This window comes from Chrysemys picta, chromosome 9 (assembly GCF_011386835.1).
Source record: "Chrysemys picta bellii isolate R12L10 chromosome 9, ASM1138683v2, whole genome shotgun sequence".
In the NCBI taxonomy this organism is placed as follows: Eukaryota; Metazoa; Chordata; order Testudines; family Emydidae; genus Chrysemys; species Chrysemys picta.
In genome coordinates, this window is record NC_088799.1 from 52,364,790 (window position 1) to 52,436,878 (window position 72,089).

Here is a 72,089-nt window from a genome sequence, read left to right on the forward strand (position 1 = left end):
CTTTGTAATGATACCTTACAAGAGACCTTTTGTATAAAGCATATTCCAGTCACATCATATTCACATTCATAAGCATATTTTCCTAAAGCATATGGAGTGCAACATCACACTAGTGTTCTCTCTGTTTCCTATCCTGGCACCTCTTCACCCTCATTGGTGCAGCTGTAGCATGGATATATAATATGGAAAATGGACTTCAGACACAACAGGCAGAGGTTTCGGAAGAATGGGTGTCTCAGTCCATCAGCGTCTCCCCCAGTGTGATGTCCAAAAGGACAATGGTGAACCATTAGGATCAGATCAGTGTGTCCAATTGAACTTGGCTGTCAGTGCCTCTGCATACAAATATTTTCCTTTGTTTCAAGAAATTTCTGATTCATTACCATGGCAATTTTTGACCTAACCAGAAATCTGTAGGACCCCTAATCACAGCGACCTTCCTTCTCTTAACTTAGCATAACAATTTCAGGCCAGATTCTGCCAGCCTCAGTTAACTTTGAGTTACTCCTTATTCTTCAAATAGTTACATACATTCCGATGGGACTACTCATGGATTAAAGAAGGATCTAACCAACATGGGTGAAGTTATCAGAATTGGTCTGAAACAGAAATGTTGCATCACAACAATAGAGCTCATTCTTTGTTCATCATCATCATCATTTATTTATTAAATTGAGCTGGCAGGGTGAGCTCATGTCTGGTCCCATGTGCATGATAATATAGGCAAGGAAGCAGTGAGTCATAACAAAAAATGTTCCTGAGAATCTAGAGAACATACTCCAAAATCTGACACAATTTTTAAGGCAGGGAAAATCTTGGGTTTAAGATCTTGACCGTATCTCTTTACGAGAGAGAAGTTTTGAGCACACCATAAAAAGAAACGATCCTATGTTGTACTGTCAGAAATCATGCTTAACAGCCTGGAGTCTACTCCAAATCAAATAAAGTTTTTCCTTTTAATAACAGCTCTACTTCCTCAGCTCTGCTGACCTTAAAATGAGAATCAAAGGGGAAAAGATATCATACATAAAACAAAAAAGAAAAAAAAAGAAAAAACACAAAGAAGTGAATTGAATTCCACCTAAATGTCACCTTCTGAGTTGGGATCTATTATTTGTTAGCAAGGCAATTGCTCTGACAAATCTGTTATCAGCTGCATGTTGTACAAAAGCAAAAGAAGGCATGTTATAGGTCATTGAAAAGTCATTTTTAAATAACTAGGGTCTAAGTGGTCTGATGGAACACTTGTTAAGCAGTATGTATATAAATGCATACAATACATGTGGCTGCATTGGGGAACACTGTATATGGCGCATAAATCAATCCCATTTAAACTGCCTGCAGGTACAGTATAGCAGAAGTAGTGCTAGTGCCTTTTGGTAAGGGATGAAGGCAAGAGCCTCATGCATCTGAAAACAAAATGTTATGCTAATGTGGAGCTGGGTGCCCTTCTTTCCCCCTGGACCTAGCAACATATTGAGAAATTTCCACCATTAACACAAGAGGGGGAGGGAAGGAGAAGAAAAAAATGCTGCATTTCTTGCCTCTGTTCTAATTTTATTGACCTGTTGTGCCCTGGGCCTTGCCACTGATTCATATTTAAATGTATCTTCTACTCCTGGGACACAGGAGTTGGGTTTTGTGTTGTACGCACACATGCTGGTAATGATGGTGTAGGTGCTTGTAGTCATGTACCTCCTCCACACTCCCTTGCTAATGCATTAGGACAGTACAAATCATGGGCCAGATTCTCTGCTTTCTCCATCTTCCACTGAGTGCAGCAGATGAAGGGCGGCTTGTCAGGGAGCCAGTCACGGCCTGCATAGGTCAGGGCTGTGCTAATCTGCACCAGCTGACCACACTGCTCTCCAGCCATGCTTTTTCCCTCCCCTGTCCAATGCGTGCCCCTTGATCCAGGTGTTTCAAGGGGCTCTGTGAGCTTTACAGGAACCCCAGCTAAGCTTTGTGGAGAGTCTATTATCTTAGCAATGCCTGAGTGGTGCATAGGCAGTGGATCGAGGCAGCGTTCTCCCCAGTGAATATGTCCATCCGTTGTATTTCCCCAAAGGTAGATAACTAGAGGTGTTCCCACCCACGAGACTGTAATACTGTTCTTGGCATAATAATGGGTAAGATTTGGATACCCTTCCTCGTGCACAAGAGAGCCTTACTCCACATGGAGTCCCACTGATTTAAATGGGCCTGTTCACAGAGTTTGGTACCAACCGGTAAAAATAAGGGTAACAGAGTCAGGGCAACTGTGTTTTGAGATCCTCAGATGGAAAACCCTCTACAAATATTAATGAATTCATCTCCAGCTCCCAGTAGCTGAGCACCTACCACCTGGTGCAGATCAGCGCTGGACTGTATGACGTTTCCTCACTGGAGTTGATCGGTCTGTAGGGTTGCCAACTTTCTAATAGCAGAAACCCGAACACCTTTGCCCCACCACCTTCCCTGCCCCTTCCCAAGGCCCCCCTGCCCTGCCCCTTCTCCAAGGCCCCGCCCCTGCTCACTCCATCCCCCTCCCTTGCTCGCTGTCCCCCACCCTCTCACTCTTGCTCATTTTCACTGGGCTGGGGAAGGGGTTGGGGTGCAGGAGGAGATGTGTGCTCTGAGGAAGTTCGGGTTCAGGAGGGGGCTCAGGGCTGGAGCAGGGAGTTGGGGCATGGGACAGGGTTTGGAATGCGGGCTCTGGGCAGCAATTACCTCAGGCTGTTCCCAGGAAGCGGTGACATGTCCGGGTCCTAGGCGGAAGTATGGCCAGGGGGCTCTGTGGTGGTTCCCGGCCAATGGGAGTTGCACAGCTGGCGCTCGGGAGGGGAGAGGGCAGGCAACGCGCAGAGCCCCCACGGTTGCCCCTACACCTAGGAGCTGGACATGTTGCTGCTTTCCAGGAGCCACGCAGAGCCAGGTAGGTGGGGAGCCTGCCTGCCCCATTGCACTGCCAACCAGACTTTTAACGGCCTGGTCAGCGGTGCTGACTGGAGCCACCAGGGTCCCTTTTTGATCAGGTGTTGCAGTCAAAAACCAGATACCTGGCAACCCTACGATTGAGGGATGCGATGATCACATGGGGCCACATCTTTGGCCCCAGTACCTGTAACTCCACAGGTAACCTCAAAATAAGAAGCATCTCCTGCTATGCCACTGTTGAGTATGAATGCTCTTCCAATGACCTGGCGGCATGCAATGATGTAGATTCTCTGAACCCTGCACCTTCATCAAAGCACTATAGACCTCTACCACTTCCCACTGTAGCTCTTGGACCAACCAGGTGCATAGGACACTGAAATAGAGGGTAGCATGCATGAGTAGGCCCATTTTACAGACAACATAGCTATGAACATAGATTTGGAAGACTATGTCAGTGTGACTAAGGGACCTGGAGTTGAGTCTGCCTTCTTAGACAGCTGGGTTCCATTCCTAGATTGTGTAACCTCTCAGTGAGGTATGATGCCTTGCTCAATAATAAGGGCTGTAAAGGGGGTGAAGGGTTATAACACCAGAAAGTTGAGAATAATGAGTTTAGAACTCATGGTCTCCTGGTTCCCAGCACAAGGCATGATCCTGTACCCAAAAGATACTTTGAAGAGGGTCTAGCTTGTCTGTGTCCCCACTGGAGGGTAAGTTATGTGTGGCATGTACTGTGCTAATGGAATGTTCATACACTATAGCAGCCAGCTCTTAGCAAGCACTACTAAGGAAAACAGAGATAAGAAAGGTAGATTTTTGACAACTTAATATGGGTGGCTTTTCATGGAGCCTAACAAGGCACCTCCCGGATTCCCTACCAAATTCCAAAGTCCTGCTGAAAACTAGGAAGTAGCTAGAACTTTTCAATGAAGCAGTTGGAAGAATCTGTATAATGGAAAGTGTAGGGCAACCTCAATATATGGATCACTACCATTCTGCTTCTAATATATTGGTATATTAAAAAAAGAAACTTGTGTGGCAGTGCTGCCTAGTGGACTGCACTGGACTGGGACTCAGGAAATCTTGGCTCTGCCACTGTTTTGCTAGGTGATGTTGGGAAAGTCACATCCCTTTTCTGTGCCTCAGTTTCCCCCATCCGTAAAATGGGGATAATACCAGTGACCTGATTTGTAAGCACTCTGGGATTCATGGACAAAATCGGCTACATAACAGCTAGGTAGTGTTATGCAGTTTATCATTATTTGTTGCATTGTGCTTGGTTTTGTTAGCTTGACTCATTGTTCATTTGTCATTTTATCATAGTCTGTAGGTTTTATCAGGATTTTTTTATAGTTACTTCATTATAAAAGAAATTAGTAAAAATGGTTAGTAATTCATATTCTCTTACTGTCTCTTTGTGGAGTGCCTAGCACAATGGGGCCCCGATCTAAGTTGGTACCTCAAGCATTTCTGCACTATAAACAATAATAATAATTATAAATTAAATAAATGAATTACTTTGTATTTTAATGAAATAATTATACTGCTTAGTTCCTGTACTGACGGTATAAACACTTGTGTATGAGCATTATTATGCATGTGTGTAGATTCATTGAGTTCAATAGAACTATGTATGTGCATAATGTTACGTAGCTACATGTTTCCAGTATTGGGCCCAAAGCTATTTCTCGTGATTCAGTTGCTAAGCGAACCTAATACTAAATAAAATTATGTAGCCCCTACGCTGGCAAACACCTACTCACCTGCTTAACTTTCCTCATGTGTAGGGTCATAAACTGGAACAATTTACTAAGGGTCGTGGTGAATTCTCCATCACTGACTATTTTTAAATCAAGATTGGATGTTTTTCCAAGAGCTCTGCTCTAGGAATTATTTTGGGGCAGTTCTGTGGCCTGTGCTACGCAGGAGGTCAGACAAGCTAACCACAGCAGTCCCTTCCAGTCTTATAATTGAGTAGTCTATGAATAACTCCTGGTTTTGTAACAAGGACAAGTTTCCAACATTCTGACATGTACGCACTCTTCATGCAGAAAGCAGATTTTGTTGCCTGAGTGTTCTGGATGGTTAATAAATAGCAAGTAACCCAAAGCTCCATTCCTCCCTCACATGGATGTCAATGGAGTTACACCTGTGTGAGTGAAGGTAGAAACAACCCTAGTGCTTTACCTTGTGATTACTAGTCGGGGGGGGGGGGGGGGAGAAGGGGGAGAGCTGAGGATTTGCTTGGAGCCTCTAAGAAATGCTAATTTTCCTTGCCTGAGTCGTGGTGAATGTTCTCTTCTCCCAGAGCTACACCAAGGTCATTCACACTGCTAAACTCAATCTAAATAGCTCCCAACAAGCAAGGAGGCATGCTACACAAGTTACTTTCACTCCATTAAGCAACACCCTCATTCAGTCCCCACCCCCACCAGCTCTTGCTCATACACATGGCACTGTCTGTCACAACCCCAAACACCTTTGAGTAGGGGAGATCATATTGCGTAGTACCTGCAGAGTTTCAGAATTGGCTGAAAAACAAGGGGCTTCCAAAACAACATGTTCCACTAGAATGAGGGGGAGACTCACTCCATCTGGATGGATGCTCAGCATGAACATCTTTGCTTAATGAAGGTGTGACAAGTATGTTGTAAGGCCTGTGGGCTTAAGTGGTGCTTAGCAGAGCTGGTTTAAAAAAATGGACTTAAGAAATGTCCCATTGGACAAATGGGGTTTCATCAGAAATGAAATTGTTCAGGGGGAGAATGTAATTTTGCACATTGTTTAATAGAACATTTTTAAACAAAACCAAATAAAAAAACATTTTTGCTTACCGGTACTTTGCCCCCCCACCCACCCACCTTTTAAAAACGAATTCCCATCTTTTTCTAGTGGGAGGGGGAAGCAGACAAAAGAAGAAAGGGGAAACTACCCCACCCAACCTCATTGGGGAACCAAACAAAACAAAAACAAATCTCATTGTCTTCATTTTAAAATTTCCACTTGAAAGATTTTGAACTAAAATATTTCATTTGAATTTTATTTTTTGGGGGGGTCCCCTGATTTTTATGACCAACCCTAGAGCTTTGTCCTGGTGAGGATGCTCTGCATGGAGTGACTTTCACCTATAGCAAACTTCATCACCAGTGGTTTCATCAGACAGCTGACTACAGTTGGCACGGCTGGTTTCTTTTACCTGGAGACTTTAACAGTTGTTGAGATAGCAGCATCACCCAGTGTGTTTTTAGATTTGCTTCCAGATAGGAATGCAGAGCTGGGTGATCCAGAACAATTACAGATGACAACGCTGCCATTGAATTAAGATGAGCTGCTTTTTCTGTTTCTTGTTGCATTGTTTTTGTGACAAATGACACTGCCAGATTGCAAAAGAATCAAGTGTTCTTTTTCTTTTTTCTTCTTCCCTGATGCTCTCGGGCATCCAGTCTGCGTGCCTATCTGACAGAGAGCTCAAGAGCAGGCTCAGCTGCCCCTTGTCAAAGCCCCCTCCTTTTCCCCTCCTGCATTTTTGCATTCTGTGCCTTTCAGTGAGAGTGACTGCCTGTTCTTCATGCTAGCTAAGGTCTACAGACTCGTTTTATTGGGTAACTCAGCCTGCTTGCAATGGGGGGCAGGCCCAGAGCTGTCAGTCAGTAGTAGCAGGGGAAAGCCCTGCACCTGAAGGTTCCCCACTTTTTCCTGCTCCCCAGCCACTGGCAGCTCCTCGGGCCCTCCCTGTTGCAGAGCTTTGCAGAGGGGAATTCCTAGCTTCCTTTCAAATACATAAGGAGCAGTTCAGCTGAGTAATGGGTCTGGCTGTCTGATGCCCTGCCATGGCCCAAGGCTGCATTTGCCCTCTGGGGAAATTGTGTCTTTACCTCTGCTGAGGTGTTTGCAGGGGCTAGTGCCCCAGCAGGCTTCAGGGAGCAAGCTGGGCTGAGAAAGCCAGAGGCAATGCGAAGGGTATGTGTCCCCTGCTTTGCCCCTTTACTGAGAGTCTCCCTGGGAAGCTCAGCCAGCTCTGCATACACAATGCAGTTTCCCTCAAGGCCCAGTCTGAGCAAGAGTTGCTTTGCCCCCCTTTCTCTGAATAGGAAAGAAGCCAGGCAAGATTAGGGAGGCCATCTTTGCATGGCAAGATGTAGCCCATTCTGGGTGGGGTCACCTCATCCCTCTGCCCCCAGCAGGAAAGGACCCCAGCAGGCTTGGAAAAGAACTGGCTCCAGGGCAGGCACACCCCCGCCCCCCCAAAAGTCTCCATGAGGGGAGTGAAGCCAGAAGGACAGTGCACCAGATGGAACGTTGTGCCTGCGGCCCCTGGCACCTGCACCGACAGCCGTGCCTCTGACTGCGGAGCTCAGCCACCTCCTCTGCCTCCCCCACTGCTTCCTTGCAGGTCACAGATGGAGGGCACTGGACACAGCCAGTGCCAGCTAGAACAGTAAGGGGTCTTCAGCCCCACTGCTGCCACCTCCACAATGAAAGGGATCCCTCCTCACGTCCTAGGCTGAGACCTCCAGGGGAAACACGGATCTATCTGGCCTATGTCACTCCCATGCAATGGAGAGGGGTGGAGCTTCTGGGGGGCCTGTCTTGAGTCCCTACCCTCCTTGAAAGACCCAGAAAGGTCCTATGTGGGGCAAGGGAGACTTCTGCTTCCCTCTCCAAGGCAGGAACCCCTAGATATTGAACCCAGCCCTGGTTGCTGCCGGTTTCACCTGGCAGATGGGTTACAGGAGGATAGGAATTTCAAGACTGGAAAAGTATCAGTTGGTAATCTCCAGCTGCTGCTACGGGTCACCATGCCCTAACTATTGGGCAGTTGTCCCCAGCTACTGGTGTGGGTCACCATGCGCTAATGTCCAGGTTATTACTCCAGCTTCTAGTGCAGGTGGCCATGCCTCTCTGCCCACCCCCAGCCCCAGCAGACCGATATGGAGTATTGCTGGCAAAATTCAAAATTCCCATCCCTCAGGAAATTCTGATGTCTCCACATTTGTTTTCATCCCAAAGTGGGACAAAAAGTGGAAAGTGAAATTTTTCACAGAATGGACATTCTGAAAAATTGCATTTGGCGATGCCAAAATGTTTTGTTTCAACATTTTTCAATTGAAACAAAAAACTGACTTTCCTAGAAGTAAAATGTTCCAGTCTGTTGAACTGACCCAAAACATGGTCAGGAATGGCCCTATGTATTTTGTGTGCCAGGGTGGAAGGCGGTTTTGGTGCTGCCACCCCCCACCCTCCCGAGCGGCCGAGACAAAAGACAACCAACCAGAATGGCACAGCAGTATGGCATCCCCTGGAAGTAGTCACCTAGGGAAACCACACTGATTGCTCTCCTCTAGACCTGGTCCTGCCCATGATGCACCATGCAGAGCTTGGTCAGTGAGAAATCAGTGTTGCATTATGGGAGTTACAGTTTTCCAGGGAGCTCAGCCTGTACAAGAAAATGGGAGCCCAAACTACAGCTCCCATTAGGGTATGAGCTGATAGGGAAATGCTGTTTTATGATTTATGTGATACTGTTCCTGGAATGTCTTGGACTCAGAACAAACACAGACACAAGGTACCAGGAAAAGCAATAACAGGCCTGGGCTGAGGATGAATACTATCAGGTGCAAGGTCCCATCTAAGAAGAGTGTTACCAGAAGATGAAGATGAAGCTGGCTATAATAGAAAACAAGTGGTGTCCCAAACAAAAATCCATTTCTTATGGAGTCTATTCGAAATACCGATCTCCTACACAGTTTATATGCTACTTGTCCAGTAGCTCCTAGTATCCCCTCCCTATCTCATTCTGGAGATATCCCATCTCCTAGAACTGGAAGGGACCTTGAAAGGTCATCGAGTCCAGCCCCCTGGTATCTCATCTGTTGGCAAAGATCTAGCTCCAGTTGTATATTCTATGCTCCCACAACTGCTGAATGCAGAGAATCAGATTTTAATTTTTAAGGGATCTTCCTGGTTCACTTTAGGGAATGAGCATCAGAAAGAGAGGAAATAGCCCCCACCAGCTGGAACACAAGGATTCCTTGTGCTTTGGAGCCTCTCTGTTTCAGGACCTAGGATGTGATGTGGTAAATTACATCTAGCAAAGCTGGGCAAGGTCCCTGCTGTTTGTTTTCCTACCTTTTTCCCCAGGACAGTCCCAAAGACAGGAAGGAGAGAGAGGCAGTGATTCTGTGTATGGCTTTCTGGCTGAGGAGGTTATGGCTCTCAGGCCCAATTAACCTAGAATTGAATCTCTGAATATCTGTCTCTCAGAAGAGGTCTGCTATTGCAAACCCAGTCCTCCAGCTGGGACCAGACAGGCTTAAAATTAATACTTGGATGGAGTGATTGTTACTGTCATGGACTCTCTAAAAAGAAGTCAACAAATGGAATTTACTCTACTAGCTGGTGGCAAGTCTATAGTTTAACTACCATGTTAAACCAGTGAACATAGCCTTGAGTTCATCGAGGAGGGCTTTATTTCAGATGTATAGAATGTCCAAGCAAAGAGGTCAAGACTCTATAGTATAATGTTCTCAGCATGTTGAAGAAAAATATGTTTTCTACAAATCTTAACATTAAATATGTCCTTAGACAGAAAACTTAGTCCAGCCATAGACCGTGACCTTGGAATCTCTGCTTCGTACAGCACTACCAAGACCGAACCCCTGTAGGAGGTATCACTCCACTTCCCATTCATTAAGCCAGACCTTCCAATGGCTACTATCTCCAATCTGATGAGGTTTTGAAATTGGGGGCTTTCTCTGATAGCATCCAATATTGTATGTTAATTCATGCAGGTAGTCCTCACAACAGTCCTAGAATTCATTCTCATAGTAAATTCGAGAACTGTGCTTCTTTCTGTTAAGCATCAAAGTCCAGTCCTTAGGAGCACTGACAACCTCAGGGCTGAGAAGTCCTTACCCCATATATTGAGGTCTTTTAGGTGGACACAGGTCCATCAATAGAGAAGCTCACCAAATCATACATATTGGTCATCTGGTCTTTAGCAAATACAATTTTTGTCAGAAGTCTTCTGTATGATTTAGTGTCCCGGGGAAGACGGAGGAGAAAGATATAACATACTTTGCTTTGGATCTGCATATTTAAAGGATAATCTTGCTTCCAATGCTGGAGGCACAGTACTGTGAAAATCTCTTTTCAATGGATTTGTGGGCTTTAGCACAATGGGAGAAGATGAACCTTTATTTATTTATTTGTGTATTTAAGAACAAGATCTTGGAGTCATTGTGGATAGTTCTCTGAAAACATCCACTCAGTGTGCAGCGGCAGTCAAAAAAGCGAACAGAACATTGGGAATCATTAGGAAAAGGATAGATAATAAGACAGAAAATACCATGTTGCCTCTATATAAATCCATGGTACGCCCACATCTTGAACACTGTCTGCAGATGTGGTTGCCCCATCTCAAAAATGATATATTGGAATTGGAAAAGGGCAACAAAAATAATAGGGGTATGGAACGGCTGTCCCATGAGAAGAGGTTAATAAGACTGGGACTTTTCAGCTTGGAAAAGAGACGACTAAGGAGGGATATGACAGAGGTCTATAAAATCATGACTGGTGTGGAGACAGAAATAATATAGTGTTTTTATTCCCTCTCATAACACAAGAACTAGTGGTTGCCAAATGAAATTTAGAGGCAGCTGGTTTAAAACAAACAAAATGAAGTATTTCTTCATACAATGCACAGTCAACCTGTGGAACTCTTTGCCAGAGGATTTTTCTAGATAAGTTCCTGGAGGATAGGTCCATCAATGACTATTAGCCCATAGGGGCAGGGATGCAAAACCATGCTCTGAAGTGTACCTAGCTTGCTTGCCAGCAGCTAGGAATGGGAAACAGGGTTGGATCAACTGATGATTACCTGTTCTCTTTATGTTATTTGTGAAAATGTTTACCTGAAAATGCTTTTTCTCTGAGAAATGTAGTTCCAAGGGCTGCCCACCTGGAGGCAAACAGATCACCTTAAAGGGAGATGGAAATTGCCATCCAAACATTTGGGTTTGTTTCATTAGAGGGAATTCCCATGCTTTGCAATAAGGAGAAATTGTTGTGCTTTTTCCTCAAAGTATATTTAATACAATGTGGTGAAGTAGAATTGAATTACCCTGGGAGTGAAAGTTGTCACAAGTAGCGGGAACTTAGAGGACTAGGGAGAAGGGCATTCCCTGCTGCCAGTGACTGACAGGTCTGTTTCTGCCCCAAAGCTGCAAGCAGGCTGACCTACCCATTGTGAGGGATCTATGGACCTTATTACTCCAAGAAAGGAAGTTTTCAGGTAAGTACAGATACATTTTCCTATTATGGGGGGCTGGGGTCTATATAGTTTAAAAACTGTACCAGGTATATCTGTAAATCTTCTAAATACCCGGAACCACAGCTGTTTGGTGGAAATATCGTCTACCTCAGGGGAGATGTTGCAATGCAGTGGCCTGGGACTCGGAAGACTTTTGTGCTTTACTCTCAGCTCTTTCATTGACCGCTTGTGTGACCTTGAACAAATAACTTCATCTCTCTGTGTCTGTGACTCTTTCTCTCCTCCCGTCTTTGCCTGTCTCATCCATTTGGATTGCAGACTATTTAAGGCAGGGGCTGCCTCTCACTCGGTCTATATACAGTTCTTAGCACAAGCCGGCCCTGATCTCAGTTATAACAGAGACGCCTGCAGAGACTGTGGTTTCTTTGAATGAAAGCTAGAAGTCTGTTAGGTCCTTACTTATGCAAATGCCTGCTAATATCAGTGTTTCCTTTTGTTTAATAACCTGAATAACTCTTCCCTCTTGTGCTTTGGCACTTAGCACAAAACTACAGTTCAGCTCTCAGACAGTGCTTGTTTCAAGGCTGCGCAATGATGCACTCTCTTGGTTCCAGCTCGCATGTTTAACTGGAGGCTCTGTTGACTAATGCGAGTCCATTGCAATCAATGGAACAGAGGTGAAAACAATTGATTTGAATCAAAGCACAACTGCAATCAATTTTGGGGTGATTGAACTGATGGATCATAAGGTGGATTCTGAATGGATTTGATTGACTTGAACTGAAAGGTCTTGCATCTTCATTAAAGTTAACTGGAACTAGTATAAATGATGAATTTTCTAACAGCGTTTATTGTCTCTTTTTCTGTACTGATAACTGGATTGTAATGTTTAAAATGAAGATGCCTGGGAATTAACCTATATGTATTTTGTGGGGAGAGGTATTGAAGAGGATTTGCTTTCCTTTGGTAGCTAATTCACCAGGTTCTCAGTTTGTTCTACATGGATCCATGACTTAATCCTATGCCCATAGCTGCTACATATAATACCTATTATTTTGCCCTGCTTTATATTCATAAAGTTGAAGATCTTTTATTTTATCATGTCTTGATGTAGTAAAATTTTAAGCTCAAGACAAGGATCCAGTCCTCAATTCATCATGAAGCAAAACTTTTGCTGAAGTACACCTCTTATCATTGACTAAACATTTCTTCCAGTTTTGATTGACAGAATTTCAAGCACCATGGCTTTCTCCACAAAACGTTTGAAGGCTCATTGCTGACAAGGGCAACTCTAGGCACCAGCAAAGCAAGCAGGTGCTTGGGGCAGCCCATTTGCAGGGGCAGCAGCCGGCAGGGATCCAGTCTGGGAACTGAGAACCAACAGGGGGCCCTGGGAGCTGTAGTTCCTTGGTTAGCTCCCTGCCTATAGAGCCAGCCCTGGAGCAGGGAAAGAACTACATTTTCCAGCATTTCCTTGGCCGCTATCAACAGGAAAGGGAGAGGGAGGGAGTATGGTAGCTGAAACCTCATGCTGCAGCTTGCTGTGAATGGAGAGCTCACTGCTAGAGTAGGGTGGCATTGTGAATGGGGAACAAGTATGCCCAAGGAGTAGAAGACTTTGGCCCAGATATCCCCTTCAGAAGACATCCCCAGACTGGATTAGGGATACTGGTGTGACCTCACCTTGCAGCCCCCAAAGAAAGAATTGGGTGGATTAAATGGACAGTGCCCCTCTGTATCTGAAGCCTAGCAAGGGAGGTATGTGGATCCCACTAGAATTTAAAATGAAAAGTAAGGGAGGGGAGACTCTACTCAACCTGGGCAACTTTAGATACAGTACCAGGCACGTAGGAGGATTTCCACTTCTGAGCCATGGAAGCAAAAATTGACTTTTCCTTTCCAGATTTAGCTAATATTCAGAAAGGGAATCTAGCATCTGCCTTCCAGATTTGAACACCTCAAAATTCAGGAGTGCTCAAGCTCAATTCGAGCAGCTGTTACTTCATTTCTCCCAAATCAATATACTGATCCACTGCAACATGCTGTAGAAAAAGTAGGGCTGGGGTGGGGGCAGTCAAATTTTTTTTTGCTTGGGGCGGCAAAAAACCTAGAGCCAGCCCTGATTGCTGATTATATCAAACCTCTTATAATTTTTTGTGTAGTACTGTGTGATGGGGGTTTATACCCCCTCCTGTTTTAGAAAGGGTTAATGTGGGCCAGAAAGGCCAAGTAACCTCTCTGGCTGCACTTGGAGGATGAGCCAAGTCTAATTAAGGCGGAAGCCTGGCTGGAGAAGGAATTCTGGAGCTGGAGCAGAAGCAGGCTGCAGGGATGAAATCTGCAGTCACTTTCTGGGACTAGAGAGACCAGGAGGGTCAAGGATGAAACCCAGGGGGAGAGCTGGCCCTGGGATCCTCTCCTGATTAGAGAGGTCTGGCAGGAGGCCAGGAGAGACACAGAGCTGTCATTGGGTGTGCAGCAAGCTCTGGTGGAGAGCTCTGATACAGGGTCAGGATTTGGCCTTCCAGGGAGGTGTTCAGTGGAGAAACAGAACAGGGGAAACCCAAGAGGGATGACAGATCAAACCGAAGGAGGGCAGAAGTTGGGTTAAATTGCATATTTTAGTGTGGAAATTCTTTGTGGGAATTCCAGGGGTGAGCCTTGTGTGTCCTGGCCCTGGAAGAAGGGTGGACTTAGAAAGGCTCTGAGAGAGGCCTGCTGACAGACTAAAGTCAGAAGACGTCCAGGAGGCAGCAGCCAGGTGTCTTATAGAGCAGACCTTGGCTGCTGGTTATACGGTCCCTGGACTGGATTCTAGTTTAGTCGGAGGGCCTGGGTTCCCCTACAGACCATTTGGAAGGTGGTGTGGGCCCCTAAGAAGGGGATAAGGACTACTGAGAGACCTGAGAGAAGGGTATGAGGACCTCAGGATGGAACCCTTTTGTAAGGACATTGGACTTCTGTTTGTTGGACTCTCTATTTCCCCAGAAGGGGTGGGTCTGAATATGACCTGGCCGGAGGGCCAAGTCGTGGGAAGAGGCAGACGAACGCAGGGCCCGAGCAGCTGTCACAGCGGGCACTAGTGGCAGAGAGCCTGCTGTGCCACTACCAGCCATAAGGGAGTCATCTCTTCATACTGAAACAAAATGTAATGAGAGCATTTCCTTGTTTCCCTGCATAATTTACATACATGAATGATCTGTTGGTATTAGGGGTATTGGGCCATTTTGGTCATGCTGGACCTCTGAGAAGCTTTCCAGTTGACCAGCCATGACTTGTTACTTCAGCGATTAAGGGGCATTTTTGGTATTTCTGGAATTGCTCTTTCAGGGTTGGAGACTTACTTGGAAGTTGAGAGTCAATAAGCAGTTACAAACAATCCTAACTCCCATGTTATTCAAGCTTCTTGCTGAGATCAACCCTCATGTGTCACCAGTATGCTGATGATACACTCTTGTACACTCTTGTACCCTGTTTAACCTGTACATTTAGTTTTGGCACTAGAGGATTGGTTGGATGATATCACTAGTGAGATGCATGACAGCTATATCTTTCCCAACTCTGGGAAGACAATACATTTTATTGGTGTCTAGAGGTCAACATGAAGAAGAAGCTCTGATTTGCATCACGTCTTCATGCATGGAGACAGTAAGTAAAACACTTGGGCGTTAGTCTTAAAGGTGCCACAGGACCCTCTGTTGCTTTTTACTATGAACCATGCTGATCCCACGGAAAGTTATGTGTCAGGATGCTTCCTCACTTGTACAACTTGCCAAGGCTGTACCTTTTTTTATCCCATGGCAGCCTCACATCAGCAGCATCTGCTCTTGTGATGACGGAGTTGACTACTGAAATCACCTTCCAGCTGGGCTCCTAGCAGTGTGTGGCTCTCAGAATTCAGGAATACATATGCTCACCCGTTTGCCCACCCATGATCATTTCATCCCCATCCTGTGTTCTGCACATTGTCAGTTTATTGTGTAGCAGATTGACTTTAAAATGGCACTGCTGGTTTTTCAATGCGGACCCTCTTTATAGCTGAGACCTGCTTTCTTTGCTCTAATGGATATTTGTACTCTGGTACCACCAACCTTTAGGGACTTCATTTGAGGTCAGCAGATGGACAGGTCTTTGCTGTTATGACTTCTATGATGTGGAACTCACTCTTTCTTTGATCTATCTCAGTTAATCCCTCTCATATTTAAAAAGTACCTTAAATTGCTTTTCTGTGGTGTTTTTAGCATCCAGGGTTGGCCCCTCAGATAGATCCTGTCAGCACCCCTTATTTTTATGATGGGTTGGTGGTGTTGGTGGTGATTGTTAATTTGTATTACAGTAGCACCTAGAGGCCCCAACTGATGTCAGGGCCCCATTGTACTAGGCACTGCACATACACATAGTAAGAAACTGTTCTTACCCCAAAGAGTTCATAGTCTAAGGCTCCATTTCAAGAAAGCACTTAAGCACAAGCTTAACTGTAAACATATGCTTAAGTCCCATTGACCTACACTGAACATAAGATTAAGCTTAAAGTTAAGTATTGCTTATGGATTCTCCTGACTATGGATGCTTGGCTGAATCAGGGCCTATGTAGACCAGACAGACAAAGGAAGCATTATCATCTTCCCTTGTTTTTTTTTTAGCTGGGGAATTAAGGCACAGAGAGATTAAGTGACTTAGTCACGGTCACACAGGAAGTCTGTGGTAGAACTGAACCCAGAACTCCTGTGTCCTTTGCCAATCCCTTAGCCACAAGACCTTCCATTTTTCATATTGTTTGATCACAAAGGGCCAATTAAGGGCACTTTAGAAATATTGTTATTGTTGTTGATACTCTCATGCCACCACTTCTCAGGGAGCCACAAACTTCTCTGGCTTCAGTGTTAGCGTAAATACTGTACTGTTCCTAACCGGTGGGCCAGAATACACTGTAGTGGGTCTGGGGTGCTGCAACCTAGCAAAGCTCCCATGTATCGTAAATCATGTCCATATGACCATTTCTGGAGCTGCCACTGCACTGTTGCACATCATATGCAGATGAAACTCTTTGGTTATGCCTGTCAGGAAGAAGTGGGTTGTGTTGGGTTTTTTTAGCTTGTTTATCAGACTTAATGGAAAATGAAGTCTCTTTGAGTTGATGAGCAATGAGAATCTCGCTCTCTGCCTACCAGCCTGCAAGATACACTTAATAACCATCGATTGTCTAGGAGGAGAAAGAGTGTGGCAGTAAATGTACCTTTCCGCCCTTACAAGGTGTCTGATTAAAGAGCAGAGGTAGCAGCAGATCGATGGGGATCATAGGCAAGGTACTGACACAAAGGGCCCTGGTGGGTCTCATTAAGGGCTTGTGCTCTGCTCATGTACCTCAAATGCAAAGGTCTGCTTATGGAATCCAGTTAAAATGCTGCCAGCATTGCAAAGCACAGAGGATTTTACAGAATTTGCTGAGATACTGGACTTCTGGGATTTGGGGCTCTCAGGAAAAGAGCAATTATAAAATGGCATAATCGAAATAAAAGATCTGATTGATGGGTCACTGAACACATGAGCCAGGGGAAATATCAGACTGACCCTTCAGGACTGTGGCTTTTAACACCAACAGAGAGCATTTGCTGCAATTAATTATTTCAATGCAACACAGTGATAAGTATATGTTACTTCCTGTGCTTTTTAAAAGGTGTAGGGTTTTTTTGGACAACACAACACTATCGTCTCTGGCTCAGGATTTTCCAAAATGCCAGAGTAACTTAACACGAGTCCCCCTGACCACTGATGTGCATCTCTAATCTGTTGGCATGCTGGGACTGATCCAAAAACCATGCAAGTCAAAGGAAAAACCCCCACTGGCTTCCCTGGGCTTCAGCTCAAGCCCTCTTTGAGCATGCCAACACAATACTGCACAGAGGAGAACTGGCCAATATATTTTACTTGAACTTTCAAAAAGCCTTTGACAAAGCCTCTTTCCAGAGGCTATTAAGGAAAATAAATAGTCATGGGGTGAGAGGTCACAGATTAGAAATTGTCGGGGCCAGAAAACAAAGTGTAGGAATAAATGGTCAGTTGTCAATATGACAGAAGGGTAAGAGTGGGGTGCCACAAGGTTTTGTATTAAGACCTGTATTTAATACATTTATTACTGAGCTTGAAAATAGGGTGAACCGTGAAGTGGCAAGATTTGCAGATAACACCATTATTTAGGGTAGTCAAGACCAGAGAAGATTGAGGGGGACGTTAGAGGACCTAAAAAGCAAGTGAATGGGTGTCAGGATACTAGTAGATTGATCCTTCTAAGGTGCTATGTGTACGACTCACACACCAAATTGGGTACTACATCAACTCTGACCACTGAGGACCAAGACATGGCCATCACTGTGAACAGCCCCAAACCTCATTTCAGTGTCCAGTAACCAACATAAAAAGCAAACAATGTAAGCAAAGAGATAGAAAGAAACACTACAATTATTATAATGCTATTATAGAATTCAGTAGTACACTCTCCTCTTGGATAGGGTGACAAGAACTGAGTACACTACCTCAAAAAGGACATGGCAGAAGTAGAGAGGGTCCATACAATTGACAGCAGAGAAAGTTTTCTGATGAAAAATTGAAAAAAATTGGGATTTTTAATTTAGAGAGGAAATGAATAAGTGAGGACATGACGGAGGAATACAGAACAATGAATACTCAGCAGAGAGATCAGCCTCTCCTATTTAGCCTGGCTCACAACATTAGATGAATTGGATATACAATGAAATTAAAGGGCGTTCTGAGTCCGATTCTGTTCAATATCTTCATCAATGATTTAAATAATGACATACAGAGTACACTTATAAATTTTGTGGATGATACCAAGCTGGGAGGGGTTGCAAGTGCTTTGGAGGATAGGATTAAAATTCAAAATGATCTGAACAAACTGGAGAAATGGTCTAAAGTAAATAGGATGAAATTCAATAAGGGCAAATGCAAAGTACTCCATTTAGGAAGGAACAATCAGTTGCACACATACAAAATGGGAAATGACTGCCTAGGAAGGAGTACTGCAGAAACGGATCTGGGAGTCATAGTGGACCACAAGCTAAATATGAGTCAACAGTGTAACGCTGTTATAAAAAAAGCGAACCTCATTCTGGGATGTATTAGCAGGAGTGTTGTAAGCAAGAAACGAGAAGTAATTCTTCCACTCTACTCTGCTCTGATCAGGCCTCAACTGGAGTATTGTGTCCAGTTCTGGGCACCACATTTCAGAGAGGATGTGGACAAATTGGAAAGAGTCCAGAGAAGAGTGACAAAATGATTAAAGGTCTAGAAAACATGACCTATGAGGGAAAATTGAAAAAAAAATGGGTTTGTTTAGTCTGGAAAAGAGAAGACTGAGAAGGGACATGATAACAGTTTTCAAGTATGTAAAAGACTGTTACAAGGAGGAGGAAGAATAATTGTTTTTTTTTAACCTCTGAGGATTGGGGAAGAAGAAATGGACTTAAATTGCAGCAAGGGAGGTTTAGGTTGGACATTAGGAAAAACTTCCTAACTGTCAGGGTGGCTAAGCACTGGAATAAATAGCCTAGGGAGGTTGTAGAATCTCCATCATTGGAGACTTTTAAGAGCAGGTTGGACAAACACCTGTCAGGGATGGTCTAGATAATTAGTCTTGACATGAGTGCAGGGGACTGGACTAGATGACCTCTCGAGGTCCCTTTGAATTCTATTATTCTATGAACAAATATAAAACCAATAAAAGGAAATAACTCATTGCCGCAAGCTACCACTGAGGCCAAGAGTGTAGTAAGATTGGACATTTATGTGGAGAATGAGGGTATGTCTACACTATGAAATTACTCTGATTTTGCAGAAGTAGATTTTTGGGAACAGATTGTATAAAGTTGAGTGAATGCATCCACACTAAGCACATTAATTCGGCAGTGTGCATCCATAGTACCGTGGCAAGCGTCGACATTCCAAGTGGTGCACTGTGGTAGCTATCCCACAGTTCCTGCAGTCCCCGCTGCCCATTGGAATTCTGGGTTGAGCTCCCAATGCCTGATGGGGCCAAAAATTTGTCACGGGTGGTTATGGGTAAATGTCGTCAGTCAACCCTCCTTCCGTGAAAGCAACAGCAGACAATCATTTCACGCCCTTTTCCATGGATTGCCCAAGCAGACGCCATAACACGGCAAGCATGAAGCCCGTTCAGCTCACCACAGCAGTTATGAGCATTGTAAATACCTTGCGCATTATCATGCAGTTTATGCAGAACCAGAAGCTGAAAAAACAGGTGAGGAGGCAATGGCAGCACGGTGACGAGAGTGATGAGGACATGGACACAGACTTCTCTCAAAGCGCGGGCCCCGGCAATGTGGACATCATGGTATTAATGAGGCAAGTTCATGCCATGGAACGCCGATTCTGGGCACGGGAAACAAGCACAGACTGGTGGGATCGCATAGTGTTGCAGGTCTGGGATGATTCCCAGTGACTCCAAAACTTTCGCATGCATATGGGCACTTTCATGGAACTTTGTGACTTGCTTTCCCCTGCCCCGAACCGCAAGAATACCAAGATGAGAGCAGCTCTCACAGTTCACAAGCGAGTGGCGATAGCCCTATGGAAGGTTGCAACGCCAGACAGCTACCGGTCAGTCGGGAATCAATTTGGAGTGGGCAAATCTACTGTGGGGGTTGCAGTCATGCAAGTAGCCAATGCAATCACTGAGCTGCTGCTATCAAAGGTAGTGACTCTGGGAAATGTACAGGTCATAGTAGATGGCTTTGCTGAAATGGGATTCCCTAACTGTGGTGGGGCAATAGACGAAACCCATATCCCTATCTTGGGACTGGACCACCAAGGCAGCCAGTACATAAACCGCAATTGAGACTTTTCAGTGGTGCTGCAAGCACTGGTGTATCACAAGGGACGTTTCACCAATATCAACGTGGGATGGCCGGGAAAGGTTCATGACGCTCGCGTCTTCAGGAACTCTGGTCTGTTTAAATGGCTGCAGGAAAGGATTTACTTCCCAGATCAGAAAATACTGTTGGAGATGTTGAAATGCCTATAGTTATCCTTGGGGACCCAGCCTACCCCTTAATGCCCTGGCTCATGAAACCGTACACAGGCACCCTGGACAGTAGTAAGGAGCTGTTCAACTATAGGCTGAGCAAGTGCAGAATGGTGGCAGAGTGTGCATTTGGAAGTTTGAAGGGTCGCTGGTGCAGTTTACTGACTCGCTCAGACCTCAGCGAAACCAATATCCCATTATTATTGCTTCTTGCTGTGTGCTCCACAATCTCTGTGAGAGTAAGGGGGAGACGTTTATGGCGGGGTGGGAGGTTGAGGCAAATTGCCTGGCCGCTGATTACGCGCAGCCAGACACCAGGACAATTAGAAGAGCACATCAGGAAGCGCTGCGCATCAGAGAAGTTTTGAAAACCAGTTTCTTGACTGGCCAGGGTACCGTGTGACAGTTCTATTTGTTTCTCCTTGATGAAAACCCACCCCCTTGGTTGACTCTAATTCCCTGTAAGCCAACCGCCTTCCCCTCTTCGATCACAGCTTGGAAATAAAGTCACTATCGTTTAAAGACCATGTATTCTTTATTAATTGATTATAAAAATAGGGAGATAACTCACAAGGTAGCCCGGATGGTGTGTGGGAGGAGGGGAGGAAGGAAGGAAAAGGCCACTTCAATACTTGTTGAATGACAGCCTTCTGTCCACTGGGGTGGAGTGGCTGGTTGCCTGGAGCCTCCCACCCACGTTCTTCGGAGTCTGGGTGAGGAGGCGGCTATGGAACTTGGGGAGGAGGGAGGGCGGTTAAACAGGGGCTGCAACGTCAGTCTCTCCAGCTGACGTTCCTGAACCTCCACCAGATGCCGGATCATGCCCGTTTGTTCCCGCAGTAGCCCCAGCATTGCATCCTGACTCCTCTGATCTTCCTGCCGACACCTCTCCTCATGTTCACTGGCCGCTTTCCTGTCCTGTGCTATTGTGTCCCTCCACACTTTCTGCTGAGCTCTTTCATTACACCTGCATGAGCTCAGAGAACATTTCATCACGCATGCGTTTTTTTCGCCGCCTTATCTGAGATAGCCTTTGGGATGGAGGAGGGAGGCTTGAAACATTTGCAGCTGCGGGAGGGGGAAAAAGGGAGAGAAGTATTTAAAAATATACATTTTACAGAACAATGGGTATACTCTTTCACGGTGAACAACACTATTCACATTACATAGCACATGTGATTTCGGTACAAGGTTATTTTTTGCATCTTATGTGCAAAAAACAGCTGCGGCTTTGGTGTTAGAGATCAAACATGCTGGGCAACAGAATTCAGCTCGCAGGCGGCCATGGTAAGCCATAGTCTTTCGGCTTCTGCAACCTTCATAACAGCAGCGTCCTCCTTTCCCATACCAAGCAAAGCCCGTTGAGTTGTCCATTTAGGGCTGCGGTTTTCGTGTTAACGTGCAGCAGCAGAAACCAAACTATCCCCCCCGCATCCTTTTCTCTGGGATGACCGCTTTAACCCTCCCCGCACCGCACCGTGTGGCTAGTATCCGGGAAGATCCCTGCTAGCCAAACACGAACAGCTCAGCATGAAGCTCCCCTCCCATCCTTTTCTCTGTGATGATCACTTTAACCCTTCCCCAACCGTGTGGCTGGTATCAGGGAAGATCCCTGCTAGCCAAATGCGAACAGCTCAGCACCAATGCCCCCCCTCACCCCTCCGCCGCTTGGTTAACTGCGGGGAGGATTTCTTTTCAGCCACAGGCAAACAGCCCAGTAGGAACGGCCACCTATTAATGTCCCCTTAATTAAATTCCCGTATTTCAACCAGGTTACCATGAATGATATCACTCTCCTGAGGATAACACAGAGAGAGATATAACGGATGTTGCTTGAATGCCAGCAGACATCGGGACCATATGTTGCCAGGCGTTGTCATGCAATGATACCAGATTACTTGCTACTAGCATGGTGGGGTAAACTGTTCTACATGGAGGACAGAATAAGACTGCTCTCCCCATAAATCTTCTGGAAAGGCTTTTGGAGTACCTCCAGGAGAGCTTCATGGAGATGTCCCTGGAGGATTTCCGCTCCATCCCCAGACACATTAACAGACATTTCCAGTAGCTGTACTGGCCATGAATGCATCCCAAGTCCTCAGGGCAAATTAATCATTAAAAAACGCTTGCTTTTAAACCATGTTTTATATTTACAAAGGTACACTCACCAGAGGTCCCTTCTACAGCTTCATGGTCTGGGATACCGCGTTGGGAGGGTTGGGAGGGTATTTCAGTCAGGGTGAGAAAAAGATCCTGGCTGTCGGGGAGAACAGTGTGCTGTGTGCTCTCCTCAACCTTGTCCTGCTCCTCCTCCTCATGTTCCCCGTCTGCAAAATCCTCAGGCATGGCGACTGAGAGTACCCCATCATCGGAGTCCACGGACAGGGGTGGGGTAGTGGTGGCGGCCCCCCAGAATTGCCTACAGCTCAGCGTAGAAGCGGCATGTTTGCGGCTTTGTCCCAGAGCATCCGTTTGATTCTTTGGCTTTCTGGTACGCTTGTCTCAGCTCCTTAAGTTTCACGTGGCACTGTGTTGAGTCCCTATTATGGCTTCTGTCCATCATGGCCTTGGAGATTTTTTCAAATGTTTTCGCATTCCGTCTTTTGGAACGGAGTTCTGATAGCACAGATTCGTCTCCCATATAGCGATCAGATCCAGTACCTCCCAAACGGTCCATGCTGGAGCTCTTTTTCGATTCTGGGACTGCACGGTCACCTGTGCTGATGAGCTCTGCATGGTCACCTGTGCTGATCAGCTCTCCTCGCTAGGTAAACAGGAAATGAAATTCAAAAGTTTGCGGGGCTTTTCCTGTCTACCTGGCAGGTGCATCCGAGTTCAAATTGCTATCCAGAACGGTCACAATGGTGCACTGTGGGATAGCTCCCCGAGGCCAATACTGTCGAATTGCGTCCATACTAACCCTAATTCGAACTGGCAATGTCGATTTCAGTGCTACTCCCCTTGTCGGGGAGGAGTACAGAAATCGATTTTAAAAGCCCTTTATGTCGACAAAAATGGCTTCGTTGTGTGGACGGGTGCAGGGTTAATTCGATTTAACGCTGCTAAATTCAACCTAAACTCGTAGTGTAGATCAGGCCTGAGAATGTCAACAGCTACTGTCAGTAGCATTCAAGTATGTTATGGAAGGCCTTTGGCTGATGGTTAGGAAGAAATGTATTTGTGCAAGATATTCTGTAATGTCCGCTCTGGGGTTCCTTGCACCTTCCTCTACGGTACCTGGTACTGGTCACTTTCAGAGACAGGATACTGGAATAGCTGGACCAGAGCTCTGCACCATCTCTTACTATGGGGATAAGAAGGCTAAGTCATACACAAGCCCTGCACTCTTATTAGTTTTGAGAACATATACAAGCATTGCAGGCCATTCACTAAACTTGAGAGGTGAAATTATTCTCTGCTTCTGCATTTCTTCTGATTGCTTTTCTCCAAGCTCTGGCACAGGATGAATCTTTAGAAATTAATGTCTAGCACTTTGAGCTACCTGTCATTTTGGTGTTACACCTTTCCCTTGGCCCATGTCTATGAAAAACAGTTTTCACTTTGGAACTTGGGACTTAGGCTTTTAAATCACTTAGGTGCTTTTCAAAATGTTGTCCCTCCACAGATAGTGACCACCACAGGCAAAGCTATGTACATGGCATGAAAGGGAAAAGTGACCCAGCCATCTCTGCCATCCAACACTATCCTCTGTGTACCTCCCATCAGCTGTGCCATTTGAGAACATCACCAGGCAGTCAAATGGCTCATCCCCCTCAAAAAAGAACTCCAGTTGTTTAAAAAAAACAAACAAAAAAACCCCCTCCAAAACATGGCAAAACAACTTCAAAACATGGCATGTGGCCATTATTAAAGGTTGAGAGTACATGCAGCAAAGACAGCAAGCTGCAATGTATTTGTGTAGCAAAGTAGATCAGTAGCTACCGCCACCTGCCGTGGGTTATTGGCTGTTGGTAAATATGCCCATATTGTGACAGCTGATTCCGTCTCTGAGTGAGAGCTGTATTAGCAATGGCAGTCTGTCAATACTAGCTCCGAGAGGCTGCATCCATTAGAGAGTATCAGAAGAATGGGAGCCTACATTTTCTGAGTCTCATTGCAAAACAGGGAGCTCTTTTTAGCTGCTAGTGATGCCGCTGGTGATACCGATGTGCTTGCTGTTTCTGAGCTCTTGTACCTCAGTGCTTGTTCATTTAACTTTTTGTCCTGTTATGTCCCCTCTTCCTTGCATACCTATATTTATTGTTTCTAAGAAAACAGTTACCCTTCTTTACAGAGCCTTGGGAGAAGTGCTTGAAGCTGGAAATCCAACAGCAAACCATGGGTGGGTTTGGTTTGGGTCTTGCCATACCACAATGAAGACCCAAACTGATCCAACTCAGCCCTTCTCTTGTAAATAGTGTGGCATGTAAGCTGATGTAATTGTTACTTGCATGACCACCTTGTTCCCAGGAGTCCTGCAGTGGTTATAAGCTCTGTGGGGAGCACTCAGGTATAGGGCTCATGGCTGTTGCAAACATTATTGGGGTCACAGAGATCACATGCTTATAAACCAGCAGGGCCTGTATATTCAGTGGTGTCTGTAACCATAGGAGACATATGATTCTGGCCCATAGCACCAATACTCATTTAGGGTTAATGGAGGTGTCAGGCTACTGGACACTGGCAAGAGAGCTACCAACAAAGCGAGCAAGCAGGCTGGAGAAGGGAACTCCTGCCAGCAAGCTGCTGAAAAGCCACTCAGGGATGGCACCCTAAAAGGGGATGACCAGACCAGCAGGCTGAAGAACCTACAGAATCCCTAGGGTAATAAGTCGGAGCCCAGGGTATAGCCGGAGTAATCAAATCCTAATTCAGCTTGTCTAGTTTGAGGGCCCTGAGCCCTGAAGCCTTGAAGCCAGTGGAGTGTGTGGGCCTGGGTTCCCCTACCAGCCTCCTGAGGGGCTTAAGAACAGAGGGAGTTTTCAGACACCTGGGCATCAGGAATTGAGTGACAACCCCATCAGAGTGAGTGAGTGCAGGTACCACACCATGCCTCGCCAGAGGGGGTGCCAATGCACCAGTTCACAATCATAAATCATAAAAGTTTTGAAGCTTCCACTAGCTGATGGACCCAAAGGAAATGTGGGGAACACTAACGCAGTGCTTCCCCGAGCTCCTGGGGGACAGCGGTCTTAGAACTCCACTCAGCATCATTTTCCTCCTGCTAATGGCAACGGGAGAGAGCTCTGTTCTACTGCTTTGATGAGAGTGGAGGAATAAAAGCAACCGCAGCTCAGGCTGCTGCTGCTCTTCTGCTTCCTGAAGCAGATCAGCAGGTGAGGTGCTTCAAAGAGAGAGAGGTGAAATTAGGCTGCTGCTTTACTTCCTCCAGCTGAGCAGAGTATGGGAGAGCTTAAAACGAAAGCACCTTCAATCCCCTTCTGTCACTCAGAGCTGGCCTTGGTACAGTTAGACGGGTCTGCAAAACAATGTTGGATCCCTCTGCTTCATGAAATTGACTCCCTCCACTGTGATCACACCCTTCTACACAGGGCTGGTTTTGGGGGCGGGGATTGCAAAACTAATTTTGATTGGCTGAATACGGAAGATGTTTATTCTGGGATCATTTACTGGGAAATTGCCAAAAATAAAAATATGCTGTGAATTAATTACCAAATATTATGCAACTACCTGTAGAGCTGGTGGAAAAAATAATAAAATGTGCTCAGATCATAAATATTCTACTAAACAGGTTTGGAAGGTAGCAGGGAATGGAGCAAGTGAAGATCAAGCTTGTAGTGGGAACTATCTTGGTACCGAATGCAGGAAGATGCTTAAGCATGTGAATAGTCCCAGACTACACATGTGCTTAATATTATGCATGTGTCTTGAATGGGGGCTTAGCTATGGAGATGCTTCAACTTTATGTAATATATTGTTGTCTTCTGTGTGTCTGAGTAAGTCCATGTTATGCCGAAAGCAAACCAGCACTATATTGCTTCATCTGGAATTGCTTCATCTGGAAATTTATTGCAAAATTACTAAATGGATTGTTAGAAAGTCCACATTTGATTCACTTTAAGAGATGGCCAAAAATGTGGGTCAACTTTTTAATTTTTTTCATCTGCATAGGTTGGTTCACACCTCCCTAATACTGAGTGCAATAAGTTACATTCCTGATACACTGATAGCAGAATAGGGGTTGTGGTTAGATATTGATAGATGTTTTCCTGTGTGTGTGTGTGTTCTCTCTGTGTGCCACCCCAGCCCTCTTAGATGACTGGCATGGTAGACTTTGAGCGAGCCACCCAATGATCACAAGATCCATTAAAGGACAGAGGCACCCAGCCAGGTTTATTGTTGACGAAGCATGATAATAGTATTCTGCAGACTCTACTGGACCACTAATACATGTATGCCTGTAACAATGGAATAGCTCAGTGAATGGCGGGACTTTCCCTTCCTCCCTAGGCCAGACAAAGATACTCCCTCTGAGATACATCTTTATACCCCGATATAAACAAGTTAATGCTGCCCCTCTGACATGGCTAATTATTACCCATCACCTTGTACATGTTGGTTTGATTAAAACATCTCTATTATGTACTGTCATCCTGACCTTATCTTTTAGGAGGGGTCAATGTATTCCTGTTATCCTTGGGGAATGTTTTTGTACCATCCTTGATATCGGGATGTTTAGGTAGCACTTGATATCGGTGTGACGGGTTGGATGACAGAAACTCCCTTGGGAGCTGCCACCCAATGTGCCAAGACTACTTTTACCCCTGCTTTCTCTGCCAGCTCAGGACCCCAGCACCCTGTCTTGCTGAGCCAGACACTCCCGTCTGCTCCAACAAAGACCCAGGGTCTGAATTACTTGCCCCAAAGCTGCAGGCTTCATTGAAAGCAGCTCACAGAAGTGTTCCTGTCTTTAACACTCAGATGCCCAACTCCCAATGAGGTCTAAACCCAAATAAATCCGTTTTACCCTGTATAAAGCTTATGCAGGGTAAACTCATAAATTGTTCGCCCTCTATAACACTGATAGAGAGATATGCACGGCTGTTTGCTCCCCCAAGTATTAATACATACTCTGAGTTAATTAATAAGTAAAAAGTGATTTTATTAAATACAGGAAGTAGGATTTAAGTGGTTCCAAGTAGTAACAGACAGAACAAAGTAAGTCACCAAGCAAAATAAAATAAAATGCGCAAATCTATGTCTAATCAAACTGAATACAGATAATCTCACCCTCAGAGATGCTTCAGTAAGTTTTTTCCTCAGACTGGACACCTTCCAGGCCTGGGCACAATTCTTTCCCCTGGTACAGCTCTTGTTCCAGCTCAGGTGATAGCTAGGGAATTCTTCATGATGGCTCCTTCCTTCTTCTCTGTTCTCTTCCACCCCTTTATATATCTTTTGCATAAGGCGGGAATCCCTTTGTCCCTCTCTGGGTTTCCACCCCCTCCTTCTCAATGGAAAGACACCAGGTTAAAGATGGATTCCAGTTCAGGTGACATGATCACATGTCACTGCAAGACTTCATTGCCCACTTGCCAGCACACACGTATACAGGAAGACTTACAGGTAAAACACAGCCATCTGCAGACAATGGTCCTGGTTAATGGGAGTCATCAAGATTCCAAACCACCATTAATGGCCCACACTTTGCATAATTACAGTAGGCCCTCAGAGTTATATTTCATATTTCTAGTTTCAGATACAAGAGTGGTACATTTATACAAATAGGATGATCACACTCAGTAGATTATAAGCTTTGTAATGATACCTTACAAGAGACCTTTTGCATGAAGCATATTCCAGTTACATTATATTCACTCATTAGCATATTTTTATAAAACCATATAGACTGCAACGTCACAATCGGGATGTGTTTGCATGAGTACTCTGTGCTTAGCAGTTCTTAGGAATGTGTATTTCTGCAATATTAGTCCTGGTCTTGCCAGATTCTGTGAGCAGGTTCTGCCTCATACCAGGCTGCTAATACAAGGGCTTATGTCATGCTCTCTTCCTACTACAGGGGTGTAGTGAGTTGGTGTGGCTCCCCGCCGCCCTGGAAGGGGAAGAGCCCATCTGGAGACCAGAGTGGGAGGAGCTAGGGAGTTCTGAGCCCGCCCCTCAGGGGGTCAGGAGGCGACACGGAAATATAAAGCCGGGCCCTCAGAACTCAGTCTGGCCCCAGCCGCCGGAGAGACGAGACGTCTCCAGCCTAGCTCGGGGCTGGGAAACCTCTGTAGACAGGAGTGACCGCTAGGAGCCGCTGGGCCTGCCCTGCGCCCGCTACCCCGAGGAGCTGCCAGGCCTGCCCTTCGCCTGCTACCCCAAGGAGCCGCCGGGCCTTCCCTGCGCCCACTACCCCGAGGAGCCGCTGGGCCTACCCTGTGCCCGCTACCCAGAGGACCCACCGAGCCTGCCCGGCGCCTACTACCCAGAGGAGCCGCCGAGCCTGCCTTGCGCCTCCTATCCGGAGGAGCTTCCAGATTTGCCAAACGATCCCTGGCTGGACGAACCCATGGTCCAGAATCCCCCCGAGGCCTACGCCAGCATCCAGGTAGGCCCAGAGGGGGAGTCTGGAAGTAGCCCGGGGGCAGCCGACCCCAGTCTGGCTGCAGCACTGCCAGAGCCGATGTCAGTGTGTTGCAGCCAGGATCCCCACTGACTAAGCAGCAGGTCTTCTGCCGCTGCTAGGGCCCCGGGCTGGGACGCAGTGGAGTGGGAGGGCCTGCGTCCCCCCTGCCACCCAACCCGTGGGTGGCAGTCTCCCCCTCCCCAGGACTGTTGAGAGGCCTATTACTGGTGCTCAGCCCTGCCTGAGGGCCTGAGCTTTGCCTCCGCGTTTGCTGCCCTGCCCTGACCTAGGGCCTGAGCTTATATACTGTGTTTACTGTTGCTCAGCCCTGATCTAGGGCCTGAGCTTATTTACTTTGCTAACCGTTGCTCAGCCCTAACTGAGGGTCTGAGCCTGGATAACGTTGGTGCCTGCCCTGAGCTAGGGCCGGGCCTATTGTACTTTTCAGCACTGCAAGGGCTGCCGGGGAAGATCGTGTCATCGGACAAAGTGCCCCAGTCCCAGGGGGGTAGTGAGTCAGTGTGGCTCCCCGCCGCCCCAGAGCGGGTCGAGCCCCGGCCCACACGTGTACAAGGGGTCACACCCCAGGACAGAGATCCACACTCCCAACTTCTCTTCTTACTGTAATGAAATCAACAAGATTTTCAAGTTTGCTTGAACTCTTTGGCTGTTTGCAGAGATTTATGCGGCTAGTTCTGTTGTTGCTGTAAAGCAATGTAGCTCTATTGACTTCAGTGGAACTATGCAGATTTACACGAGTGGAGAATCTAGCTTCCAGTGTTTAAATTTAAGCTCCCATCATCTATCTATAACAGCATCATTACCTAAGGAAGGAAGAAAGGAGGAGTGATATATTTTGTCAGCTGTTAGCAGTACCTGAAACTTCCTTTCGTGTCTGTCCATTCCCCTCCCGGTAATTGCTTGGTTTTGGAATACTTCTGTACACTTCAAAAGTCACTGGGGAAATTTAGCACAGAATAAAACAGAGAATTTCAGAAGCCTGCTTCAATTACTAGGCGAAACCAAAAGAATTTTTAATCCTGTCTTAACACTGATTTTTTTTCTTGTGATAATTTTTCATCTAAAGTCCACAATGAAGATAGATTGATTTCTTTAAAATGTCACATTAATTCCTCCATTCACTACAATTCCAGCTAATATCTTCCTCTTTGGCATCAAGTAAAAAGAGAGTTGAGATATTAAGTATTCAGGGGAACACTACTGTACACACAGTAAGGCTCGGAACACACAATTTTTTGTGAAACAGAATTTGTGAGATTTTGAGATTTGTTTTTTGTTTCACAGCTGAACAAAAACTAGACCTTTCCAGAATTGTTCATGTGCACAAGCCCAGTCACTGGTCAGAGCACTCACCTGGGATGTCAGAGACCCAGGTTCAAGTCCAGGTGTTGCCAAATTCAGAGCAGGCACAAGGTTTTGGCGACTCAGCATTTTCTGTGAAAAAACAAATTCCCGACCAGCTCTAATATACAGTTCTTGGAAGGAATCTTTCCATAGATCCTGGTGAAAATTGAAGGTGGGGCTTCCTCCTTTGCAAATTACACTGAGTTTTATTGTTTGGATGGAGAAAAATATTTGAGTCCACGAAAGTTTGATGTCATTCACTGCTGATACAAGATCAGACCATGCTTAACTTCAGAATCCAGAACTAGCATTAAAAAAATGGATGTGTCATGGCCATGGACAGCCAGACCTAATAGTCAGATTCAGATTCCATAGTCGTGAGACAGGAGTCAAGAGTAGGCTGGTTGGGATACCGGGAGATCAGAAGCAGGGAACAAACAGGAGATTGGGAACCACAAGTCAGATGCCAGCAGTTAAGCCAAGTTGGAATGCCAGGAGATCAAGCTGGGGAAGGAGGAGAGAGTTGTAGGGAGCAGAAAGCACAAGGCATGCAGTCCAGAGCAGGGTGGATTCCAGTTGGCTTAAGTAGGTCCAGCAGACCAATCAGGTGCTCTGGGACTCCGCCAATTGGACATCAGGGGATGGAGCTGCCCACTGGGGCTGGGCTTCATGGGTCTCAGGTAAGTGATTGTCAGCAGGCTGCCAGGTGGAGGGTTGGAGCATGGCTGCTTCCAGAAGACCTGCATATCCAGGTTTGAGATCCACAGGCCTCCACTCGGGTTGCCCTCCAGGCAACATAGGTCCAGGTTTCTCAGGGTGGTTCCTATGGAAGACCCAAGCCAGGGCAGGAGCAAGAATGTTTTCAGCTGACTCCCAAGTTCATTCCTCTGGGCTGTACGTTCCCAGTCAATCAGGTATCATAATTTGCCCCACCTGATTTTAGAGTTGAGGACTTCATGAACAGTGTATTCCTCCTGACTCTGCACCAGTGGCAGGCAGCAATTGGGCTCTGTGGGGAAATTTGTTCTTGATATATTGTTCTAGAAGTGAAACATGGAATATGGGATGAACACTAAGGGATCGAGGGAGCTGAACTTCAAAAGTGACCAGGTTGATTTGTCTCCAAATCTGGTACCTGCCAAGGAACCAATAGTCTAGTTTCCGGGAGGTGTGTCCATGCAGAGGTGTTCTGTTGAAAGCCATATCTTTTGTCCTGTGCTGTAGGTAGGGCCCTGTTGTCTTTGCTTGTCTGCATGCCTTTTGTAGTCCTCCTTTGCCTTTTCAGTGCTTCCCTTCACTTCCTCTTGGATGTGATGGATATAATGTACTAGGTCTAAGGCAGATGGGTTGGGGGAGGATGTGGGTAGTTGTGGGTGAAATTGGGGGTGGTACCTTTAATTGATAAAGAAGGGGCTGTTGCCTATGGCATAGTGTGCATTACTGTAAGAAAACTCTGCAAAGGATAACAGTTAGGGCCAGTCATCCTGTTGATGGTTGATGCAGAACTGTAAGTATTGTTTAAAAATCTGGTTGATTCTGTCTGGCCACCCAACTGAAGATGGCAGGAAGAGAACAAGTTTGTGTGGACTTCTAATAAATGTAGGGCCTCTTCCAGAAGCGAGCAGTAAACTGTGGTCCCCAGTCAGAGGTGATGTGATCCGAGAGGCTATGAAGATGGACTATGTTGTTTATCCAACCTGGGCGGTTTCCTCCACAGAGGGTAAACTTGTGCAGGGAATGAAGTGAGCCATTTTAGAAAACTGATCTATCACCATCAGGATGGATGTGAAACAACAAAGTCCAAGGCAATGGCTTCTCAGGGCTGAGATGGGGTGTCCACATGGTGGAGGAGACTGCAGGGGATTATGACATGGGATCTTAGTGCAGGCACACACCTTGCAGAAAGCTATAAAGTTTCTATCATAAAGCCATTTGGGACCACCAGAAGAAATGGGATGTTAATCATCCATTTTTATCTTGACCCTAAGTGTCCTGCCAGGGTGAAGTTGTGACACAGTTGAAGACTGCCACTCTTGTATGTCCTGGGGGAAAATAGATGCAGTCCCTTACAAATGTGATCTCCTCCTGGTTCTCGGTTGATAATGGCCAACTTGTCAGGCAGAATTCTGGAAACAGAAGCAGAGTGGATGAGTGTGTGCAGGTCCTGGTGGTAAGTCACATTAAGGAAATTACGGGATTTGAGAATGTGAGGTTGTTCTGGACTGGGGCCTTGTGGATCAGAGCCATATCTTCAGGACAAGGCATTGGCCTTGCCATTTCTGGTTCTAGGACAGTAGGTCAAGGTAGAGCTGAACCAGGAGATGAATAGGGTCCACCAGAGGTGTCATGTGTTTAGAGCGCTGGCCCTACAGAGGTATTTCAGATTCTCATGGTTGGTAAACACTTGGACCAGATGTGGGTCCTTTCTGAATAGCGTCACTACTCCTTGAAGACAGTCTTAATTGCAGTGAGCTCCTTGTCCACAATCTTGTAGTTTCAGTCAGCACGAGTGAGCTTCCTTAAGTAGTGGGCGATGGGGTGAAATATTTGCTTCGGTCTATGCCTTTGGTAGAGTACTACCCCGATCACTGAACTAGAGGCATCTGCTTCCACAATGAAAGCTTGCATCACATCTGAGTGGGCCAATACTGGAATGGTGATGACGGCAAGCTTCAACTGCTTGAATGCATGCCAGGTCCCAGGCGACCTATGGAAATGGGCAGTTTTTATAGAGTAGGGCAGTGAGGGGTTCAGCTTGTTTTGAAAAATTCAAAATGAACCTCCAGTAGAAGTTTGCAAAGCCTAAAAAACATATTAGGTCATGCACAGGGGTCTGCCCAGTCGCAAACAGCCTGGACTGTTTCACAGGTCCACCTTGATTCCTTCTGGGGACAGGATGAAACCCAAATACTCAGCTGAGGTCTGATCAAATGTGAACGTCTCCAGTTTACCATAGAGATTGTGTTGTCGGAGTCTCTCCAGGACTGTATGGACATGAGTGGTGTGTTGGTTCAGATCATCTGAGAAGATCAGTGTATCAGACAGATACACCACCATGAGCTGGTCCAAGAGGTCTTGTAGCACATCGTTAATGAAGTGCTGGAACGCTTCTGAGGATTAGTCAGTCTTAATGGTGGAGCGAAGCATAGACTTTTTGGAGACAAGCTATAAATAGAAGGGTGGGACCCTACCAAAGGTTAGGTAGATGATCCTGTTTTGAGTTGGAGGGGGTTGTTCTTGATTTCCTTTGAACATAAGCACCCTGGAAGGGGTAGGACTGAAGTGTGTCTTGGCCGGAGGGTAAAGCACTGCTACCTAGGACTTTACAGAGACAGTTTCTTACCAGCAGAGATCACAGCTGGGTGAGTCATGATCTGGCGGGCCACAAGGGGGAGCTGCCTAGGCAACCCAGTTACACCTTCTTATAGACTTTAAATACTATGTAGTACACATTAATGACACATATTAATCAGTCTAACGTTACCATGAATTGATGTTAGACACATTACCTATTAAACTACATGTACAGCATTGTCCTCAAGAAATGCCAAAAAAGCATGCACATCAACTGAGTAATATATTAGCAATAATATTTCCCATTAATAGCATCTTTTTAAAGGAAATATGTGAATATTGAAATCAAGATAACAAACAAATGAAAACAGCCAACAAACCCGGGATCAATGTTAACAGTTGTTGTGCCATAATGAAAGAGGCATTCCTTTGAACTTGACCAGGTTAATATGATTGTTTTTTATATGTGGAGGGTAAGATTTATGATATCATCTACTCTTCATTCCCTTGCTTTTAAGTTCTTCGGTTTTGTAAACGCTGTGAAAGATAACCATATTAGTGTCACTTAGCAACCTTAATTGGGTTTTGAAATGATGGAGTTTGTTGCGTGGTTTGTGGCACTTTATATGGGATCAGAGCACATTCTTGCAGCTAGCACTGTGCAGGCTTATAGAGTTGCTTTGAGGGAATGTGACAAGACCAAGTTAAATTGAAACTCTGTGCCCAGTCAATATGTCTGAAACTGCAGCCTAATATTGCCAGGAAAGAACTGTGTGGTCCAGAAATGAAAGGGTTAACATTTTCTAAAATACTACAAGCCTGTTTGTCTGTAAGCTTTCATAGGTCCCAGTTCAGCAAAGCTCTTAAGCAGGTGCTTAACTTTAAGCATGTGAGTAGCTCCATTATTGAAGTCAGTGGGAGTACTTACACACTTACTGTTAGATAGGGGCTCAAACACCTTGCTGATTCAGGGCCTATGTGTTTGGCTAAATCAGGACCCCAAAGAGTTGGGGCTTTAGTGGTTTCTCTTCAAGACCGCCTCCTGATTATAGCTCCATGCCAGCACAGCATTTAACCGTGTGCTCCATATTACGCATGTCCTTATGTGCTATGCTGGACTGGGGCTTCCAGGAGCTAGACCAGTGGTGGGCAAACTTTTTGGCCCAAGAGCCACATCTGGGAATAGAAATTGTATGGCGGGCCATAAATGCTCACAAAATTGGGGTTGGGGTGAGGGCTCTGGCTGGGGGTGTGGGCTCCAGGGTGGGGCTAGAAATGAGGAGTTCAGAGTGTGGGAGGGGACCCGGGGTGGGGCTATGGATGAGGGTTTTGAGGTGCAGGAGGGTGCTCTGGGCTGGTATTGAGGGGTTCGGAGGGCAGGAGGGGGGTCAGGGCTGGGGTAGGGGGTTGGGGTGCGTGGAGAGGCTCAGGGATGCAGGCTTCTGGCAGCGATTACCTCAAGCGGCTCCCAGAAGCAGCAGCATGTCCCTTCTCTGGCTCCTAAGGCATGGCCAGGCGGCTCTGCGCGCTGTCCCATCCACAGGCACCACCCCTGCAGCTCCCATTGTCTGCAGTTCCTGGCCAAGGGGATCTGCAGGGCGGCTCTTGGGGCAGAGGCAGCATGCAGAGCAGAGCCCCCTAGCTTCCCCTGCGTGTAGGAACCGGAGAGGGGCCATGCTGCTGCTTCCGGGAGCCAGGTGGAGCAACCCCCGATCCCACTTCCCAGCAGGAGCTTGGGGGCCGGATTAAAACTGTTGATGGGCCGGATCTGGCCCACGGGCCATAGTTTGCCCACCCCTGAGCTAGACTGTGCCAGGCTGGGAGGAGGAAAAAATACCATGTGTCCTATACAGTGTCTCAGTCTCTGGGCAGGCTACCCATTCTGGGACCCTTTTCCAGCACCCGTCCAGTGACAGGCCCATGCCTTCTATTCTCTTTGCGGTGGGATCCCTCAATCCAACCGAGCAGGTGTCCGGGCTACACCTCCCTGAGCAGACATCCTTATTACTTAGCAGTACCAACTGGGCTTGGACCCTGCCAGAGTTCTCCTCTGGGTCTGTGGTCAGTAATAGTATGCAGTGACACAGAAGCGGTTTCTCCAGCACAGAGTATGATCTGTTTGCCCAAAGAGCATATGGAGTTTAGAGAAATAGATTGTGTATAGGTCTCTGTTATTTTTCAGAGTGTCTTATCTGTGTTTGGCATTCCCCAGGTAGAATGACTAAGCCTTGGTGTGTGTCCTGCTCTCTCTGGGCATCACACGACAGCTTGCTCTTGGCAGACCCTGACTCTGCATTGTCAGCCTCCCAGCACCCTGACTGTATGTTTCTCTGTCAGCTTCCTGACCTCCTCCATCCACCCTTTTTAACCCCCCAGAGGGCCTTTTGATCTCAGCCTGAACCTTGGGAAGAGGAAAACATCCTACTTTGGATACTGCCAGCCAGGTAGGTTCTCCCCGAAACGGATTGCCCAGCTGTTGTATTGAGTCCTTTGAAATGGGGTGGGTACCTGAGAGACTTTGACCTGTGTTATTGTTTTTCATTCCTGGGTTCTTTAACAACCCCTCTTTTACAGCCTCCGTTGATTTGACTAGGTATTCAGGCAGGCAACCATCACAAATTGAACAGGGAAATTGGATCATATATAATAATAATTAGAAACTAGTAGCTGAAAGGCTGTGCAGTTGGATGGGTGTGGCAGTTGCGCTCTGTATCTGATTTATCTATTTCCCCTTAATGTCCTCTTTCTTTCAGCCTCTCTGTGGACAGTGGGAGTAGCTTGCTTTCTTGGCATTGTAAATGGTCAAAGCTTAGTGTGGTACTGGTTACAGAGCCACCATACACCAGTACCTGTGGAAGCTATTTTTGCATGAGCCCAATTCTGCATGGCTAGAAATCCAATTATCCCAGCATTTGTGGCAGGCCTTCACACCAGTTACCTGTGTACTATTTCATCCAATACCACATTCACAAAACACTGCCATGGTAAACGTGCCAGCGCAACACAGAGCTATGTGGATTAGTGACCAGGCAATCCTACAGAGCGGCTCCTGTGACCCTACGGAGCTTTCTGAACACAAAGAGCTTACAACCAGGCTTGGAGTTGTTTCCATCACTTCACACTGACTCAATAGACTTCCTAAGCTTCAGAGGGACAGACAGACAGAGGGACAATCCTGGAACATTTGTGTTGATTTGTGCAGGGGGTGAATGAGTTGTTGTGCTGCAATGAGGGGGCTATCTGTTTTTGGGCTATTGTTTTGATGTGTGTGAGTTGTGTTGTGCTGGATGGGTTGTGTGGGTGGAGAAGGAGGGGTGTATGCTGCAGTGAGAGACTTTGTGTATTCAGAGTTATTGTGGATACTGATTGTGTTGATTGTGCTATGCTGGGAGGTCTATTCGTGCAGGTGCCGAACAAAGGGTGTGTGCACCAGTGAGGGTCTATGTGAGTTTATTACGTGTGCTGGTTATGTGGGTAGTTTTGAAGAACTGTGGCATATGGACCAAGTAATCAATTGTCTGTGCAGTCTCTCTCTTACAACCAATGGAATTGATGCATGCAAATGAGCTATAGAGTAAGGGTGATGTTTGGTTGAGTTACCTCTGCTATCACAATGGTTAGGACTCTTGGTATAGCATAGATACATGCCTTGCTCTAGCTGTACCCTGTACAGGTCTAATTCGTAAAGTCAAAATGGCTGAGAACTTGAAAACTAGATGGTAACAGACCATGAATCCGATTGATGACTGGTGACATTCCAAACAAAAAGAGCTCTCAGCCAAGCTTGTAGCTGATTCTGTTGCTTCACACTGACTCTACAGACATTTAAGGCTTCAGAGAGACATTCCTGGAGTCGTATTAGATAGATAATAAAGCTATTTTCCCTATTTGTAACCAATTTTGAGTATCAAGTATTGATATTAATGATCTGCTCACAATCAACCCAGAGGTCAAAAATATATACAATGAAATTGCAAACCAATTTGTTGAGCAATTCTAAAGAAGTAAACTGGAGGAGACTACAATTGGCTCATGCCCATTCTATGAGCAGAGGTAGAGGCTATATTTATCAAGGAAATGGTGTGTTGTATATTATTCACTCAGCCCTACTCCAAACACTAGCTAAGCAATAAGTTTTCTCTGTGAGTCAATAACCAAACACAGGAACAGGAGAACAATACACCCCTCCGGTACATCAAAAGTAAGATTGTTTATTTGGATTAATGAAAGTTCTACAATATGGGTAGAAAAAAATGAAGGTTACAACATACTCTGCAGAACATATAAGCTTTTACTTATGGAGTGTCTGTAACATATTTCCCCTAGTGAGTTGCAGCACTAGCTTTCCCTAGCACCCACATTGCTGTGTTAAAGAGAGATTTCCAAATTTGCATGTCTAGGCACTACCAAGGCTGGGGAGGCTGTGTAATCTAGTGGACAGAGCCCCAGACAGAGAGTCAGGATTCAGGAGCTCTGGGTTCTATTGCTAACTCTCCTGCTGACCTGTCATGATGGTGAGCAAGTCACTTCCCCTCTCTTTCCCTTTCCAACTCTTGTTTCTCTTGTCTAGTTAGATTGTCAACTCTTTGGGCTGGTTTTCACTATACATTTGTGCAAGGCCTATCACAATGAGGCTGGATCTAGGTTGGGGCCTCTAAGTACGACTGTAATACAAGTACAGGGCCGGCTCTAGCTTTTTTGCTGCCCCAAGCAGCAAAAAAAAGCGCCGCCCCCCAGACCTCCCGCCGAGCGCCAGGCCGCGCCGCCCCCCCCCCCAGCCGAGCGCCGCGCCGCCCCCCCACCAAGCGCCACCGGAACCCCCCCCCAGAGCGCCGCCCCCCCCCGAGCCGCCCCCCCCGTCGAGCGCCGGAGGGCCCCCCCCCCCTGCGCCAAGCGCCGCCGGAACCCCCCCCCTCCGAGCGCCGAGCCCCGCGCTGCCGGAGCCCGCCCCCGCCCCCCCCGCCGAGCGCCGCCGGAACCCCCTTCCAGCACCGCGCCGCCCCCTCGCCGAGCCCCGCGCAACCGGAGCCCGCCCACCAGCGCTGCGCCGCCGGAGCGCCCCCCCCCCGCGGAATGCCGCGCCGCGCTCCCCCCGCCGCCCCTTACCAGGTGCCGCCCCAAGCATGTGCTTGGGTGCCTGGTGCCTAGAGCCGGCCCTGTACAAGTAACTCACAATAAATGAATGAGTGATGCAGTTAATAGACTGACAATAACTAGAGGGATGCAGCTGGCACTAGTCCATCATCTCTGCCAGAGGAATTTGTATATAATGGATACAAATCTAAATGTGCTAATCCAAGAGTAACAATCTTGGGGTAAACTCTTGGCTTCAATTAAAGAGTCCTGCAGAGTCAGAGGAGTTAACCAGAGTAAATGGAATATGGATTTCTGAGTCATTCCCGCGAGTATCTAGTCACCTGTCCCTTCTGAGGAGGGTTCCCAGCAACCAAATCTCTACTCTAGCTTGCTAGGTAGAGAATCATCCCAGCTGGTCCAGCATTTGAATTGTACTTTAAAAAGTGCTGGTACGTGTGCCCCTTTTTTCAAACAGTCAGTCCAAAGATCTACCCCTGCCCCCAGACAACGATTGCTCCAACGAATCTGTCCCTCTTCAGAGTTTAAGGTGGGCTTCCCCTAATGTTCTCCCCTGAGAACAGGATAGCTGCAAGGCACTACCAACACATCTCTCCTGTGTGCCTGCTTCCCCCTACTGGTGCTGGGAGCAGAAAAGGCGAGTGGGGAAAACAGGGAAGCCTTTAGAAAAGAGTCTTTGCCCCATATCTTGCAGAGCTGTGGTCAAGAAAGGAACATGTTGGAGCACTAGCTTGTCCTTCACTGCCCAAGCCTGTACCCTGCTGGCGCTACAAATTTAGAACAGCGCTTGGGGAGTTTTTGCCCCTCCGTTATGGGTAGGAGGCACTTATCTATCACAGTTGGAGAGAGGATTTGATCCACACTGTCCCTTTATGTTCCTCACCCTTCCCTCTTTCTCTCCATTCACCTTTTGTCAGACCCTGTTCAGGAGTGAAGGAGGAGAGGGAATGAGACCATGCCCTCACTGGCTGCTTTGAGTCTTGGCAGGAGCCATGGGACACGCTCCTTGGGTAGGCTGTTGAATATTCTGCTCCTTTATAAACAGTGCCAGGCTAGCTTTCAGCCATGAAGCGTGTAAAGTAGGAACGACGTGCCACAGGCCCAAGTGTCAGTTATGCACTGGGGATGTCTACGCTGCCTAGGTCTGACTGCAGCATGTGTAGACATACCTGAGCAAGCTTTGATCAAGCTAGATCCAGTAACAATAGGAGAGAAGCCGCAGCAGCACGGGCTAGCTGCTCAAGGACATACCCAGGATCCCAAGCAGGTTGTACAGCCCATGCTCTCATGACTAATTTACCCAAAGTAGCTTTGATCTAGTCTGCAACAGGTGTAGACATACTGCTGTCACACCTCTGATTGCAGTTTAGACAAACCCTAAGGCCTCTTTGGGCCACTCTGACCGTGAGTGTCCAAGTCTTAATAGGATGGAGACAGCTGCTTTAGAACACACCCTGCTGCTCCAGCTTGCACAGAGCTGGTGTCAGGGCCCTACATGAGCCCTATTAGGAGGGGCGGAGTGCTATTCTGTGCCTATTCTCTGCTTCCCATGGTCCATATGGCATAATACAGGGTAACTCTGAGGTTGCTCTAATTTACAGCAGGAGCTGGACTGTCATGCTGGCTGTTCCATAAAACAGGGAGGTGGGTTCCAGTCATTTTTCTTCTTCCCCTCCAGTTCTGCTGCAAGGGCAAGGAGGAAGAACCCAGGCTTATGTGTTTAAAAACAGCCAGAGAAGGACCATTCTGCTAAACCCTGTACAAGCTGCATGTATACGTGGTCATTTTCATGTTTGAATATTGTTAATGAAGCAAAATCTACAAGCAGTGAGAGTAACTTGTAAAACAGTTTGCAATGTACTTGCCTCCTCTGCTGTCCAACTGGTTCTAGCCCAGTGCCTTTCATTCACAGACAAAAGGAAGGGTCAGAGTTAATACCTCAGGCCCAGTCTTTCTCAAATGCTTCAGGATAGCTCCATCCCCTCCCACAGCTCTCTGGCTTAGCTTTATTTATTGTGCTTGTCAGACGTAACCTCTCAAACTGTGTATAAGAGGCCTGAAAAATAATTGGACCAAGCGGGAATGCAGCTTCCTCCTCCCTAAATCCCCCAAGTCTCCTGGGACCAAGGCACGGATGCTAGCCATGGTCAGGAGCATTGCAAGTTGATAAATTGCTGGACGAGGCGATGCAGGGATCCTGGGCCCAGCCCCACTGTAGCATTTGCAATCAAAACCCAGGGCACTGTGAAAATGGCTGCCACTGCACAACACCGCTCCGCTGACCTCAATTTTCTCAGTGGAGAAAAGAGCAGGTCAAGTGGAAAGCACTTAAGGAGGAAATTTGTTTCCTCGCAGATGGGGAGGCAATGAAGACAGCCAGCGATCGCCCGCTCTGAAATAAACCAAATTAATTTTACACTCTGCTGTGAATTGAGGAGGTGTGGGTGGGAGCCTTAATAATAATGGACTTGGATGTTTTACTAGAACTCAACAAAACAACTGGCAAGAGGCAGAGATGCACTACAACCACATCTCAAACTGCTCCTACCGGAGGTGCTGGCTTCCCTTTGTTTTCTTTCCTTACAATCTAACCCAACGTATTAACTGGAGTGGTTTATAATTCCAGTGTGATAAATGAGGCATTCTGAAGAGGAGATGGGGACACTGCGCTTTAATAACTTCCTTTGCTTCCTCCTTAACGATTTCTGCCCTCCAGCTGTTGTGACTCATAACTCCAAATGCAAGAAGTTGGAGAGTAGGAAATGGTCCCTCAAGGCAAAATTGAGCATGCACATGGAGGACTGGTGTCACTATAGCATCATCTCTTCCTGGAGCTGCAGCAGTGCTGGGAGGCTGTCTAGCACTGGCGATCAGTAAAACCATTCTTTTTATGGAAAGATGTGGTATTATTAAGATATAAGGTATCACTGTATCTGCTTTTCATCCTTTAAAAGGGTACATTAAGGACAGAGCTTACACTAAAGGAATCTAAGCTTTATGTGTATAGTTTGGTATCTGTCCTATGCAGATGTGAGATATTAATACAGGCATGCACAAGAAATACAGGAGGGTTGGTCCTTTCACATATATATAGCAGATATGTTTTTAGCAGAATAGGAGACTGTACAGAATGGCTGGAACAATCCTACAATGCAATGTTACATGGGGAATTCAAAGAGACAGTGTGGCCATTCTGCAGACATAGGGGTCCAGAGGAGCATTTCAGAAGCAATAAAGCAAAAGGTATAAAACATTCAATCCAAAGGCCTACTAGACTATGAGAGCTAAGATATTTCAGTGGGCTGTTTGGTCAGGAGGGGCTAGAAAATGAAATTAATGGGCAAAGGCATGTATAATCTATCAAAAATGCTGCCACCAAACTCATCTTCCTTGATTGCTGCTCCAGTCATATCACCCCCCTTTTGCCCCCCACATACACACCATTTTATAACCCCCTTCACTGGCTCTGCCTCCCATTCCATATCAGTATCAAACTCCTTAATGGGCACCTGTTATGCTTCTGTGCAGACCCTGCACTCCGCTACCTCTGCCTCCCTTCCTGGCTCCTTGGCTCCCAAATGGAAGGAAAAGTAAAAATTGCAACATTTCCTGTGAAATAACATTGGGGGGGGGGGAAGGGGGATGAGGGGTGAACAGAACAAGACTTTGGGTCAATTGCATGTTCTATGTCAATAAAATTGATATGCTTCATTTTAATTTCAACTCCTCCAAAATTTTATAATATATGTTTTGAAAAAAAAAAGTGAAATTGTTTTGTTCCAATAAGGATCCAATATGAACTTATCTAAATGTTTTAATATTTTTTATTTTCAAAACAAAATGTTATTGAAATGAACATGTTCCTGTGGAAAGTTTTGATTTTGATGCTGTGGCATTTTCTGATGGAAAAAACATTCAGTTAGAAAAAATTTGACCAGCTCTACTCACAAGCACTTCTGTGCCCTCTCCGATGTTGGACTCTGTGCCTGGAATGTCCTGCCTGATACACAACCTCCTATCCTCCTTTGAATCCCCTTTCAAAACCCACCTTTCCCTTGCAATTCTGCACACAATCCATTGAACAATAGTAAAGTGCTTTGTGGTGGGGCAGACAGAAGTAACCTGTGTGGATGCCATAGAAGTATTGTGTTCCATAATAAGGAGTAAAATAAAATCAATAAATAAAGTAAAAGCTGCATGCTCTGACGGAGTGTAGCAGTGTGCACAGAATATTGGCCCCTGGAGGCCACTCCTGACCCTGGTCTATCCCTAAAGGCATAATGGCTCCCCAAACAAAGATGCTACTACAAGGGACTTCATAAATTAGAAGCCCATTTTCCATTGTTTAGGAGAGATTCTGTTCCCATCTGGACTTTACTGTCATCAGTTTGCACTTACTTTACTATCAGTCTGCCAGGAGTTTTGTATGTTTTTGATGAAAAATGGATTTGACTATGGATAACATTTTAATAATAGTCTCTCCACAAGGGATATGCTTTCCTTTTTGATTGTCAAACCTAAGAATTTTGATACATGTGTACAGATTTCAGGATATTTAACAGTGCTTTCAGGAGACCAACTTTTTTTCACACGATTGCAAATGAATAAAGCGTTATTAAAATAACGGCAATTTATTAATGGTAACCTTTTCCTTCCAGATTCCATGAATCCCTTCACTCCAATGTACAGAAATATCCATTTTGTGGAAAACTGGAAGGACGAGCATATTACCAGCAACATGTAAGTCATATTGGCATTTTATAACATATCACTAAGGTATCTGCTCCACACCATACAGGAACCTAGGTAATGTTTTGTGAATTTGTTTTTTTCTAAAATAACTCATTGCTCCTTTTCTGCTTTATTTTATTATTTCCTCATATGTCACTGGTCTGAAATTAGGTGATCAAAACTCCAGCCCTTTATATAATTTCACATGCAAGCTCTTCGGGATAAGAAAGCTATTTCCTTTTGTTCAAAGATCAATGTATTCTTTGAAGCTTGATTTTAGTTTTGATTGTTTACTTGGTTGGTAATGTCAAATATATAGCATGGGAAGCTTATTCACAATCACAGCCTGCGCCTTTCACGCATAGTGAGTAGTCTCTGACATCACAAGTAGCCTTACTAAAAGCAGTGGGATTATGGGTGACAGAATTTGGCCCTAAAACAGAATGGGATCAATTCCCTTTTGCATTATAACCCCTTTCCAACTGTGCAAAGGGGTGGAAAGTTGGCAGATCTGGCTGTTGGGGAATGGTGCCTCCATGATACACATGGTTTCTCACCAGCCAACGGTTCTCTTTTCCCCACCAACACGTATCTCCATTCAGGAGGCTGCTGGAGCCTACAGGCCAATGGTTGGATGTTCAAAAGCACCAGTCAATGAGACTATACTCCAAAGTAACGTAGGCACTGCTGAACATTGATATGTTCAGATTAAATAGGCCAATGCAAATGCAGAGGACAACTACATTTTTAAATCTTGCACTGCCCCTACACAAACAAGTCTGTTCCCATTTTACATCTTTCTTTAAACATGCTCTTAACTCTCCATTCTGTGACATAAATCCCAGGTACAAGGTCATGCTGCCTGACAAAGAAAATGATTGCTTCCCCTTACAGCGATCACTCACCATTTTGAATTGCATCTGCATTCTATAGAATGGTTTCAGCTCCTCTGCCAAAATCTCAAATTCCACAAAGTCAGCCCAATTTCTCCCAGTCAAATTCACAGTCAAATGGTGGTGAACAAATAAGGCTTTTTAGGTGACCATGATGTGCCAGCCCACTGTACCCAAATATTATCCAAATAAATAGCTACTCATCTGTTTTTTGGGCATTACAAGTGGGATTTTTTTTAAAGCTTGGCCTTAACCCAAACAAGTTCTCTATAAAATGGAACACTCCTTCATACATAATGTATTTTGTTAACTCTTCTCTTTCATTGGCCGTTAGCATTTGTATGTTCCTCTGCTTCAAGTTCAGTTCCACAGAAAAGAAACCATTTATTATCAACTTTGCATGTGCAAACACCAGCATGGGCATTTTCCAAGAAATAATGTGTGTGCACATAGGTGTTTAGTGCTTCAAAAGGGAACATGTAGCTGCTTGAGTGTGCAAAAGTGGGCAAACACAAAAGGACACCTTCTGAAAAATCAGACTCTTAGCTTTATAATGGCAGCAGCTCCCTAACCTTTTGCTTCCAATACCTTTTCCTCATCTGGCTTCAATATATATTATCGCTCCCAAAGTCCCCCTCCACGGTGAAGGCAAATTGTCAGTTTCCTTTTAACATGGGGCAAGTTAGCAGTTTGATGGGAGATTTCTGCTAATGTTTAGGAGGTCACATATGTATTTCATTTAAAAAGAGAGACTTAATGTCATTCACTGGTAGCAAGAACTAGTAAGCCTGAACTGGAATAGCAAAGCTCGGAGTCTAACAAAGAGGGAACGGTTTTGAAATTGACATATTAGCAGCCATAAAATATCCTGGTTACAATGCATAGTGAAGTCTGAATTTGTGGTCACAGTATATCTGAGCAGAAGTGGAATCAGGGGATACAAGGGGCGGGGAGCTGTTGTTTTGTTGGTAGCTAGATCCATAATAAGTCAAACAAGTTCTACAGAGAGATGTGACTCCCGGGCCCTTTGCAACAGCAATAGATAAGGAAAGTGTATTGTAGTGCTTTGAAAGAGCAGAGTCTGACTTTGCTGTTTTACACTTGGTTAATGATGCATTTCTCTGCGGCTGGGTCTGACAAATAAATTGTAACCAGCCTTGTCACTTTCACGACGCTGAATGTATTAGCTCAAAATGATGGTTTAGACTGGGCAGGACCATGATCCCAGACACGGGCCTTGACACTAATAACTTTACATTCAAATGAAGGAATTGTCTTCTGGCTCATGTCAGTTGCTGTCTGAGTTGTGGCATGCTGGTGCTTTCATCACAGCAGTGTGTAACAGGCACAGCAGATATCTGACGGAGTGGAAGCCAAAGATGAGGGGGCCATCTGCTGACAAGCCACCCTGTAATGCAGAGGGCAGTGGGATGGAAAACTTCCCACGCAAAGTTCATCCATGTGTTCCCGATTAAAAGCATTTGGGCTTCCAATGGATTCATCCAAATTGGACATTTTAATTCCTGTTGAAAGCTGATCAGCATCCCTCTGCTGCATGAAGGCACTTTGTCACCTACACATACACCAGCATACTCCCTGGCCTTGACAACACCCACAACAGTCACTGGAGCTGGCCAGGTTATTAGCTTCAAATGGTGAAGGATCCATGAACAGGTTTGGGTTTTACAAATGTCTCCATTATTTGTTAAAAGGGAATTTTAGGCAGAGATTTTTCAAAGAGGCCTGGGGGATCGAGATGCAGAATTCTCAGTGACATGAGTGGGAGCTGGCTGCCTAACTCCCCTAGGTGGCTTTGAAAGGTCTCCGTCTTTGTATGTGTGTAAAAACCATGCCCTCTGTGTGAACAATGTGCACATGGGAAATCTGATGACTAGATTGTTCATAGCTCACCAGCCCCACCTGTCTTTTGCCCCCCATGTAGAGAGTATGGTACCCACTGCTGAGAAGGACATGGAGAGGCTTTCTCATGGTGGAAGTTAGAGCCCTTCCCCTTCCCCCCAATCTCTGTTTGTGGGCCCAGGTGCTCATGGGGGAGTATGTTTTCTACCTTCTGCTCTCAGGCTTGTCTCCAGATTTGATGGGCCCATAAAAATGGATGTGATAGTCAGATCTATAAGCTGCTGGGGTGCTGCATGCTCTCCCCTGCCGCTACTCTGGGCATGTCTACATTGTGGCTGGGAGCGAGCCTCACAGCCCATGTAGACAGGCTTGTGCTAGCAGGGCTCAGGTTAGAGCACTAGAGGTCGCTCTGTGGCCGTTGTGGCACAAGTTCCACATAGCTATCTTTAGCACACTAGTGCAAGCCCCGCTAACACAAGTCTGTCTCCCTAGGCAGCTGCAGTGTAGACATACACTTAAGCCTAGAGATGTCAGAGAGGGCACTGCCTCCTCTGATGTCACTCCCAAGAGCCCCACCATGCCCATGTGAAGCTGTGGGGAATGGGGCGAGAGTGGGGTGGGGCAGCACCCCTTCCTGAGAACTGATGAGCTTATCCTCTCAGGACTGATTAGCCACCTGTGGGTGTGGAGTTAGGCTAGGCCATGGAAATCCTGCTGGCTACACTCCCACACCACATTATGGGCAGAGCATCATCCAGGTTGCACCATATTCCTATGAGCCACTCAAAGTCAGGTTCATAGCCCTCTGTTGCCCACATCAGGGCTTTGATTCTGCAATTCCTTATATGGAGTGCAGTGAACCACACAAGGTGATTGTGCTTCTGGGCAACTGTCAGTAAAGACTATGTGTTGGTACCAATATGGCTACATACTAGGCATGCTCTGTCACAAGTCACAAGGCCCCTGTGTGCACGCTCCATCACTTTCAAGAGGGATGGTCAGAAAGGGACGAGGTGTGGAGGAGAAAGAACATGTCAGAAGAGACGTGGATTTAAGCACCATCTTCAATGTCCAAATGAGGTGTTTCACTACACCCTCTTCCCTTTGACCTCGCTCCTGCTAGGAGACATGGGTAACACGGCAGTCCTGCAGCCACTCTCTCATTCAGGCAGGGTTGGATTTCCCTGGGCTCCTTCTTCTGGGCATCAGTTTTTCTTTGCTTTTCTATGTGAATAGTCTGCACCTGCACAGGGCAACATCAAACCCAGTATATGTTTTTTTTCATCATTTCCGATGGGATTGGAATTGTTTCAGCATTTTCGTACACATCCAACCCTGACAACCTGTAGATGAATGGCTGTTCTCCACCTACCAGTGCATGAGCCAGCCACAGGGTCTGACACAGCAGGCTGAATGCTCTTTTCCCATAGTGCTCTTGTCTATCTACCATAGCTCACTGCACAATGCAGGCCATGTTCCGAGCACATTCATCTATCTGCATTAGCCACTTTCTCCTTCAATGTTTATGAAGATGAAGGGTTGGACTGAAATCTCACCCCGGGGCATCACTCAGCAATTTGTTGCTATTGACTCCCAGCGCTTTTGAAAGAGTTTCTCTGACAACCCAGAACAGCCTCCTTGCTGTCAGCCTTGTATGAGTCACTCTCATCAGAAGAGGGCCAACACAACCGGATTTCAGCCAAATGGAAATTGTCACCTGAAATGTTGTTGGATCCCCCTGTGCAAAGAAACTCTGTACCATTATCATACATGCATAGTGTATAAGCCATACTGTTCTCTTGGTACCTTTTTTATAATCAAAGCCCAAGAATCCACTAACAAATGTGTGCCTCTTATATTCAAATCCTTTCCAAATGCACAGGAAAGCAGATGGGGTAGCCAGCCAGAAATCCTTCTGGGGGATATATTGATATTCATAGGGCCAAACATGGGAGGAAAAACATCAATTATATTTGTATTAACAATTAGCATAATCTTCCTTAAATCTTCAAAGCACTAATGAATATTAACAATGCATTTTCTCCACTCTCCCTCTTTTATGAGGCAGGGAAAAGAGCGTTGTCATGTTTATACAACACCTCAAGCTCCTTTCTGTGTTGGCTAAATAAGGGTTCTTCATTTCCTGGATCTCTGTGCATCATTTTTCAGGCAGAAGTGAAGGGGCGGAATTTGGGCTTTGCACCAGTTCCATGAAATGGAACTATACTCAGTATTATCCTAAGCATGCGCCCATTAAAGTCAATAAGTGAAATTCCCACTGACTTCAGTGGAGATGAAATTAAGCCAGCACTGAGCATTTTTTAATCACCTGCCCTTGATTGTTTGCCCATATTGTAGTGCATGAGATGTCCATTATAATTCCAAAGGGAATGAACACCAGGGGTGGATCCTGAGAAGGGGAAAGAAACTGCTGCCTGAAATTCAGCTGTGTCTGTTATCCACTGCAAGGATTAAACCGTAAGGCCTTATCACTGTCACAGGGAGAGGAGAGAGAGCCCTTGCCACTTACTAACATTGAGAAAACCACTGTTAGACTTTGAAACTCTGGGCCTTTGATTCCCCTTTTGCTCATTGTCTGTCTTGTCTATTTACACTGGAAGTTCTTCCGGGCAGGGGCTGTCTCTCATTCTGTGTTTGCACAGTGTGTAGCACAATCATAGAATTGTAGAAGTATAGGACTGGAAGGGACCTCAATAGGTCATCTAGTCCAGTCCCCTAAATGGAGCCCCAAAGTCATTTGCAGCCTCTAGGTGCTACCATAATACAAATAATAAATGATTCAGAGTTTCATAGATTGCAGGGTCAGAAGGGACCATTGTGATCATCTAGTCTGGTCACCTGTATAACACAGGCCAGAGAACTGCCCCAAAATAATTCCAGCTCCCCATTTCCCTGATGGTGGGGCTGCCAAGGAGTCAGGAGCCTCAGCTCCTCACGGTACACCATGCAGGCCAGCTCGCAGGTTTCTCTTTGGACCCTGCTGGGTTCCATCAGGCTTTTGCCAAAACCAGACAATCACTGAGAAACATTTCCATTCTGAAAAATCATAGAAATGTAGGGCTGGAAGGGGCCTCGAGAGGTCATCTGGTCCAGTCACTTGCGCAAGGCCAAGTACTCCTAGACTATCCCTGACAGGTGTTTGTCCAACCTGCTCTTAAAAAACTCAAAGGATGGGGATTCCACAGAATCCCTGGGAAGCCTGTTCCAGAGTTAATTACCCTTTATCATTAGAAAGTTTTTCCTAATACCTAACCTAAATCTTTCCTCTGCAAATTCAGATGACAAAAATGTTTTGTCAGAATTTTTCAGCCCCATTCTAGCACATTTATTGAGTTTGCTATTTTGTCCCCATTCTCAGCAATTGCTGTCAGTCACAAACAACAGTAGCTCTTTGACCTGACACAGGTGGGTGCCTATCTGCCTGGAGGACCATGTATGTGGCCCTGTGCCATTCACAGAGCTTGTCGCACTGAGTGGCAGAGTCTGGATGCTGATCTTCACACCTCAGTGTCTGTCCACAAGGCAGGACACCTTGCTCCATACTATAGTCTGGACGTATGCATATATAATGTAAAGTTATACAATTCCACTGTATGATATTCTCAAGACATGTTCCAACAGATTCTGGAATCACAAACAAGTTCCCCAGAGACAAAAGGCTTGCCAATGCTTCATCCAGGTGTCAACAAGCTCAAATGGACCATCACCTGACTAAGTGGCCTCTCTTCAGCATGAAAGAGGATGTGGGCAAAAAAAAAAATCTACATTTTGACAAAGCATCTTAAGGTTCCTGGCCATGCAGACTTTGTCTCCTGAGCATCAGCTGGAGAAGATTCTTGCTCAAGAGAAAGGGCTATAAGAGGAGAGGGCAGATGCCCCAAATCATCTCTCCCTTGCTCTCTGCCCCTGACATCATCAACCCCTGAAGAGCAAAGGAAGCAGCACTAGGCTGGGGGGGAGAGAATCCTGACTGAAAGAGGTTCAGCCAGTAAGATGCTGGAACTTGTGGTGTGAGACACCTTTGCTTTATATTCATTTAGCTTGTTAAGTTAGGTGGTAGCTGCGTTTTACCTTTTTATTTCCTTGTAGCCAATTTGACATGTATGCCTCATAACTTGTAGTCACTTAAAATCTATCTTTCTGTAGTTAATACATTTATTTTGTTGTTTTATCTAAACCAGTGTGTTTGGACTGGAGTGTTTGGGGAACTCCATTTGAGAAAACAAGATTTGTGCATATCATTTTCTGTTAATAAATGACTAACTTTATATGAGGAGGGTTCTGGCAGTATAAGATGCTCATTTCTGGGGGAAAGTCTGGGACTGGGAATTTGCTGGTGTTGCTCTGCAATGTGTGACAAAGTTCCTCCTCTATCTTGGTGGGTCCTATGCTTATTGGTGGATTTTCTTGCCTCAGAGATTCACCATGTGGGTTGGGGAACAGCCCAGAGACCTTCCCCTCTGGAAGAACCCATAGTCCAGGTCAATTGGGAGGTTTGGGGGGAACCTGGGCCCGCCCTCTACTACGGGTTCCAGCCCAGGGCCCTGTGAACTGCAGCTGTCTATAGTGCCTCCTGTAACAGCTGCATGACAGCTACAACTCCCTGGGCTACTTCCCCATGGCCTCCTCCAAACACCTTCCTTATTCTCACCACAGGACCTTCCTCCTGGTGTCTGATAACGCTTGTGCTCCTCAGTCCTCCAGCAGCACACCCTCTCACTCTCAGCTCCTTGCGCCTCTTGCTCCCAGCTCCTCACACTCTCACCACAAACTGAAGTGAGCTCCTTTTAAAACCCAGGTGCCCTGATTAGCCTGCCTTAATTGATTCTAGTAGTTTCTTCTTAATTGGCTCCAGGTGTCCTAATTAGCCTGCCTGCCTTAACTGGTTCTAGCAGGTTCCTGATTACTCTAGTGCAGCCCCTGCTCTGGTCACTCAGGGAACAGAAAACTACTCATCCAGTGACCAGTATATTTGCCCTCTACCAGACTCCTGTACCCCATTGGTCTGGGTCTGTCACATATCCCTCCCCCCTGCTCAACGCCGAGGGGTTGGGCAGCTTGGGATGCCAGACAGTGCACACGTGACAAACCATCAGCATTGCCATGACGGCTCCCTGCTCTGTGTTGCACACGGAACTGGAAAGGTTGGAGGGATAAGAACCATCTGGTCACCCTTGTGTTCTTCTCCCTGTTCTGCTGCATCCATTGAAGAGGGGCATGGTCAATCATGAGGACAAATCTGCGCCCGAGCAGGTAGTAGCGCAATGTTTCCATGGCCCATTTTACAGCGAGGCATTCTCTCTCCACCACTGCATATTTTTGTTCCCTTGGAAGGAGTTTCTGACTGAGGTATAGAATTGGGTGTTCCTCCTCCCCGACCATCTGTGATAGAACGGCCCCCAACCCTACTTCCGATGCATCCGTCTGCAGGATAAACTCCTTGGTGAAATCAGGAGCTATCAGTACGGGGTTACTGCAGAGGGCAGTCCGTAGGTCTGTGAATGCTTCCTCTGCTGCGTCAGACCATCTCACCAGATCAGGTCCACGGGCTTTCACTAGGTCTGTCACGGGGGTTGCCCTTGTGGCAAAGTGGGGGATAAATCGTCGGTAATACCCCACCACACCTAGGAACGCCCGGACTTGTTTCTTGCGACTTGCTTGGGGCCAATTTTGGATGGCCTCTGACTTGCTCACTTGGGGTTTTACCATACCTTTTTCCACAATGTAGCCAAGATATCTGGCCTCTGTAATCCCTACAGTGCACTTGGCAGGGTTTACTGTAAGGCCAGCTCACCTGAAGGTATCAAGGACAGCCTCCACCTTCTCCAGGTGGGTTTCCCAGTCCGGGGTATGAATGACCACATAGTCCAAGGAGGCAGCAGCATAACTGTTATGCGGGCATAATAGCTTGTCCATGAGGCACTGGAAGGTAGCTGGGACCCCATGTAGTCCAAAAGAGAGGACAGTATATTGAAAAAGACCCTCTGGTGTAGAGAACACAGTCTTTTCCTTTGTGTCTTCCGCAAGGGGAATCTGCCAGTACCCCTTTGTCAAGTCTAGGGTAGTCAAGTACCGGGCATTACCCAGATGGTTCACTAGCTCATCTATGCGAGGTATGGGGTACGCGTCGAACTGGGATACTTCCTTTAGTCGCCAGAAGTCGTTGCAAAATCTTGTGGTGCCATCAGATTTGGGCACCAGCACGATTGGGCTGGACCACTGACTGTGGGATTCTTCGATGATCCCCAACTCCAGCATTTTTTTTACTTCTGCTTGTATTTCCTTCCTTTTTGCCGCTGGCACCCGATAGGGCCTCATTATTACTCAGGCCCCAGGGTTCGTGACGATGTGGTGATATGTCTCGGTTGTTCGACCCGGTTTTGTCGAGAGCACATCTTGGTTCTGGAAGATCATCTCAGACACCTCATTCTTCTGGTCTGGTGTTAAATCAGGAGACACTCTCACCTGTTTGGAAGGCTTGTTTTCCTGGGTTAGGTCTTTTTGGACCATTGTGCATGCCTCTTATGCATGCCAGGGTTTCAGAAGGTTAACGTGATAAATCTGTTATTGTTTTCTGCGTCCTGGCTGCCGCACCTTGTAGGTTACTTCCCCCACGGGTTCAACCACCTCATAGGGCCCCTGCCATTGGGCCAGAAGCTTGCTTTCTGCCGTGGGTACCAACACCATAACCCGATCCCCTGGTTGGAACTGTCGCACTTTTGCCTGGCGATTGTAATGGGTTCGCTGGGCCTCCTGTGCCTTCTCCAAATGTTCCTGTACAATAGGGGTAACCCGGGCTATCCGGTCTCGCATCTGCATTACATGCTCTATTATATTTCTCCCCTCATTGGGTTCCTCTTCCCAGATCTCTTTGGCGATATCTAGTATGCCACGGGGGTGACGCCTGTATAATAACTCGAAGGGGGAAAACCCAGTTGAGGCCTGAGGTACCTCCCGGATAGCGAACATAAGATAGGGTAGTAGGGTGTCCCAATCCTTCCTGTCCCGACTTACCACCTTCCTTATCAAAACCTTGAGGGTTCGGTTAAACGTTTCTACTAATCCATCAGTCTGCGGATGGTAGACCGAAGTTCTCAGGGTATGTATATGGAGCAGCATACAGAGGTCCTTCATTAGCTTCGACATAAATGGGGTTCCTTGGTCGGTTAATATCTCCTTCGGTAGCCCCATTCGGGCAAAGATCCCCACCAGCTCTTTGGCTATAGTTTTAGAGGCCGTGTTCTGCAGGGGGACGGCTTCTGGGTAGCGAGTAGCATAGTCCAAAACAACAAGTATATATTGGTGGCCCCGAGCCGTCTTCTCCAGGGGTCCCACTAGGTCCTTGGCTATTCACTCAAAGGGGACCTCTATGATGGGAAGGGGTACTAAAGGTGCCCTCAATGGGTACGGGGACTCTGCAGCTGACACTCTGGGCAGGAGGCACAGTACCTCCGCACTTCTTCATGTACTCCGGGCCACAAGAACCGTCGTAGGACTCATGCCAGGGTCTTCTCTACCCCCAAATGCCCCCCAAAAAGATGACTATGAACAAGACTTAATACAGTGTTCTGGTGTTTTTGAGGTACTAAGATCTGCTGTACCTTCTGCCCCTGTACTGGTGCAACCCGGTATAAGAGATCCTTCTTCATTATGAAGTAGGGTCCTGGTCTCTGGGTTTTCCCTTCCACGGGGACCCCATCTTTTTCATTCACCTCCTTCCTAATGTTGTCATACCTTGGATCTTCTGCCTGGTCCCGTCCAAAACTTCCTCACCCGGGGCTAATCTGCCCAAGATCTAGGGGCCCAGTCTCTGTTGCCTCTACTGGTTCAGAAGCATTAGGGTGGGGGTCAGACTCAGGTGCTTCTCCCTCCTGCGTGGCCTCCTTTTCAGCTGCGTGGGTCCGCCTACCTACGAGAGCAACCCTCTGGCTTTGGGTCAGTATTCGGGTTCCCAAGGCTTTAGCTGCCCTTCTTTCCCTTTTTGTCTTTCTACCCTGTCTGGGAGTGGAGAACAAATCTGGGGATATTTCAGAGAAGATTGGGGGTTGACAGTCTGCTGTGGATCCCTCACCAATTTTAGGGTCCCCATCTTTCTCCAATCCCCCTACCGGGAGTAAGGCCTGGTCTACACTATGGGTTTAGGTCGACTTTAGCAGCGTTAAATCGAATTAAGCCTGGACACGTTCACACGACGAAGCCCTTTCTTTCGACTTAAAGGGCCCTTTAAACCGGTTTCTTTACACCACCTTCGACGAGGGGATTAGCGATAAAATCGGCCTTTGCGGGTCGGAATTGGGGTAGTGTGGACGGAATTCGACGTTATTGGCCTCCGGGAGCTATCCCACAGTGTTTCATTGTGACCGCTCTGGACAGCACTCTCAACTCAGATGCACTGACCAGGTAGACAGGAAAAGACCCGCGAACGTTTGAATTTCATTTCCTGTTTGCTCAGCGTGGAGAGCACAGGTGACCACGCAGAGCTCATCAGCACAGGTAACCGTGATGGAGTCCCAGGATTGCAAAAGAGCTCCAGCATGGACCGAACGGGAGGTACGGGATCTGCTCGCCATATGGGGAGATGAATCAGTGCTAGCTGAACTCCGTAGCAGTAAAAGAAATGGCAAAGTATTAGAAAAGGTCTCCAAGGCCATGAAAGACCGAGGCCATAAAAGGGACACACAGCAGTGCCGCGTGAAAATTAAGGAGCTACGGCAAGCCTACCACAAAGCCAGAGAAGCAAACGGAAGGTCTGGGGCAGAGCCGCAAACTTGCCGCTTCTACGCGGAGCTGCATGCCATTCTAGGGGGTGCAGCCACCACTACCCCAACCGTGTGCTATGACTCCGTCAATGGAGAAACACACAGGGAAGAGGGTTCGGGGAACGAGGAAGATGAGGATGGAGGTAATGTAGGTAGCTCACAGCAGCAAGGAAGCGGAGAAACCGGTTTCCCCAACAGCCAGGATATGTTTGTCACCCTGGACCTGGAACCAGTAACCCCCGAACTCACCCAAGACCCTGACGGCACACAGGAGACCTCTGGTGAGTGTACCTTTGTAAATATTACACATGGTTTAAAAGCAAGCGTGTTTAATGATTAATGATTAATTTGCCCTGGCAATCGCGGCCAGTACAGCTACTGGAAAAGTCTGTTAATGTGTATGGGGATGGAGCGGAAATCCTCCAGGGCCATCTCCAGAAAGCTCTCCTTCATGTACTCCCAAAGCCTTTGCAAAAGGTTTCTGGGGAAGGCTGCCTTATCCCGTCTGCCATGGTAGGACACTTTATCATGCCAGGCCAGTAGCACATAGTCTGGAATCATTGCATAACAAAGCATGGCAGCGTATGGTCTCAGTGTTTGCTGGCATGCAGACAACATCCATTCCTTATCTCTCTTTGTTATCCTCAGGAGAGTGATATCATTCACGGTCACCTGGTTGAAATGGGGTGATTTTATTAAGGGGACATTCAGAGGTGCCCGTTCCTGCTCTTCTGAACAGAAATGTTCCCACGCGGTGGGGGGAGGGGTGAAGTGATCATCCCAGAGAATCGTGTGTGTGTGTGTGGGGGGGTGGTTTACTTGGGTTTGTGCTGCATGTTAACCTGGAAACCACAGCCCCTCCTTTTACATTGAAAACCCATTTTAAATGGCCAACCCAATTCATCCTTGATATGGGAAATGCGCTGCTGTTTGAAACCATTCCCACATGTTAAGAAGGTTAAAAAAGCCAAAAGACTGTGGATTACCATGGCTGGCTGCAAGCTGAAATCTGTTGCCTGGCACTGCATGAGTGATCTCTCATACCAAACCGGCAGGCAGAGGAAAAATGCGACCTTGTAACGAAAGAGTGTACCCGTTGTTCTCTAAAATGTGTCTTTTTTAACCACCTCTCTCTTCTCCTCCACCAGCTGCAAATGTTTCTCCTTCGCAGAGGCTAGTGAACATTAGAAAGAGAAAACGGAGGACGCGGGACGATATGTTCACGGAGCTCCAGATGTCCTCCCACGCTGATAGAGCACAGCAGAATGCGTGGAGGCAGTCAATGTCAGACATGAGAAAAGCACAATATGAACGAGAGGAGAGGTGGCGGGCTGAATGGCGGGATGAAAAGAGCAAGTGGCGGGCTGAAGATGATAGGTGGCGTCAGCTTGCAGACAGAAGGCAAGAGTCAATGCTCCGTCTGCTGGAGCATCAAACTGATATGCTCCAGCGTATGGTTGAGCTGCAGGAAAGGCAGCAGGAGCAGAGACCGCCGCTACAGCACCTGTGTAACCAACAGCCCTCCTCCCCAAGTTCCATAGCCTCCTCACCCAGACGCCCAAGAACATGGTGGGGGGGCCTCCGGCCACCCAGTCACTCCACCCCAGACGATTGCCTAAGCATCAGAAGGCTGGCCTTCAATTAGAGTTAAAGTTTTAAAATGCAGTGTGTCCTTTTCCATCCCTCCTCCCCCACCCATCCCAGGCTACCTTGGCAATTATCCCCCTACTTGTGTGAGGAATTAATAAAGAATGCATGAATGTGAAATAACAATGATTTTATTGCCTCTGCAAGCGGTGCTCGAAGTGGGGAGGGGAGGGGAGGGGTGGTTGGTTTACAGGGAAGTAGAGTGAACCGGGTGCGGGGGGGCGGAGGGTTCATCAAGGAGAAACAAACAAGTTTCACACCATAGCCTGGCCAGTCACAAAACTCGTTTTCAAAGCTTCTCTGATGCGCACCGCACCCTGCTGTGCTCCTCTAACCACCCTGGTGTCTGGCTGCGCGTAATCAGCGGCCAGGCGAGTTGCCTCAACCTCCCACCCCGCCATAAATGTCTCCCCCTTACTCTCACAGATATTGTGGAGCGCACAGCAAGCAGCAATAACAATGGGGATATTCTTTTCGCTGATGTCAGAGCGAGTCAGTAAGCTGCGCCAACGCGCTTTTAAACGTCCAAATGCGCATTCCACCACCATTCGGCACTTGCTCAGCCTATAGTTGAACAGGTCCTGACTCCTGTCCAGGCTGCCTGTGTACGGCTTCATGAGCCATGGCATTAAGGGGTAGGCTGGGTCCCCAAGGATCACGATAGGCATTTCAACATCCCCAACGGTTACTTTCTGGTCCAGGAAGAAAGTCCCTTCCTCCAGCTTTCGAAACAGACCAGAGTGCCTGAAGACGCGAGCATCATGTACCTTTTCTGGCCATCCCACGTTGATGTTGGTGAAACGTCCCTTGTGATCCACCAGGGCTTGCAGCAGCATTGAAAAGTACCCCTTGCGGTTTATGTACTCGGTGGCTTGGTGCTCTGGTGCCAAGATAGGGATATGGGTTCCTTCTATGGCCCCACCACAGTTTGGGAATCCCATTTCAGCAAAACCATCCACTGTTGCCTGCACGTTGCCCAGAGTCACTACCCTTGATATCACCAGTTCTTTCATTGCCCTGGCAACTTGGATCACAGCAGCCCCCACAGTAGATTTGCCCACTCCAAATTGATTCCCGACTGACCGGTAGCTGTCTGGCGTTGCAAGCTTCCACAGGGCTATCGCCACTCGCTTCTCAACTGTGAGGGCTGCTCTCATCCTGGTATTCTGGCGCTTCAGGGCAGGGGAAAGCAAGTCACAAAGTTCCATGAAAGTGCCCTTACGCATGCGAAAGTTTCGCAGCCACTGGGAATCGTCCCACACCTGCAGCACGATGCGGTCCCACCAGTCTGTGCTTGTTTCCCGGGCCCAGGATCGGCGTTCCACGCCATGAACCTGCCCCAGTAACACCATGATTTCCACATTGCTGGGGCCTGTGCCTTGTGAGAGGTCTATGTCCATGTCAATTTCCTCATCACTCTCTTCGCCGCACTGCAATTGCCTCCTCGGCTGGTCCGGGTTTCGCCTTGGCATGTCCTGGCTCTGCATATACTCCAGGACAATGCGCGTGGTGTTCATAGTGCTCATAATTGCCGCGGTGATCTGAGCGTGCTCCATGATCCCAGTGCTAGCTATGGCACCTGGTCTGAAAAAAGGCACAAAACTAGTATCTGATGGACCAGGAGAAGGAGGGAGGGCGGGAGGGCCGAGTGATGACATGGCGTACAGGTACAGGGAATTAAAATCAAGAAAGGTGGCTGTGCATCAGGGAGAAACACAAACAACTGTCACACAGAATGGTCCCCCCAAAGATTAAACTGAAAACCCTGGGTTTAGCAGGCCGTTGATTTCACAGAGGGAGGGGAAGCAAATGAATACAGAACAAATCTATTTTTTACATCTTAAGCTGGCAGCCGACGGTGCAGCATGACTGATAGCCTCTGCAGTACGATGACGATGGATACCAGTCGTAATATACCATCTCCTACCAAAAGGCAAGGGGCTGCTGCTGTGTAGCAATGCAGCCCCACGTCTGCCTGCCCCACGTCTGCCAGCACCCAGATCGCCCTCGGCCTCTTCTGGGTGCTTCGCAGACAATACTGGGCAATTGGCAGAAAATAGCATACTACGACTGATAGCCATCATCATCGACACAGTAGCATGTCTGCCCAGGTGCCCATGATTGACAGCCACTGCAGTACGACGACAACGGATACCAGTCATAATATACCATCTTCTACCAAAAGGTAAGGGGCTGGTGCAATGCAGCCCTACGGCTGCCAGCCCCACGGCTATTAGTCATGCTACACCGTCTACCGCCAAAAGGCAGTTAGCAGCTGCTGCTGTGTAGTAATGCAGTCCCACGTCTGCCGGCACCCAGATGACATATGGTGACGGTGAGCTGAGCGGGCTCCATGCTTGCCGTGGTATGTTGTCTGAACAGGTAACCCAGGTAAAAAGGCGCGAATCTATTGTCTGCCGTTGCTCTGATGGAGGGGGAGGGGCCTGACGACATGTACCCAGAACCTCCCGCGACACTGTTTTGCATCATCCGGGCATTGAGATCTCAACCCAGAATTCCAATGGGCGGTGGAGACTGCGGGAAATGTGGGATAGCTACCCATAGTGCAATGCTTCGGAAGTCGATGCTAGCCTCGGTACTGTGGACGTGGTCCACCGACTAGAGCACTTAGAGCATTTTATATGGGGACACACACAATCGGCTGGATACAACCGATTTCTATAAAACCGGCTTCTATAAATTCGACCTAATTTCGTAGTGTAGACATACTAAGTTTCCAAACCGTGGGAAGTCCCTCCCTATGAGCACGGGGTATGGGAGTTTAGGGACTACACCTGCTGCTACCTCAGTAGTGTTCCCTTGGATCTCAATTTTTACTGGGATGGTGGGGTAGTAACTAACTGTCCCATGGACACATGTTATCCCCGTACGTTTAGCCTGCAGCAGCTGACTACGCTTCATGAGCTTCCCTGAGATAAGCGTGATAGCACTCCCTGAATCAACCAGTGCCGTGGTCCCTACCCCATTTAGTTTCACTGGTCTGGTATACATATGTCAGGTTAGTGAGACCCCCACAAGGTGGATTAGGGAGCATGGATCTGCCCAGTTCCCCAGGTTACACTGCATAGGGTCCTCAGCATTGGGACACTGTGCAGCTATGTGTCCCCACTCCCCGCAGGCATAACATCTGTATGGAGCCCTAGTCGTTCCCCGGTCTCTTGGTTTGGGCAGTCTAACATCACGATCCTCTTCTCTCTGAGTGCTCCAACTCTTTGTGGCCTTTGATGGGCTTTCAGCCTCTCTCTTTTTCCACCTGGGCCCTCCTGGTGGCCCAGTCACCCAAACTTTAGGGCTTGGTGCTGCTAGTTTAACCCAGGGTGCCTCTTCCTTAACTGGTCGTGTCAGCTCCCTCGCTGTCCTTCGCCTCTCTACCAGGGCGACAACCTCGTCATAGGGGGAGGGTTCGTTCTGGCTTACCCAGGCACGAAGGTCTGGTGGTAGTCCCCTCATGTATCGGTCGATGACCAGAACCGCTAGCATCTCTTCCAGACTCCGGGACTCTGTTTGCAACCACTTTCGTGCGAGAGGATGAGGTCATACAATTGGGTTTTGTCTTCCTGGTACCTCCAACCGCGGTACTGCTGGGCCCACTCTGCTGTCGTTACCCCAGATCTGGCCAGGATCTCTGCTTTCAGCTGGGGGTAGTCTGCCGCAGCCTCTTCAGGCAGATCATGGTAGGCCTTCTGGGCCTCCCCACACAGGAATGGGGCAAGGATGCCAGACCACTGATCTCGAGGCCAGGCCTCTCGTAGGGCTGTCCTCTCAAAGGCCAGAAGGTATGCGTCTACATCATCCTCCCATGTCATTTTCTGCAGCCAATGGCTGGCCCGTATGAGCCGCGTCCCATCGTGGCCACGATTCAGCTCTGTAAGGGGCTTTACCTGGTTTACCGGTTCCCGCAATATAGCTCGGTCTTGAGCAGCCTGGTCCATCAGCAGGCGATTAGTCTCTTGCTGCAGCCGCACTGCCTCCTGTTGGGCGGCTGCCTGGACATGGGTAGGCTCCTGCTGGGCCACCGTAGCTTGTATCAGTGCCCGCATTACGTCATCCATTGTGGTGAAAAAAATAAACCCTCTCCCCTTTTTTTTTTTTTAAATCACCCTCCTTCTTCCGCCACGCTATGCACCCCAAGATCCCACTGCTGACACCAGTGTGACAAAGTTCCTCCTCTATCTTGGTGGGTCCTGCACTTATTGGCGGATTTTCTTGCCTCAGAGATTCACCATGTGGGTTGGGAAACAGCCCAGAGACCTTCCCATCTGGAAGAACCCATAGTCCAGGTCAATTGGGAGGTTTGGGGGGAACCCAGGCCCGCCCTCTACTCCGGGTTCCAGCCCAGGGCCCCGTGAACTGCAGCTGTCTATAGTGCCTCCTGTAAGAGCCGCACGACAGCTACAACTCCCTGGGCTACTTCCCCATGGCCTCCTCCAAACACCTTCCTTATTCTCACCACAGGACCTTCCTCCTGGTGTCTGATAACGCTTGCTCTCCTCAGTCCTCCAGCAGCACACCCTCTCACTCTCAGCTCCTTGCGCCTCTTGCTCCCAGGTCCTCACACTCTCACCACAGACTGAAGTGAGCTCCTTTTAAAACCCAGGTGCCCTGATTAGCCTGCCTTAATTGATTCTAGCAGCTTCTTCTTAATTGGCTCCAGGTGTCCTAATTAGCCTGCCTGCCTTAACTGGTTCTAGCAGGTTCCTGATTACTCTAATGCAGCCCCTGTTCTGGTCACTTAGGGAACAGAAAACTACTCATCCAGTGACCAGTATATTTGCCCTCTACCAGACTCTTGTACCCCACTGGTCTGGGTCTGTCACAAATGTAATTCATGAGTGGCTGGCCATTAACTCATATAGTATAGCTGGGAGTGGTTTACATGCTGGACGCTGTGTATGAGCATACCAGGAGTTGTTACTCTCACAGCGAAGCAGGGTAAAGGCACCTCAAGTTGGAGAATTGAGGCGCCACAGCCGTCCATCAGTCCAGATTGTACCCTCAGTAATGTTACAATCCCTTCTCTGTCTTCACAGATTTCAAGACCAGAAGGAACCATTAGATCATCTCTAGTCTTTCTTCCTGTATAACACAGACCAGGGGTCTTTAGTCAGGTACTGAGCCCAATAACGTATGTTTGAGTAAAGCATGTTTTCCAGAAAGGCTTCCGGTCTTGATCTGAAGACTTCAAGAGAATCCTCCACTTCCCTTGGTAGTGTGTTCCAGTAGTTAATCACCCTCGCTGTTTGAAATGGCCCTTTTTTCTACTTTGAATTTGTCTGGCTTCAGCTTCTAGCCATCGTTTTTTATTCTGCCTTTCCCATAAGATTAAAAAGCCCGTTAGTATTTTCTCCCTGTGAAGGTACTTGCACACTGTAATCAAGACCCCTGAGCTCTTTCTGTCTCTCACTATAGAGCATTTTTCCAGACCTTTAATCATTTTTGTGGTTCCGTTCTGCACTCTCTTAAGTTTTTCAAAATCCTTTCAAAAATGGGGACACCAGAAGAGTTCACAGTATTCCAGTATCCGTTTCACCATTGCTGTGTACAGGGGAAAAATCACTTCCCTACTCCGATTCCCTACACCTTCCCCATCTGACTGCTGCTCCTGTTGATGGTTCATTCCTTTATTTTGTTTAAGGAAGCCAATTATTTTAAAACACTCTCCCCAGCTCCTTGGCATCTCACACCCCAAAACACAAAACTAGCACCACTGGTATAAATACAAGGTATAAGTGTTGCCATTTTATTAGAAGTTTCACAATATTTGGTGTTTATCTTAAATCTCCAGTTCCTGAAGCCTTTGATTACATGAGATTCTTGACTTTCATTTAAAGAGAGAAAAGTACATTTCTAGCTACTGTATTATGATTGTATTATGATAGCTGGAAAACATCAACCCTACTGACTCAAAAAGCAAAAGACAAAGCAAAAGAACCCAACTTTTTTTACTGGTGATTTTTAAGCCAATCTAATTATTATTTTAGGGCTTGATTAAAAATTGCCAAATATTTGCAGTTGGCTGTTCTGCAGTATTTGAGAGTGAACATGTTTATTCACATGTGCAAATGTGAGTGTGTGTGGATCGCATGATGTCACCAACACTTGCAACTTTCTCTTAAATCCTGTAATGTTTGTTGTTTTTCCTGGCAGCCTGTGACTAGAAAAAAGTTCGTAGCTCTCATGGTTGCAGAGAAAAGCTTGAAAACATGACTAAAGTGCACCCTAAAGGCTCAGAGACCAGCAGACAAATCAAAAGCACACAATGTATGCTATTTCTTTTAAAATCTCATGCTTTTGAAGCCAACTTCATGATATTCTGGCGACTGATGTGTGATTTTTGACCACTTGGGCTTGGCAATGCTAATTGCCCTGAGAGTTCAGGGGAAGGTGTGATGGTTGTGTGACTATTCTCAGCTGAGCACATGAGAAAGGCTATGAACATGGTCGGGTCCCAGTGCAATTTGGATTTCAGACACTTGTTTGCCAAGTAGTTTCCCGAGCTGCAGTGCAGTGAAAAAGGAGCCAAATTCATAGCCCAGCAGCCCCAAGTCCTTTTTATCAAGCTTCCCCACAGAGAGCTTCCAACATGCCTCAGTTGTGATGCTGAGGTAGAAGCAGGTCCCTATGCCCAATCATAAATCCCTGTGTCCTGCTCTGCGACTGTCATTTTTATTCTGTATTTTTTCTATGAAGTGCAAGATCCAAACTGGAACCACTTCCTTTGGCAGAGGCTGGTGAACCAAGTGTGACAGAGATTCTAAAGTGGGGCGAATTCGAATTGTAACACAGCTGTGAATCCCTCTGTACGCCAGTACAAACCCTCAGGACTAACCAGGCTCCTGGCTTGTGATTAGCAAAAAGATGAAAGTTTTCTTTCCTGCAGACAGGTAGTACGTTAGTGCAGAGATGAGGTGCCCAGGCAGGCTGGCATGCTTATGATTTGCAGCTCCGGTTTGAAACCTCTACACAGTGTAGTTCAGGCTTTATAAAATAAAAACTAATAAGAATCATAACAATTTTGTTTTCTGGCTGTAGCCTGCAGCAAGCCAGACACAACATGGGAATTGAAGAATAAAGGCCATCAACTTCCCGTGGCTCCCCTCCTCCTCTTCCTTCCCCTACTCCTCCTCCCCTTGCTCCAAATTGTTCTGAAAACATTGCTTTTGCCTTGCCTATTTCAGTTTTGCAATGAAGTCATCAAACAAGATGACAGGGACTTTCCAAGAGTGAAATCAATCAGCAACTTTCCCTTTTGCTTTTTCTGCTCAGGCAGGAAATAGGTGAATAAATTCTAAAAGCGTCAAAGGGAAGGGAAATGGGTAATGGATGGATTGGATTCAGCACAGGGAGGAGCAGCTAGACGGACAGGGTGTCTGGACTCCAGCCAGCCCCTCTGAAATAAATGAAGCTATTAGGTTGTGTTTGTTCTGATGTGAGGAGTTTAGCCAAGTCGTCTCTGATATGGGCTTCTCCGGCCTGACTTAAAATAAAAGAGGGATTATCTATCCCCTGCTCCGATCTTCTTTATGTAAAACGGAGTCTTGGTGGTGACAGGGAAGTGCAGCCAACACCCAAAAGCCAGTCTGACATTTTCCCTACTGCAATTCTGAACAGTGGGCCAGGCTGTAAACCTCTTGCTCACATTAGTGTGTAGTTAGTCACTCTATTGACTTTAATGAGACCAGGCCTGTGAATAACTCCTCCCCAGTGCGAGTGACGGGGTCTCAGGCTGACCTGTTGTTTGAAGAGCCCCTCCACACACCTACCTTATGCCCTTACGTGGCCTCCCTAGACCTTGGAACCGGGCACACAGGAATAAGCAGGGTACTCACTTTGCTTCCTCTCTGGAGCAGGTGGTGGGGTGAGGCAGAGGGTGAACAGAGCCTCACCCTATTCACTAGGCAGGGGGACTAAACCCACCCATGTGGGCGCAGCAGTGGAGAGGGGGTGTGTGTGTGTAATCTGCTCCCTGTATAAGTCATATGGACGTTTCAGAGTGACAGTGCCTCCTAGGGCTGTTCCTGGGGTAGTGTACGTTAAGCACCACTCTTTTCTTAGGGCTGCAAATGAACGTCACAACGTAGCCTGGTGTGAATGAACCAAGGCAATAACAGCAAGTGCCTCCCATCAAATCTTCCTTGCAATGAGGTCACAGATGGTGCTGGGTGAAAGACGGTCTTTCAAATTTACAGATCCCAGCCTATTCAAGAGTATTGCCAATACCTTAACTTGCCTAGAAGTGAACACAAGTACTGAAAAGACTTGAGCGCAGGCGCTTGGTACTCGTAATGGTTCAGCCCACTCAGAAGCTGGTTCTGCCCCAGCTAATCCTTCTGGGTGGATTTCAACGGTTACCCTAAGTAGAGCGCACTGAAGTAGTATAATGTGATGGCGATGATAAAGGTGTGGATGGCTTCTACAGGTCCACATTAGACAAGGGTGCCTGCAGACACTACAGACCATGAAAGTCACAATAAATCTCTACTGCTAGTTGAGAATCCAGAAGCGAAGATAGACACAATGGGACCATGAGAGAGCAATTTCTTTTGCTAACAGGTAGCATACTCCTCAGCTAGTGGTTCATCCGCTGCCTCCACTCATGGGCATAAGAGTCCATAGCTCCTATGTATGGAGGTGGGAATTACCTTCCAGGGCTCTTTAATAATATAGTTGCTGGCTTTTCCGCTATTTTTTCTATATTGTACAGTGTAGTATGTGTATATGCTATGCAGCTGATGATAAATATCTGAGTTTGGTCTCAGTAGTCAGAATTCCCCCCCTGCCACGCACACACACACACACACAGAAATATTAGATGAAAACAGAAAATTGTTTTTATTTAATTTTTTTGCATAACATTGTAACCTTTATGTAAGCCAGGATCTGAATGAGCTCTCTCCTGCCCTCTGTTGATGAACTGGGGAGCAGAGCATATTTGCGTAGACAAACCTACTTTGCCTACATAATCAGCAGACAGACCTGATTTGCAAAAGTGACCAATTTTGGCTGTTGTGGGTTAAAATTAACTTTAGTCTTGGATGCAGGGGTAATGAAATGTTGCCCTTGTCATATGGCTCAAGGGCAGCAGAACTGTACTTAATATGTCCTAATTGAGGGGTCCCTCTTGGCACAACTCAACCTCCCCTCCCAGAGCACACTTCAGTCCTATCCCTTCCTGGGTGTTAGAGCCCAGAAGAAACCTAGCATGAACCTCATTCACTAAGTGAGGGTAATGAGGCTAAAGCCAATGGAAGATCAGAAGGCATGGGGATGGGTGTTTGTACTTGGTGATGTGGACTTGTGTGGAAGTTCCTGGAAGCTGTTTGACTCTCCTGCACCAGTTTTTCATTACAGAGCTAACTATATTCAATTGAGAGTCCTTGTTTCTGCTCAATAATCACTGGAGCTTGAAACACTGATAAGCTGGTATAGGGGCTGAGCTTCCGAAGAGGTGGGGGGATAACGTTGTGGTGAGAGACAATGCAGAGGATGCGGCAATAATGAGCTTCTCTAGTACACAGTGACATCAGGAAGAACTGGGCTAGATGGAGGAACCTCAGAACATGGTATTGCAGTTCAAGGCAGAGGTGACAGCAATAGTGATGAGCAGTGACATTGATTCACACCCCACACCCCATGCCCGGGGAAGGAAGAGAACATAACTGAATGCATCCCTGGACTCTGGGACTTCACTGACCTCGGACAAAAAACTGTGCATGGGCGGTGGCAGAGATAAAGGGGAGTGATATGTTAAAGGGACATTCATCAACTGGACTTTCACACCATAAAGTAGGAAACTGAGGCAAAGGACTACAGCCCAAGATATTGTATGGCAGGTGTTTTAATTACTGTTGGCATATTTCTGAGTCATTGTTGCAATGTTTTCCCAAATGAATTCTGTGTTTCCTTCTCCTCTTAACAAAAGTGTTCTTTTGTCATACACAGACTCAGTGTTTGTGAGGGGGAAATATTGCCTTTTAGACTGCTTCGGTCCATTTGTTTGCATAGACAAGCCCTCAGAGGCGCCCTAAGAGGTGGTGTTTAATTTTCCCAGATTTCTGAGTGAGGGCTAGAGCCTGTTTTGCTTTGTAATGCTAAGAGGAACCCCCGGGTATTGAACCTGGCTGGCCCTTGTTGCTACCACCATTACCTGGCTGAAGGATTACATTTATATTTGAAAACCAAAACCGTAAAAAAATAACAACAACAAAAAGTTTAGCCAAAAATGTTTGGTTTTCAGCTAAAAACTTCTCAATTTTCACGCTTTCAGTTTTTTGATGAAAAGTTGAAATTCTCCACAGCAAGTGTCTGGTTTCCAGGAAAATTGTCATTTAGTTGTGAACGCAATAGCTGTCAACCCCCCCGTTCCCCCAGTTTTGTGAGGAAATTTTTGACCAGCCCTGTTTTTGACTGTGACGGGGAAATAAGCTCCACGCTGGCAAGGAGAGGGTTAATGAAAACCTGAGGACCCAACTGGTCCTGTCCCAGTATACCTGCAGCAGATATCAGGTGTGGAGAGGGGAGTTAAAAGGAAGAGACCTAGCCCGATTCAAGGCTGGCCAGGAAGCAGAGCAGAAGCGAGGACATCCTATTGTGAGGGAAGCCGGGCTGTAGCCTAGAGACTGACTTGCAGGTTGGATGAGCCTCCAGGTGGAAGGCATGACCAGACCCGGGAAGAGCAGCTGGAGTACTGGTTGTTGGAAGACAGGCTCTGGAGAGAAGGGTGGGGTTCTGCTAAGTGTTTGTCAGATGACTCTCTTTTGAGTGGTGTTTTGTCCTGGTTTCTTTTGGGCTCTAACACCCAGGAAGGGATAGGACTGAAGTGTGCCGTGGGGAGGGGGGTTGAGTTGTGCCAAGAGGGACCCCAAGCAGAGGCAAACCTGAACACAGTAACATTTACTTTTGGCAATTTACTTCAGTGCAGAATTATTTAGTATTTAAAGTAACAAATAAAACCAGATATGGCTGATTCCATTTCAGATGGCTTTCTTCAGAAATATATTTAAACCTTCGAAAATGCAGGACATTGCATCTGGCATTAGGATATGTTTTGGGGGGCAGGGAAACCTCCTGCATCTCAACTGAGTTTTTTTGTTTCTTACCTGTAGCAATGCAGAACACTGTCTCGAGCATGTAGTATATTGCTTCTGTAGAAATGCTGCACTATGGACAGACCTTGGAAATGCAATAGCCAAAATGAATGAAGCTGCAGACAATGAGGATTCTGTTCTATGTCACTGAGTGCTTTGCCCCAAGAAAAATACCAAACTTCTAGGGACAGATTAAGGCATAGTCTCTGTAGGTGTGTACCTATGCCCCCCAATTACTGAAAGTCATGTGGCCACACCAGAATCTCAGCTTTAATTTTTAGTAAATAGATAAATACAGACATTGCTAGCCCTAATGGTTCTAAAGAAAAGCTTGTAGACATGAGCCAAGTGTAACTAATGCTGTGACACCTGCCTGAATCTGCTGAGCGCCTGAAACAATAGCTCTGAGGTCATGAACTGTCCCATGCATCACAATAGGATGTTCTGGAGGCCTGCCAAGTCATTCCATCAGGGGGGTCATGTTTTACAAGAAGAGAAGAGTGCAGTGTGTGCAGCTCTCCACTCAATCACAGACATCACAGATGCTGGGGTAAGGACTGGGGGGAGGGGAGTGTGCTGTCACCCCTGCCTTGCTGGTGATCCTGGCTACCATACCTGAAGCTTCCAAGGAGTGAGGGTGAGGGCCCCCACTGCACTCATCTGTTGTAGAAGGGAGGCTCTTGCTGTTATTTGTATCTCTCGGAGAGGGAAGGAGTTCCCCGGGCAACACCACTCTGAGTGAGGGACCATGGGAGGTCGAATGGCATTACCTTAGTCTAGCTCTGCAAACACTTTTGTTTGGCTGGCTACAGTCCTGGTAAAAGAGGGGAGGAGAAAACAGCTACAAAAGCTCTGCCCCCTAAATCCTACAAGAGGGGCTTGAAACCCCATGGATCGCTCATTTCTCTCCATAGATCATTCTAATGTCCCTTCACCCTGGCTGCAGCTACCATATAAAACGGAGAGTGTTAAGACACGTGGACACCCTTAAGTTAAACAGAGCTGAGCTAGACTGTCCAAGTTCTGTCTTAATATGGAAATATGGATAAGTGCTTATGCAGAGACAATGATTTACTGCTGTGGTAACCTCACCTGATAACACAAATTAATCTTGGCTGCCTCACTTCAATTATGTATTTTTTTTCTACTATGTGTTTTGAAATACTGATTCTCTTGGTCACCCAAATACACAGAAACCTGAGTGCAGCACAGAGAATTCAAATAAATAAAGAGGCAATTTTGCAATATATCCAGGTGTTTTCCTGACTCTAAAATAACTTGCAATGTACTATATTTTTGTATGCTCAATTTAAAAATAAAAAAAGACGTCTTATGGGACTGGATAGCTCAGGGAGTTTTATGTGACATGGGGTCACTTCTAGATTACTAGCTTGAATGCAGTTGTTGTTAGAAGTAGCCAGAAGTCTCTGGTCACTGGTGATGTGTGTGGAATGGGTCATTCACCCATTCCATAGAACTGGTATAATACAGAATGAAGGACTGACCATAGGCAGGGTCAAAGCAGCATTAGCTGCAGAATGTTAGTCTATGTCTACATTTAAAACACTACAGTGACACAGCTGCAGCACGTCAGTGTAGACTCTACAGCGATGGGAGAGTTCCTCCTCAACTTAGCACTGTCTACCCCAGGGGTTTGGTTGACTTACCTAGATCGATAAGGGGATATGGATTTTTCACAGCCCTCAGACATAGGTATGCTGATGTCAGTTCCCAGTGGTGACCAGACCCTAGTGTTAGAGGCAGGGAGGTCCAGTGGCTGAGCACTGATCTAGAAGGTAGAAGACAAGAGTTCTGTCTCTACTGCTGGGACTCAGCTGTAACATGGGGATAATGTTACTGACCTCCTTGGTTAAGCGCTGTGAGATCAATGGATGCAAAGTGCTATATCTGAGCTAGGTATTTCTAATGAGTCACATCAGGTCCCTAGAAACCACGTACAGATCTCACGACTTCAAGGGTCTTCATCAGTGCAGGGGGAGCTGTGGAGTTAGTGGTGGGAAGTGGGTAGCCTTGCACAGGGCAAGGTCATTGTGATGCATGATGTTTGCGTCCTTCCTCCGCAGAAAAACTAACGTAGCCAGGAGCTATCCCCTTTCTTCAGAATCTCTGCCAGAATGGAGGTCCCCTTTTAAGGTGTGTGCGGGTTGCTGGGTCAGCTGCAACCAAGAGGAGTCCTGTTAGCAGAGCTCCATTGGAGAGGTCGTGGCAGAGAGTATGTGCATGGCGAGAGAGCAACACTAGGCTGGCATAAGGACACAGGGTTTCCAAGGAGATGTCCCTGGTTCCCTGCAGGATCGAAGCTTCTTCGGCTGTCCTATTCCCCAGAAGGCAAACATCTCTCTCCTCTAGAAGGATGGCGGAGGAACTCCACAAAGGGGCACTCTTTAATATTTCCTTGCCTGTGTAGTACTACCACTGGAAAGGATTCAACCTCCAACCTCTGCATCTAAAAAGCATGATCCTCACCTGTCAGAGCTGTCCCTCTGCAGTGAAGAGAGTTACAAACTCATAAAGCTCTTAACATGGAGGGGGACAGCCCACCCCTACTGAGTTGGTGACCCCTTCCAGTGGGTGTTACTTCAGGACAAATCAGTCCTGTCCCCATGTTTATTACAAGTAAGGATGAATTTATAATGAACATGTTCCTAAGAGTCGTGCCATGAAGCTGCGGTCACCAAAGGGATGTTCCTACTGCACAATTGCTGAAATCTTCTTGCAGTTTATTTTAAAAAATAGTCTCTGCAGGTTGTTTGAAATCTGAACATCAGGAGGCAGGACTGAGCCCAGAGACTGGAATATGCCAAGGCTGCATTTGGTCATAAGAACGGCATACTGGGTCACACCAACAGTCTTTCTAGGCCAGTATCCTGTTCTCCAGGAGCTTCAGGGGAGTGTACAGAACAGGCCACTTGAAGTCACCCACCCTGTGTTCCCTCCTGGCTTCTGGCAGTCACTTGCCCTGAACATGGGGCTGCATCCCCTGACCATTTTGGCTAATAGCCACTGATGGACCTATCTTCCATGAACTTATCTAATTGTTTTTTGAACCCAGTTATACTTTTGGCCTTCACAACATCCCCTGGCAACGAGTTCCACAGGTTAATTGTGCATTTTGTGTAATAAAATATTTCCTCTTGTTTGTGTTCAAACTGCTGCCTATTAATTTTATTGAGTGACCCCTGGTTTTTGAATGGTGTGAAATGGTAAATAACTTTTTTCTGCACACCATTCATGATATTATAGACCTCTCTCATATCCCCCCTTACCTGTCACTTTTCTAAGCTGAACATCCCTAATCTCTCCTCATACCCTTGCTCATCTTAGTTTCCCTTCTCTGAATCTTTTCCACTATATCCCTTTCTGAGACAGGATGACCAGCACTGGACACAGTAGTCAAGATGTGGATGCACCATGAGTTTATATAGTGCCATTATATTTTCTGTCTTACCTTCTATCCTTTTCCTAATAGTTCCTAACATTCTGTTAGCCTATTTGATCACTGTTGTGAATTGAGCTGAGAACTATCCATGGTAACTCCAAGACCTCATTCTTGGGTAGTAACAACTAATTTAGAACCCATTATTATATAGGTGTAGTTGGGATTAATCTTTCCAATGTTCACAACTTTACATTTATCAGTGTTGAATTTCACCTGCCATTTTGTTGTCTAGTCACCCACTTTTGTGAGATCCCTTTGTATCACTTTGCAGTCCGATTTGAACTTTAATTTCTTGAATAATTTTGTATCATCTGCACTTTGCCACTTCACTTTTCTCCCCATTTTCCAGATCATTAACGAATATGTTGAACAGCACAGGTCCTAGGACAGATCCTTGGGGGACCCTGCTGCTTACCTCTCCATTGTAAAAACGGACTATTTATTCTTACCCTTGTTTCCTATTGTTTAACCAGTTACTGATCCATAAGAGGGCCTACCCTGTTATTCTATGACTGCTTAGTTTCCTTAAGAGCCTAAATAGGTGGTTGTTCTTTTTTCAATGCCAAGCCATTACCTCACCGAGTTGTGTTTCTCAACTAGTATTGAGACATTACTGTTACCCAGGAGGAACCCTCTCCTTCAAGACTGCAGCAGTGGTAGATAGGTCCAGTGGTTTTTTCAGGTAAAACAAGATTACTGTTGTTGCCACAGTAACTCCTGCTATGACTGGTCTTCCTACCCCTGCCCCTCCAATGGACCTTCTGTGGAATGGCAGACAACTTCCCATTATATTAACGTTGATGCTGGTATCATAGGGTCGAGACTGTGTCGGGAGGAGCAGAGGCAGATTATCTGGAACAATGACCAGGATGTGCAGCTATAAGTTGAATCTACGGTGGATGTGTCCTATCCTGGCATACAACTCCTCTTCCCCACACTGCAGGTGGAAACCTACTCTCCTCCTCCTCCTTTCCCAAGTACAATCTTGCTGTCAGTGCTGGTAGATAGCCTTGGAGTGTGG